This window comes from Triticum urartu, chromosome 2 (genome assembly GCF_003073215.2).
Source record: "Triticum urartu cultivar G1812 chromosome 2, Tu2.1, whole genome shotgun sequence".
In the NCBI taxonomy this organism is placed as follows: Eukaryota; Viridiplantae; Streptophyta; class Magnoliopsida; order Poales; family Poaceae; genus Triticum; species Triticum urartu.
The window spans coordinates 36584992-36657080 of NC_053023.1; the positions used below are offsets into that span (position 1 = coordinate 36584992).

The following is a 72089-nucleotide window of genomic DNA, read 5'->3' on the forward strand; positions in this document are numbered from 1 at the left end:
GGCTTCTTCCCGGCAGCTTGCTTACCGGGCGCGGCAACTCCCTTGCCGTCCTTCTTGAAGTTCTTCTTACCCTTGCCTTTCTTGAACTTAGTGGTTTTATTCACCATCAACACTTGATGTTCCTTTTTGACTTCTACCTCTGCTGATTTCAGCATTGCAAATACTTCAGGAATGGTCTTTTCCATCCCCTGCATATTGAAGTTCATCACAAAGCTCTTGTAGCTCGGTGGAAGCGACTGAAGGATTCTAAATGACCGTCATCCGGGAGATTAACTCCCAGCTGAGTCAAGCGGTTATGCAACCCAGACATTTTGAGTATGTGCTCACTGACAGAACTATTTTCCTCCATCTTACAACTGAAGAACTTGTCGGAGACTTCATATCTCTCGACCCGGGCATGAGCTTGAAAACCATTTTCAGCTCTTCGAACATCTCATCACGTCTCTCAAAACGCTTTTGGAGCCCCGGTTCTAAGCTGTAAAGCATGCCGCACTGAACGAGGGAGTAATCATCAGCACGTGTCTGCCAAGCGTTCATAACGTCTGTCGCAGGCGTCGTCACCTAGCGGTGCTGTAGACATAACTTCTTGGCACTATGAGGATGATCCTCAGGTTTCGACCCATCCGTATAGATTGCTGCATCGTCTTCAGCTGGTTTTCTCTAGGAAGCGTGAATGAGGACGGCCGGCAGTGATCACAAGACATAGTAAAAAAATTTAGACTAATCAGAAATAAAGTTCATCAATCAAATATTCAATGAACTCCCACCTTAGATAGACATCCCTCCTGTAATCTAAGTATAACATGATCCGAGTAACTAGGCCGTGTCCGATCATCACGTGAGACGGACTAGTCAACATCGGTGAACATCTTCATGTTGATCGTATCTTCTATACGACTCATGCTCGACCTTTCGGTCTTCTGTGTTCCGAGGCCATGTCTGTACATGCTAGGCTCGTCAAGTCAACCTAAGTGTTTGCATGTGTAAATCTGTCTTACACCCGTTGTATGTGAACGTTAGAATCTATCACACCCGATCATCACGTGGTGCTTCGAAACAACGAACTGTCGCAACGGTGCACAGTTAGGGGGAACACTTTCTTGAAATTATTATGAGGGATCATCTTATTTACTACCGTCGTTCTAAGTAAACAAGATGCAAAACATGATAAACATCACATGCAATCATAATAATAGTGACATGATATGGCCAATATCACATAGCTCCTTGATCTCCATCTTGGGGCTCCATGATCATCTTGTCACCGGCATGACACCATGATCTCCATCATCATGATCTCCATCATCGTGTCTCCATGAAGTTGCCCGCCAACTATTACTTCTACTACTATGGCTAACGCGTTTAGCAATAAAGTAAAGTAATTTACATGGCGTTTCTCAATGACACGCAGGTCATACAAAAAATAAAGACAACTCCTATGGCTCCTGCCGGTTGTCATACTCATCGACATGCAAGTCGTGATTCCTATTACAATAGCATGAACATCTCATACATCACATATATATCATTCATCATTCATCACAACTTTGGCCATATCACATCACAGAACACTTGCTGCAAAAACAAGTTAGACGTCCTCTAATTGTTGTTGCAAGTTTTACGTGGCTGAATAGGGTTCTAGCAAGAACGTTTTCTTACCTACGTGAAAGCCACAACGTGATTTGTCAACTTCTATTTACCCTTCATAAGGACCCTTTTCATCGAATCCGCTCCAACTAAAGTGGGAGAGACAGACACCCGCCAGCCACCTTATGCAACTAGTGCATGTCAGTCGGTGGAACCGGTCTCACGTAAGCGTACGTGTAAGGTTGGTCCGGGCCGCTTCATCCCACAATACCGTTGAAGCAAGATAAGACTAGTAGCGGCAAGAAAGTTGACAACATCAACGCCCACAACAAATTGTGTTCTACTCGTGCAAGAGAACTACGCATAGACCTAGCTCATGATGCCACTGTTGGGGAACGTTGCAGAAAACAAATTTCCTACGGTTTCACCAAGATCCATCTAGGAGTTCATCTAGCAACGAGTGATTGGATTGCATCTACATACCTTTGTAGATCACGCGCGGAAGCGTTCAAAGAACGGGGATGAGGAAGGCATACTCGACGTGATCCAAATCACCGGAGATCCTAGCGCCGAACGGACGGCACCTCCGCGTTCAACACACGTACGGTCAGCGTAACGTCTCCTTCTTCTTGATCCAGCAAGGGGAAGGAGAGGTTGAGGAAGATGGCTCCAGCAGCAGCACGACGGCGTGGTGATGGAGCTGCAGTACTCCGTCAGGGCTTCGCCAAGCACTATGGAGGAGGAGGAGGTGTTGGAGAGGGAGAGAGGAGGCACCAAAGGCGTGGTGAAGAGCCCTCCTTCCCCCACTATATATAGGGCCAAGGGGGGGCGCCGGCCCTAGGAGATCCAATCTCCTAGGGGGCGGCCAAGGGAGGAATCCCTCCTCCCCAAGGCACCTAGGAGGTGCCTTCCCCTTGGGACTCTTCCCTTCCTATCTCTTGGCGCATGGGCCTCTTGGGGCTGGTGCCCTTGGCCCATATAGGCCAAGGCGCACCCCCTACAGCCCATGGCCCCCGGGCAGGTGGCCCCACCCGGTGGACCCCCGGGACCCTCCGGTGGTCCCGGTACAATACCGGTGACCCCGAAACTTGTCCCGATGGCCGAAATAGCACTTCCTATATATAATTCTTTACCTCCGGACCATTCCGGAACTCCTCGTGACGTCCGGGATCTCATCCGGGACTCCGAACAACATTCGGGTTACTGCATATACATATCTCCTACAACCCTAAGCGTCACCGAACCTTAAGTGTGTAGACCCTACGGGTTCGGGAGACATGTAGACATGACCGAGATCGCTCTCCGGTCAATAACCAACAGCGGGATCTGGATACCCATGTTGGCTCCCACATGCTCCTCGATGATCTCATCGGATGAACCACGATGTCGAGGATTCAAGCAACCCCGTATACAATTCCCTTGTCAATCGGTATGTTACTTGCCCGAGATCCGATCGTCGGTATCCCAATACCTCGTTCAATCTCGTTACCGGCAAGTCACTTTACTCGTACCGTAATGCATGATCCCGTGACCAGACACTTGGTCACTTTGAGCTCATTATGATGATGCATTACCGAGTGGGCCCAGTGATACCTCTCCGTCATACGGAGTGACAAATCCCACTTGATCCGTGTCAACCCAACAGACACTTTCGGAGATACCGTAGTATACCTTTATAGTCACCCAGTTACGTTGTGACGTTTGGTACACCCAAAGCACTCCTACGGTATCCGGGAGTTGCACAATCTCATGGTCTAAGGAAATGATACTTGACATTGAAAACTACAATACGAACTATACGATCTAGCTTTAGGAGGGTCTTGTCCATCACATCATTCTCCTAATGATGTGATCCCGTTATCAATGACATCCCCAATGTCCATAGTCAGGAAACCATGACTATCTGTTGATCAACGAGCTAGTCAACTAGAGGCTCACTAGGGACACATTGTGGTCTATGTATTCACACATGTATTACGATTTCCGGATAATACAATTATAGCATGAATAATAGACAATTATCATGAACAAGGAAATATAATAATCATTTTATTATTGCCTCTAGGGCATATTTCCAACAACATCCAATGTCCATAGTCAGGAAACCATGACTATCTGTTGATCAACGAGCTAGTCAACTAGAGGCTTACTAGGGACATGTTGGTGTCTATTATTTACACATGTATTACGATTTCCGGATAACACATTTATAGCATGAATAAAGACAATTATCATGAACAAGGAAATATAATAATAATGCTTTTATTATTGCCTCTAGGGCATATTTCCAACATTGACTGCCACACCTTCATCGTGACATAGAGAAATAACCGCAAATTTCAGTCCGGCGTGAATTATCGAGCTAAAAACTCTGAAAATACGATAGACTGCAGTTGTGGACGAATGCTTCGGAAAGGATTGCCTTGCAAACACATTTTGTATGTGTTGGTTCATCTGAAAATATCTAAAATACCTAAGTGTTGCATCCTTAAGAGGATGTCGAAAGTTGCGAGAGGTGGGCTGCCTACACAGCGAAAGAGTGACATGTTTGGCTGGGGTTGGACAGGGGCAGAGCAGCGTGCTCGCTATAGTCAACTCAGTATAACAGGAGCTGAAGCTTTTCATGTTGCTTCAAATGATTCATTCGTGTTTGATGAGTTGATGCGGTGTCTGCGGAATATAATAGCAAAGAAAAAGGTCCCTGATAATGATGTTGTTGGTAGTAGAAGAAATGTGCATGAGGAGCCACGTCAACCGGAACAACATGTTGATGTCATAGGTGATCCCGTGAAAGTTTCCACGAAGGGCGCCCCTAAACAGAGCACGACAGGGCGGGCAAAGAAAGATCCAAATGTTACAAAAAATGGAAGACCAAAATCATTTTCTGAGAAAAAACCCGGTCCTCTTTGTGGCATTTGTAAGAAAGAGGGCCATAGATGGCAAACGTGAGAATGAAAAGTAAGTTTTACATTATTTTAATTATTTTTTGGTTTCTCTCCTTACAATTGTCTGACGAGTTGTTTACAATTTGTTATGTAGGAACCGGGCATAAAGATGAAGTATTCATAATTAATTGAAGGCACTCGTAATTTCTGTTTATTTGTTTAAAGATAAGAGACATGGCACTTTGAGTTTATTCTTTAAGCCACCTTGTTCGTTGGAAGGCACTGGCACTTTCAGTTTATTTGTTTAAGAATTGGAGACATGGCACTTTGAGTTAATCTTTATGCCACCTTGTTCGATGTTATGAGACACGCGATTTTTATTATTTTGTGTGAAACATGATATATTTATATGAGTGTGTTACTGCTGTCATGACTTTGTCAACTGATTAACATTTTTTAAATTTAATGTATGTGAAAAAAATATTTGAAAAAAAAGCCCAGCCGTGGCCGGGCGCGCGCACGGACAGTATACTACAACGCCTTCTGGGAGGCTTTTCGGCCGGAGCGGGGAGGCCACGGCGTACAACAAGGCATTCATTAGTGTTCTGTAGCGAGCTTGTGAGAAGGCGAAGATGGGAGTATATAAACTGGTCGGCGCGTTTCTCCGCGGGCGAGGTGGGACTAAACTTAGTCGGCACAACGCGCTAGCGTCCCCATCCGCACAAGAAGAGGATCGGCCCACGCGCCCGACGCGCGTCGTTTATGGGCCGACAGATCGCCATATTCCCCCTCGGGATCGTTGCATGTGCCCGCTGGGTGGGGCGAGACGAGACCTCTGCCACCGGGCGCGCGGCTGTCGGTCGGTCGGCTGCTGGGCCAGCAGACCCGCGCGTGGCGCACGGCGAATCGCGCCAGCCCGCACTAGCGGGACTGCGCGGGCCCGCCACTGCCTCGGCTGTCGGCCACCGCATGGGCTGGGCTGGAATATTCGTCGAATCTAGCGCCGCTGCTGCCAGCACAATCGACGTGGGAAATTGTGCAGGTTTTGTCCACATCGCGCCAACTCGGGACGGCGGGGATATTTTCTAATAAATAAATGACCGCCGCGAGTAGAAAAACAACAGTACATATAACATCGCAGCCGTAAACCGATACATTTTAGGACAGCAAAAATATTACTTGCCCACACGCATTTAAATGTTTAGTCTCACACAAAAGCGATAAATAAAACGTGAAAAATTGTCGAAATCTATCCCAATGCCATGTCGCATTACAATCGTTCAAAGTATCCAACAACAGTAGGGAAACCTTCTACGAGACTAAAACCCTACCGATGCTAATACCTATTCCTTCTTCATGATTTTAACAATTTTCATCTTGACCTTCTCTAATTTGTTCACCTCTGAAAAAATAATTTCCGCGACAATACGTGGCCTTGACTCATTAATCTCTTCCTGGTCAAATTCATGTGTCCAGCGATTTCCGTCCCAGTATTTTATGCACCACATCACAAAAAGTCCACAAGACACTCTGCAATAAACATGTGTGATCAGGTTAGGATATAGCATGCACTTCCTTGTACTCATTTAACTTACCCATTGTTTTGTCTCGGCATTTTATACTCATTAATTAGCCACGATGAGACTTCTGGAATTTTTTTTAATTCAAGAGTTGAGTTGGCCTCCATAATATCCTTCGAAATTTCAGCTCTCTGAAACAAATTAACAAACCAGAATTTAATGTATATACTATGGTTATTCAAGAGTTGAGTTGAGTTGGCCTCCATAAGAGTTGAGTTGGCCTCCATATATGACTCAATATTTTTGTGAATGCGAGTGTGAAAATTATAGCGTACCAGGGTGGCAATCATATTGCGAATTCTTTGGCTAATTGCGCCTTTAGAATTTGAGTCAAGAACTTGAAACTCCTCCTTGACGGTGTGCATCACTATGGTTATCCAATGATTATCATTAACGTGCATAGGAAAATACGCCTACATAGTAACCAAATGATGTTAGTGCAATTAAATAGTAATGTCTAATAAAAACAAATAAATATGAAAGCAATACATTGTCCCGTCTGAAATACTCATCCATTACTCTTGCAATGACTTTTGTTTTCTTTGTAACATGTTCTGAGTCATTTACTGACTTGGTCTTTCCCCTTGCCCTACTCAACATAAATTTGGGGAACCACGTTGTTGATATGTAACGATCGGAAAAATCACGGTGTTGTAGGTGTTTACAATATGCATTGATAATCTGCATACATAAACAAAAAATTTCCATCAACTTGTGAAGTACAAATGAGAGATATGTTAAAACCAAACTCATACTTACAGCGCCATGCAACCATTTAAACGTCAGGACATCATTAAGCATAGCTGGCGTGCATATGTCCCCATCTGGTGGCGGCATATCGACCACGGTTCGGTGTGCATGCTTCTTTGTCGATGCTAGAGTCTCAACAAAAACTCTCGCTGCCTCTATGTGATCTGGAGTCATATTAAGAGAACTTGCTAGAATTGAATGTGGTGACGATGCAAACAGATCTAAAACAATGCAGCTACAGTCATTAAAAATAAAAAAAAATTACATAATGCGTGAATGAATTATAAAGTAGTACTTGACTTACTTTTTTAACACGTTTCTTGAGGGTAATAAGAATGTAGTAGGGGGATTGGCAATATTTCGACTTTTTTCTTTTGCGCTTACCATCATTTTCTTGACTGCCTTCACCATTACCTATGTTGCTCTCTGCCGGGAAACTCTCAAACGTGTCTTCGGACTTTGTTGGTGACAAAGCATCCATAGACTCACCAGAAATATCAGCATTTTGCGGGGTTCGGGACATAGATGGAAAGTCTTTTGTACGTATAATTGATGCCGAAGATGGAGAGTTTCCATTATCGTCTATAATTAAAGGATTAGTAGCTTCACCTTTACCCGGTGTCGTCGCCGGAGCACCCGTGTCATCAACGGGCACGGAGGTATCATTGATACCCGTGAAAGATGTTCATACCTTTACGTCGGTAGGTGAATCAACATCTGGCCAATATTTTGATGACTTGTACTGGCCATTCTCCATCCCAACTCCTTCACCTACATTATCAAATTCGTCATTGTTGTCCCTCTTATTGGGTTTGTACAGCACACCTTCCGTGTTCAACCTTTCCATTACCATCTACAAACACAAATGAAACACGATAAGTAGTTGAGCAATTAAACCATGTTCAATACAACTTCTAAATTACCTGTGCACATCTTTCGGGTATATTGAGAACCTCCTTGTGAAGCAGCTTTATGTATGTCATCACACGGTCCATACTACAAGTCGTGTTCGATGAAACCGCGGACGTGCTTGGCTTTCTACTCCTGCCACCACCTTTCCGTTTAGGTTTCTTCGTTTCTTCCTCTGGGACAGTCCCTTCACGTGCTACCTTAGCACGTCTGTACTCTTCGCTAACGCAGTTTTCAATCTGTACAACAAACAAAAAAATAAATTAAATAATAAATATAATTAATTACTATGTGCAACCAATAAGGACTTTACTTATTGACTTACATTGCCGGTGCCAGGCCGTGCATGTTGTCATAGTCGTCTCGCTTTTTCCCTTCCGTTTCTGGCCAGTTAAGCATTAGTGGGTATTCACGAGACAAAGGATCAAATGTATCCACACCAATTGGCTCAACTTTTTCTCAGTATATATACTGCATGATAGTAAACACAACTAGTCAGACACATAGATCACATAAAAATCATATGTACATACAACTATTACGAAATGACTTGTACCTGAAGAAGAGCCAAGTTCCCGATAGGCCACTTGAATTTTTCAAGATCTTCGACCATTTTTTAATAGCATCCATGCACACCCCCAACGTGAAATCGTTCCAATTGTATGACTTGATAGCGTTCACGTCCTCCACCATTTTGTAATAACGATAAGGAACAAACTTGGTGGATTGTGGTGCTAAGACTGTACCCATAAGAACCAGTACGACCCTTCTCACAAAATCATCATCATATGACTGAGTATCAACAATATTTTTTATCAACTCATCGATGAGGATTAGGCCTGTTCTTTTGTCTAGAAACCGATTCGGAACAATTTTTTTGGCATCTAGTTGTACTGTTGCTATCATGCTACTGACATCATCACCCTCGTTACATATCCCGAATATGTCATAAACATCTTCATTAAGCACACTGATGCCGTCAGTATTTGACCGAATAATAAATCGCTTTCTACTACTATCATACGTTGTAATCATAAATTCCAAAAAAAAATCCTCATTTTCACCGAAGGAATTCTCAACATACTGTCCAAATTTGTGCCACGTAGCATCATGCGCTGTCTGGGTGTGAATTTTCCCATCAATTCGCACCACTTCTCAACCGAGCAGTACACATCTCCCAATTCTTGCATTCTAAATAAGATGACAGTTATTTAACTAGTTACGAGATTCAAAAAACATTACATATGGTTTAATACCATACCTTCCGGCGTCTCGACGTGCACCGGAAGCCCCCGTTGCCTAACCCCACCCTGTGTGGGTTAGTCGTGGCAGCCGCGCGCCCTGTGCCCACACCAGCGCGCTGGCCGACGGCCCGTCCTAGGGTTTAGGGTGCCGACGACTTTGCCGAGATGGCACGGCCGGGCCTGAGATCCAAGTCGCGCGCAGATGCCGGATTGTATGGCCGCCGTCAGGCCGGCAGGGAAGGGAGTTGGGACGGCCACGGCGGTGCGACCGTCGGACCGGGGAGGGGTGAGGACGTGCGTGGAGGCGGCGGGGTTTGGCGGTCCTGGGGCAAGGTAATGGCGGCGTGGTTTCCATGCCATGCACGCACGTACGGCGTCATAGACGTGGTCACGCCATAGTGGGCCACTTGGCCCGTCCCGTAAAACTACCGCCGGCTGGCCCACGATGCATTTATTAAAAACATGCATTGTACTTCAACATTTCAGTTTAATACCACATCGCTAAGCCGGCGCGCCGTTGACTCCTTTATATAATTTTCTTTTGGTCAATGCACAAACATCTCGGTTTGTGGGACTCTATTTGGAGGATATGCAGGATCGATGTGAGGCACCTGCTCTGAGCTTGTGAAGGTTCACATGGATCATGCATATTCTTCAAAAAGAGAGCCATTATCTCCGATGTTTTTTTAACGTCAGAAAATATTAATGCATTTTTTTAATGCGTTCTCTTTTCGGACTCAGCCGGTGGACCCCAAACTTTTTGCACACGCACTCATCGACAGGTCCATCATGCGTGCAAGTTTTCATAATTTTCCGCCACCGTATGAATTTCCTATGGTTTTCTCCGTGAAACGCACCGAAAACACTGACCGGGCGTGACACAACGTGTGTTTGGTGTCCGACGTCGTTCAAATCTTGCGTGGGGCCCTAAGATGGGCATGCCCACTGCCTCCCAAAATTGGGTGACGTTTCGTGCATGCCACCTCATACCACCAATGCAACCGGCACTGATCGGATATGAACGATGTCAGTCTCGTACTGCGTTCTCTTTTCGGACTCAGCCGGTGGACCCCAAACTTTTTGCACACGCACTCATCGACAGGTCCATCATGTGTGCAAGTTTTTATAATTTTCCGGCACCGTATGAATTTCCTATGGTTTTCTCTGTGAAACGCACCGAAAACACTGACCGGGCGTGACGCAACGTGCGTTTGGTGTCCGACGTCGTTCAAATCTTGCGTGGGGCCCTAAGATGGGCATGCCCACTGCCTCCCAAAATTTGGTGACGTTTCGTGCATGCCACCTCGTACCACCAATGCAACCGGCACTGATCGGATATGAACGATGTCAGCCCCGTACTTCGTTCACTTTTCAGACTCAGCCGGTGGACTCCAAACTTTTTGCACACGCACTCATCGACAGGTCCATCATGTGTGCAAGTTTTTATAATTTTCCGGCACCGTATGAATTTCCTATGGTTTTCTCTGTGAAACGCACCGAAAACACTGACCGGGCGTGACGCAACGTGCGTTTGGTGTCCGACGTCGTTCAAATCTTGCGTGGGGCCCTAAGATGGGCATGCCCACTGCCTCCCAAAATTTGGTGACGTTTCGTGCATGCCACCTCGTACCACCAATGCAACCGGCACTGATCGGATATGAACGATGTCAGCCCCGTACTTCGTTCACTTTTCAGACTCAGCCGGTGGACTCCAAACTTTTTGCACACGCACTCATCGACAGGTCCATCATGTGTGCAAGTTTTTATAATTTTCCGGCACCGTATGAATTTCCTATGGTTTTCTCTGTGAAACGCACCGAAAACACTGACCGGGCGTGACGCAACGTGCGTTTGGTGTCCGACGTCGTTCAAATCTTGCGTGGGGCCCTAAGATGGGCATGCCCACTGCCTCCCAAAATTTGGTGACGTTTCGTGCATGCCAGCTCGTACCACCAATGCAACCGGCACTGATCGGATATGAACGATGTCAGCCCCGTACTGCGTTCTCTTTTCGGACTCAGCCGATGGACCCCAAACTTTTTGCAGACGCACTCATCGACAGGTCCATCATGCGTGCAAGTTTTCATAATTTTCTGGCACCGTATGAATTTCCTATGGTTTTCTCCGTGAAACGCACTGAAAACACTGACCGGGCGTGACGCAACGTGCGTTTGGTGTCCGACATCGTTCAAATCTTGCGTGGGGCCTAAGATGGGCATGCCCACTGCCTCCCAAAATTGGGTGACGTTTCGTGCATGCCACCTCGTACTACCCATGCAACCGGCATTGATCGGATATGAATTTTTTATGATTTTTTCCGTGAATTCAATTCTATATTAAGTAGTGTTTTTAATATAATTACATAATAAATTATATATTAAGTATTGCTTTTAACATAACTACTAAATAAATTCTATATCAAGTACTGTTTTTAAAAAAGGGTATTTTCCAAATTATTATTATTTCTAAATTATAACAAAAACCTCTTTACTATTATGAAAACTACTTTAGCCATTAATGCAAAACACATAAAAAAATAATGAACATTACATAAATTATTGAACATTTATACAATACGTAGGACTTTTCATTATTATTTATACAATACAACATTTATTAAAAAAATTACTATTATTTTTTAAACAATAAACACATAACAATAAAACAATGACACCGCGCGTTGGACGGCCCAGTGACTGTGCGCGACGGCGCGCGTGGGCCGGCCCATTGAGTGTGCGCGCGGTGCGGGGGCAGGGTCGGCGGGGTGACGACTAAAGTTTAGTCCCACCTCGCCCGTCGAACAAAGCCGCGACCGACTTATATACCAACCTCCCACCACCGTTTCGAACTCCTCTCATTCCCGCCCCGTCCCGCCACTGCCCCGTTGGCCTGTGCTGTAGGCCATAGCTGGGCCGAAAGGCCGGCCCTTTCGCCACCCGGCTTGATCGGGCCGGACCGATTAAGCGCAGTTGCGGCATGCAAGCACAGGTGGGCTTTTTTTGCATCACAATTTTATTGCCTTCTATGAGTCACGGCGCGGGGGGAGGTGGAAGGGGCACTTTTTTAGTCCCACCTCGCGCGCCGAGGGACGCCACGACCGGCTTATATACCCGCGTTCATGCACATTGCTATATGAGACAGTTAGTAATAAATTGGTTTGACCTTGCACTGCTAGCGGCGGCACTGCCGCACTGCCCGGTCTGTGTAAGCTCATTACACTGTCCGGGCAGTGCGGCCGTGTACTGCTAGCAGTGTAAACTCAAATCATATCATTATTATCTATCTTATTTTTTATTATTTGCCACACTATGCAAATTTCATGAGTACTATCTACAATATTTTTTTGACATCCTTCAAATGAACCCAAATTACATTAGTAATATCTACCATCATATGTATAATGTCAATACGAAATAAATTCTATATTAAGTACTCTTTGTAATATAATTACTTAATAAATTCTGTATTAAGTAGTGTTTTTAATTCTATGTGAAGTACTATTTTTTATTAACGGTTGTTTCCAAATTATTAATTATAGCAATAAACTTATTAATTTATTTTCGACATCCTTAAAATGAACTCAAATTGTTTTATAGTGTTCCACAATCATCACTAGGATGCATGCCAAGTTTTCTATATTTTTTATCGCTTTATGAATTTTCTATAATTTTTTTGTGAAAACAGCACATAGCACACCCCGGACGTGACACAACATGTTTTTGGTGTTCAAATACGTTCAATTCTTGGATTGAATGTCAGGGTGACCATACCAACTCGCAAAAGTTGAGGTCATTCAAAATATGTCGAAAAATTGACCTCCTTCTCCGGAGACCGTTCGGGCAGGACTGAAGGACCTGTCCGAAAGGAGTTTTTTTCCGACATCCTTGAAATGAACTCAAATTTTTTTATAGTGTTCCTCCATCATCACTAGGATGCGTGCCAAGTTTTGTATCTTTTTTATCGCTTTATGAATTTTCTATAATTTTTTCTGTGAAAACAGCACATAGCACACCCCGGACGTGACACGACATGTTTTTGGTGTTCAAATATGTTCAATTCTTGCATTGAATGTCAGGGTGACCATACCAACTCACTTGCAAAAGTTGAGGTCATTCCGAATATGTCGAAAAATTGACCTCCTTCTCCGGAGACCGTTCGGGCAAGACTGAAGGACCGGTCCGAAAGGAGTTTTTTTCCGACATCCTTGAGATGAACTCAAATTTTTTCCATAGTATTCCACCATCATCACTAGGATGCATGCCAAGCTTTGTGGCTTTTTTTACTTTATGAATTTTCTATAATTTTTCGGTGAAAACACCACATACCACACCCCCGGACGTGACGCAACATGTTTTTGATTGATGTCCAAATACGTTCAATTCTTGTATTGACTGTGGGGGTGGGCATACCAACTGACTTGCAAAAAGTGATGTCATTCTAAATATGTCGACAAATTGGCCTCCTTCTCCGGAGACCGTTCGGCCAGGACCGAAAGCCCCGCACGAAAGGAGTTTTTTTCCGACAGCCTTGAAATGTACCCACAATTTTTTATAGTGTTCCACCATCATCATTAGGATGCATGAAAAGTTTTCTGGATTTTTTATCGCTTTAAGATTTTTTTTCATAATTTTTTCGTGAAAACACCACATACCACACCCCGGACGTGATGTAATATGTTTTTGGTGTGCATGCATGACAAGTTCTCCGGAGACCGTTCGGGTATGAGGGAAGGCCCCATGCATGCGTTTGCCGACTGATTTTTCTACAATTTCTGTGTCGATTATCATCTCGTAACGTTGAAACGTATCTTTCCATTTATTTTTTGAGGTTGCACGACTAACATCAAATTAAACATACGGATTTTTTTTCAGATAAGCGATTCCGAGTTCATTCATAATTCAAAATATTTTACATAACCCTAAACATAACCGAGCACTGCTCTTACATAACTTAGACCGAAATTTAAATAAAAACCCTAACACTAGACTACTCGTCGTTGCTGGCGCCAGTGAGGTCGACGACCGGGGCCATACCGCCGGCCTCTCCTTCCCGCTGTCGCCGCCATCGTCGCCACCGTCGTCGTCATCGTCGCTGCTGAAATCCCACCAGTTGTCTTCCCGCGCCTGCTGCTCCTGCACCGCCGCTATGGCCGCCAGCCGCTCTCGTTCCTCACGAGTGGCCGCCGCCGCCTCCTCTGCCGACCGGGCCAGCACCGCAAGTAGCCCCGGCGTGTCGTCGGGGTCTCTGTCTTGCGCGAGGGCGGCCTGCGCCGGCGGGATCTCGACCAGCGCCGGCAAGGGGCGCCTGCTGTGCCGGGGCAGTGGGGGCGGCTGGAGGTGGGCCGTGGCGGCGGCGACCACGGGAAGTGTCGTCCTCTCCGGTAATGTCCCCGACGGTGCGGTCGGACGCCGCGTCCCTGAACGCGCCGAGGACGATGTTGAAGTTCTTCCCACGCCAGAACCTACGCCGGGCCCTCCGGTTGTACCGGCCGCCAGGGAACGCGCGGAGCTGCTCCCTCGTCGGCGGCGGTCCCATGGTTGGGATGCCGTCCGCCCCGATCCGCCATGGCCTCGGCAACTTGGCTGTCGGCGGCACCATCAGGTCGTACCGGGCCAGATCCTCCGTGTCGCCGATGGTCAGGCTCAGCGGCCAGACGCCGCTCGGCCACGCGCCCTCGTCGGAGTTGCTGGAAGACATTGCCGGCGAGGAGGGGGAGATGGGCGGGCGAGGAGAGGAAGAGAGATGGGCGGGGCGAGGGAGATGGCACGGCGTGGTGAGGGGCTGGCGCGGCCTTTTATAGACGGCGGGGGAGGGAGGTGGGCGGGCGAGCCATCGGCGACGCGCGCCCCGAGGGAGAGGCGGGCGGCTGGCGGCACGGGCGGTGGCGTGTGAAAGCGAGGCAGCGGCGGCGTGTGCAGGCGCGGCGCGGCAGCCGAGGCATCCCTGGCGTCTAGGCGCGGCAGCGGTGGCGTGGGAAGGCCGAGGACGGCAGGCGCGGCGGGCGATGCGTCGGTGGCGTGTGAAGGCGGGCGGCGGTCGCCGCAGCGGCGGCAGCCGACTGGTCGCGTCAACTGCCGGCCCGAGGCGGAAGGCTGGCGGGAAGCGCCCGGTCGCCGCACGCGCGGCAATGGAGGGCGCGGACTACGAGGGTAGCAGGCGGGCGGCAGAAGATCAGCCGCGAGCAGTCGGCGCCTGCATGCACCCCGCCATTACTGCAAAGCAGTTAATTGCACGGCGATACGGCCGTCCGCGCCACATCCACACGTACGCCTCACCGGTCAACGCCGATTTTTTTAATAAAACACGTCCTGCATCTGACATACTGGGCACGTGGATGCTAACTGCTCGGCTCGGCTCGCGTGCTCACGACTGCCAAGCGGCTCGGCTCGTCCCGCAGCCGCGTACACATAGGCGCGTGGAGTATCGGCGTGGACGCACGGGGGGTCATTTTTTTTAAATAAGACGATCGTGCCCCTGGCAGCGAAGGGGTATGAAGGAATCTCAGCCCTTAATGTGTTTAAGAAGGATGTATTGAAGTAGAAGTGTTTTTTCAGATACTACACATATGGACCAGAAAACAGAGTGGAATGATGGCATGTCGCGTTGACTACCCTAGATCTCAGTTATTGCAAGGGGTATTGGGACCGTTCTTATACATGGCTGTGGCCTAATAATGCGGATCATTTCTTTTTGCACTGTTTTATTTGTGCCACCACCTTACACTATTTTGGTCAAAAGATCTGCTGGTGCATCCATCAGTTATCAGTTACATGGCTTGGTTCTTGGGCCTCGATTTACACCGTGTCGTTTTGAAATGTTCACTATGTGTAAAAAAATAATATCCAGGGAGTGTTAAAATTGTGTTCTTGCGGTATTAGAAAAATGCTGTCCATTTTGAAAAAATGTTGTGACATTTTAGAAAATGTTCATGATATTATTAAGAAATGTTCATGCAATGTTAAAAAATATTCATACCGCACAAAAACAAATGTTCATGTGTTTTGAAAATATGTTCCTAATTTTAGAATAATGTTTCATACAATTCATAAAGAGGTTCAAGACAGTTAGCAAAATACCACATGTTTCAAGAATATGTCTGTGACATTTTCTGAAATTATATAATTTTATGCATAACTTGAAAAGGTACAGTCAAAAAAAATGTTCTAACACTTAACACATGTTCTCGTCATTATAAAAATATATTCATGGCATTTATAAAAATGTTCAACGTGTGTTACAAAATGTTCATTGCGTATTAAAAAATATTAAATGCATATTTGAAAAAAGGAAAGGGGGAAATGGAGAAATAAATAAATAATCAAATAATGATAAAGTGTAGCACAGAAAACAAAAACATAAAAAACACTACGACACCTTCCAAAAACCGGGCGAAAGGCTAATAAAATCAATTCCAACCGTAGAAACTGCCCACACCACATGTGTTGTTGCGTCGGCCAATCAGGACAGTCGCATCAGGCGATGTTATACCATCTCCCTTACTCCACCCTTGCCTCAAAAATAAAATCTCCCTTACTCCCCCCAATTTCAAGCACGAAGATTATATCTCGCTTATAGCGACTATAGCGTCAGTGTCGCCTGAAACATTGCCCCCATGTGTAGCTACAAGTTCGGCCCATTTTTCATGTTTTTTTTAGTTCACTGGGTTTCGATAGAGACGTTTCTGGTTTTAGTCGGTCATTCTAATGGTTTTAGCTCGATTTTATGTAGGCCGTTTCCTTATTTTGGTTTTTTGTTTTCTTTGTTTTGCACTTGTTTTTCCTTGTTTTTTTTGTTTTTTCACCGGTTTTCTTAATTCTGGCTCTATTGTCAATTTTTTCAACAGTTTTGTTGTTTCTTTATCAGTTCTCATTGGGTTTTTTCTTTCCTTTTCATTAGCATTTTTCTTCTCTTTAGTTTTATTTTTGTTTTTTGTCGGTTTTTATTTTATTTCTTTTTTAAAACATGTAAAATAATGTCAGTACAAAATCTAAATTTTAAGTGTACACGTGAAACTTTTTTTGATACACCTTGAAATTTCAAATACATGATATACACTTTTCTTTTAATATATGTTTTTTCTGAACTTTTTAAATACATGCTCAACATTTTTGAAATACAGATTGAAAATTTTATTAATGGCAATAAACATTTTTTGAAACAATGAAAACATTTTTCAACATAGTATAAACGTTTTTAAAATCTCCTGGACATTTTTTGGAACACGTGAATATTTTGATTAAATGTCATGCCAAACTTTTTTATGGAATAAATATTTTTTAACCGCGGCAAACATATTTTGTACAGACCTTGACATTTTTTTTCAAATACATGATTAAAATTTTTTTGAACACTGATTAATATATTTTTTCAAACATATTTTTTGATGTTAACTCATTTTAATACACAGTCTACATTTTACATAAACACCACAAATATTTTTTATATACATTTTGAAATACATGATTAACATTTTTTGAAAGCTTATGTTTTTCTGTGTCTTCCTTTTTACATACAGATTTTAAATTATTTGTATACATCGGGAATATTTGATGTATAGAAGTTAACATTTTTCAAATACATGATTAACATTTTTTATATACATGTTTTGAATTGTACTTTTTTGTACACACATTATACAATTTTCATATACATTAGAAATATTTTTCTATAGACGTTTAACATTTTTAAATGCATGATTAACATTTTTAAGTTTGTATGCAAAGTGAGTTTAATAATAGATATATTGAAAATATTTAGAAATATAGGCAAAAGTAAAGAAAGACGAAAGGAAAAGTATGGAAAATAGAGAGGAAAAATAGCACTGAAGACCTGTTGTCCGCGCTGGTCCGACCATTCTGACGGGTGCTTTGAGCGAGACGTGCTAGTGTCTTGTATCAAGCGAGACATAGTCGCGCCCACTTTCAGTCTTGGATTCCCTAATTAAGTCTTAAGGGTTGTTTGGATACCGCCCCTACCTACGCTGCCAAATCGGGCTGACGATTTTTTGGCGCACAATTTTGCCGTCGTGGACTCACACGCGATTTGGCTAAAAGATTGAACGCTCGGCCAGGCATTTGGCGTTGATCCAAAATATTGGCTTCTAACCAAATTTGAGCCAATCAATCACTCAACGTCCAGAAAATTGGTAAGGTTGCTCCCTATCACGATCCAAACAGACTCTTAATCGGTCTGACCTAGTAGTGAAATCAGAGGCCAGCCCAATAGCTTATACCGTCTTAAAGCAAGCAGGTGCTCGTGAGCGGCAGTCATAGAAGACACTAAGTATGAGCTTAAGATGTGGTTTTTCAAATATGTAATTTCGGTTTGTTGGCGTAGTGCCAATTCTGCCGCTCACGAGCTAGCCAAATTTGGGTAGGTCTTGTGAACCAAATACGATGAGTGGGAGTCTGATGTATCAGCCGGCTTTGTGTTCTGGGTGACGTACCCGAACACCGTTAAGTTACAAAGCATTTGCTTTGCCCCAAAAAAGAAGTCTTGAACAAGAAAAGTCTTTACAGCTTGGAAATGGCAGGCCCTTGGCAGCTGGCTGAAGCGCGTGATGAGAAGAAGGATATGCCAATTCTTTTCGTATTCCGCTCACTCGCTAAAAATAGGACGCAACGCACGTACCGGCATATTTTCCACTTGAATCAAAGAAAAAGCAAAGGTGCCGACAGACAGAAATGGGCCCGGTCCGTCCAAGGCCTCCAAATAAATTCCTATCCAGAGCAGAAAATCGCAAAGGAAAGCACTGGATGCCTTGCTCTTGCTTGCCAACCCTATGTCCGGCTTCATTTCCATTTCTTTTTCTTTGCCTAAAAAAGATCGTCGTTTCCTGCTGCACTTTTTTTTAAAGTGTTTCCTGCTGCACTTAGCATTGTTGAAAGCAACTTCAATGAGACGACTCATTTTGTCCGCATGCGTATGTTTAGATCGGCATGGACAAAATTGAAGGCCCAATACGCCGACACAAATTCAAATCGTGTCCGCCTGACGTCCGGGCTGATCCATTTCCAGCTCGAAATTGTGCCTGAAATGCGTCGACGCGGACGCGAAGCGGACACGCCGCGCGTCTCCTCGGTGTTCGCCGCTGTCCCACTTGGCGGCCACTAACTACCGCTCATCGTCTAATTAATGACGACCACCGACAGCGGGCCCACTAGTCAGCCAGTGAAAGCGTCTTTTTTTTACCCACGCATGCGGCAGGGGCCGGCCTCATCCACTTTCGTCCACTTCCGTCCACATCTGCCCCCTCCCCCTCCAACCACCACCCCCTTGTGCTTCCTCGCCGGCGACACCATCAAACCCTAGTAAGCAATGGGCCTCTTCGGCAGTAGCGACGGCAAGGGCAAGTGCACCCCCGACGCCTCATCCTCCTCCTCCTCCTCCCCTCCGCCCCCGGCGCGTGTCCGCCCAGGTCGCTGGCGTCTGCACATCCCAGTGCACCAAGCGCAATGGCATTGGGAGTACAGGCAGTCGTTGTTCTACCTCGACATTACGCTGCCGCACCACTGGCACCTGGATCCGCAGCGGATCCCGGTGTCGGCGGTACATCGGACACAACGGGCGCACGACGAGGAGGTGCACAGGAGCCAGGCGCGGCTCGCGCTGGTGCGGCGGCGGATGCCCGAGTATGCCGCCGACTCTCCCAATTGGGAGGCTTGGTTTGCCCTCGAACACGAGGAGCAACGGCGGCTAGGCATCGACGCCAACCCGCCGTCGTTTCCACTGCCGCCCTCGCAGGTAGAGCCGGAGGAAATGGAAGCGGAGGCGGAGTACCAGACCGCCCTCGAGGAGGCCCTGGAGCACGCACTGGAGGCTAGCTGGCTCGAGGAGGACGCGCATTGGGATGGGCTGGAGCAAGCCCTTGTCTTGTCGGCGGCGGGGGACTCCGTCCACACCCCGCTCTTGATCCCGCCTCCATCGCCGCCGTCGCCCGTCCTCGAGCCCAAGCCGGATCCAGAGCCGACGCGGAAGCGCTCCCCGCCTCCACCCAGTTGGTCGGAGGAGGCCTACACGTGGACCGGCGAGTATCGCGAGTGGGTGAGCGCGCCTCCGATCCACTATGTCGTGACACCGGAGAAGGAAGCGGCCCACCGTGAGCGCTGGAAAAGCGCACTGGCTCGCCCAGGAGCAGGCCGACGGCGAACGACGGATGAGGACGAGGAGGAGGAGCGCACCCGGCGGGCCGCAATGCCGCCGCCCCCGCAGACACCGGAGGAGGCTGCCCTGACAGCGTACCAAGCGGCATTCGGGTGGGCTGGCCTTGCTCCCGTCTTCATCGACCTCACCGGCGACGATGGTGATGGCGACGCCGACATCAAGGACAAGGGCAAGGCCGATAACGTCTAGGACATCGTGCGGACGCAGACTTTTTTTTTTATGTTTTAATTGATGTTTAATTAGGTTTAAGTGAACTTTGATGAGCGGTTGACCGGCCACTTAATATTTAATTATGTTTATTTCTATGAGCTGTTTTTTCCTATGCCGACAGATTTGCGTCCGTCTTTCGTTGGACGGTCAAGACGCCCTTAGTCGATTTAAACGGACGAAAAGCTGGCAGAGCGCGTGTGTGCCCCTTTTGCAAGTTGCAGAAATGCGGTGGCAGAACTATCCCTCCTTCTGCCTCTATCCTACCACCTCCGAATTCCAATGTGATCATGAGCTCACACTAGCCACTAGGCCAGGACACGTGTACCGTTGCCAAACCACCAGAAAAAGAAGAATATATATATTTTTATACACAAATAACGACAATTTCGGTCCGGCGAGCGTTATCCATGGAAGATTGTCTATGCTGCATGTCGGGGCGAGGGTGGGCCACACACGCATTGCACACGTACTACGCCGAACACCCGCGCTTCTGGTAAAATATGCCACACGTGGACGGTACAATATAGGATTTGACTCAGCAACGCTCCACTCGAGCACAGCATGTCCTGTCATATTTATGCGCGCGCGTCCTTGTCTCCCAACCGAATCCCGGATTCAAGCTAATCAATCTGTGATTGAGTTGTTTAGATGGACAGTGATATTCTTAACCCATCAGGGTTCAAATCCTGGTGCTCGCATTACTCTTGAATTTATTTCAGGATTTCCGGTGATACGCATTCAGTGGAAGGAGACGTTCCCGTCGATGACGAGGCGCCTACGATGACTTCGTAAATCTCAAGATGATATGCCGGCTCAGTCTTTCGAAGATGCTTATAGAGGTAGGGTGTGCGTGTATGCGTTCATAAGGGTGAGTGTATGCGTGTGTATATGAGCGCTTGTGTCTGTACTGATGCTAAAAAAAAAGAATCCCAGATTCAAACAAACGCCTGGTACAAAAGCAATCCAAGATTATTGTTGTTTTTCGACGGTGTTTATCATGCATGAGGCAAGTCATGGAAACGGTCTCCACCGATTTTTTTTTATTCCCCTGAATGTACGCGCGTGTTCTTTTTTTTACAAATACAGATGATCGTATACACACATATCACACTCAACATTCAGGTGGGGGTAGTTTCCTCCCCCGAAAATTCAAAAAAAACAAACTCTACCTATGTATACACGCACACACGCCCTATTTCTATGACCACCTATGAAATACTAAGCCAACACAGCACGTTGAGATCGCCAAAGTCATCACAGACGTAGTCGTAGTCAATATCAACTTCTGCTCACACGAAACGCACATCGCCTAAAGAAGTGAAATAAATAAAGAAAAATGGGACCGTCAACGCTAAGTATAGGTCGGTTTCATCACAAAGAATCTAACCATCCGAACACGCTCACTTTGCGGATGTACGCATGTGTATTTTAGTGTGTGTATTTGTATTGTTAGTATACATTTTTCTAAAAAAATAAAAAAGAAAGATACTCCACAATTAATATGAACCAAAGGGAGCATATGGTTAACACTTTATTTTGAAAAAAATGAAGGTTTATTTTCCCGCAAAAAAGAAGAAAAATTGAAGGTTTTGTTTAGACAAAACTGGGAAATTAGTCTCATACAGATTATTACTATTTTTTGAGCAAAATTGATCTACTAATACTAGATGGAGTGCAGTTGAGTTAATTGATGGGCCATATGTGTTAATGAGCGCCATTTGTGTGCCGACAGTTATGATTAGAACCCCACTCTCCCCATTCGTCTCCCTCCCTCCGTCCCTTTCGCCTTCCCCTCAACCTCCCTCCCCTGTTTCTCTCTCCCATACCAGTCTCCCCTACGGATACATCGCCGACCCAAGCAGCAAGCAAGCCGCCATCAACAAACCGTCAGACCCAACCCAATCCAACCCTCGCCGGCGAGACGCCATGGGCACCTACAAGTGCTGCCTCATCTTCAAGCGCCGGTTCCGCTGGACGGACGCGCCGCCGCCCGACGACGTGCGGGCGCTCTTCGCCGAGCACTCCGGCGGGGCCGCCACCATGGGCGCCGACGGCCTGCGCCGGTACCTCGAGTCCTCCGCGGGCGGCGACCCCGACGCCGCCGACGCCGACGCCGAGGGCGAGGCGGACCGCCTGCTGGACCAGATCCGCCTGCAGGGCCACCAGCAGCGCGCCGGCCCGCGCCTCCCGCGCCTCGGCCGCGGCCAGCTGCTCGGCCTCGACGACTTCCACCGCTTCCTCTTCTCCGCCGACCTCAACCCGCCCGTCCGCCGCCCGCGGGTCCACCACGACATGTCCCAGCCCCTCTCCCACTACTACGTCTACACGGGCCACAACTCGTACCTCACCGGCAACCAGCTCAGCAGCGACTGCAGCGACGTCCCCATCATCAAGGCCCTGCAGCGCGGCGTCCGGGTCATCGAGCTCGACATGTGGCCCAACTCCGCCAAGGACGACATCAGCATCCTCCATGGCAGGTTGCTTGCTACCAATACTTTGCCTCTACCTAGTACATAACGTAAGACATGCTATTAGGATGCTGTATTCCCCACATCGACCCAGCCCCCACTAGCTTGGAGTCTTTCCTCTTCGATGCAATCGATGAGGACAGTTCCAAGCATATCCACCTTGTCTATGCACCTCGAATCCTCGATTTTGTAGGTGTATATTTTTGGACAAACAGAAAGCTCCCCTGCTCCATTGCTCGAATGAAACATGGGTACAGAGTGCAGCGTCAGTTTTTAGTTTTACACGAAAATAAAACAAGTTCAGTTTGCAGAAAACGAACATTTCATAGGTGTATATTCTTAGGTGACTCGCTCACGCTGCCGATAGAATTAGGGGGGCTGAATCTTACACTGTGTGCTGCTGTCTTGCCAATTCTGAACAGGACTTTGACCACCCCAGTTTCGCTGCTGAAATGCTTGAAATCCATCAAAGAGTACGCCTTCGTCGCGTCTCCCTACCCGGTTATCATCACACTGGAAGACCACCTTACACCCGAGCTGCAGGAAAAAGTTGCAAAGGTAGCTGTACTTGCTTCTGAAATTGTTGTTATCTCCATCCAGGAGATTTGCACTTCTCTAGCTAACAGGTGCTTCTGAAAATCTCCATAGATGGTCCTTGAAGTGTTTGGCACCATACTGTACTACCCTGAAGAAGAACATCCCAAAGAACTCCCTTCGCCTAAGTCCCTCATGGGCCGTGTGCTCCTATCAACAAAGCCCCCAAAGGAGTACCTTGAAGCCAAGGATGGTGGTGCCGCGAAAGACGGCGATGCGGAGCAGAATCCTGGCAAAGGAACTGACGATGATGCGGCTTGGGGAACAGAAGTCCCAGATTTCAAGACTGAAATCCAATCTGCTAAAGTACGTGTTTGGAGTGCTCAATTTTCTGCTCCCTTTTGTCCTGGCATTCAGCAAGGTTTTACCTACACAATTGTCTTTGCTCTGTCAGCAGGAAGATGATGCCTCAGAGAATCGTAGAGATGACGATGACGACGACGACGATGAGGACGAACAGAAAATGCAACAGCATCTAGCACCACAGTATAAACACCTTATTACTATTAGAGCAGGAAAGCCAAAGGGGGGTACTACGTCTGATGCCTTGAAGTGTGACCCAAACAAAGTTAGGCGGCTCAGTTTGAGCGAGCAACAGCTTGCCAAAGCTGTAGTTAATCATGGCACTGAGATAGTGAGGTATATATCTAAATGAAGTTGCTCATATTATTAACAGTAATTTATATTCATCTTTAATAGGCAGAGATCCTCTTTTATTTAATCATACTGAAGTGTTCAATAATATTGCTAACAAGGTTTACACAGAGGAATCTACTGAGGATATACCCAAAGGGCACTCGGGTTACTTCTTCCAACTACAATCCATTTATTGGTTGGGTGCATGGTGCTCAGATGGTAGCCTTCAATATGCAGGTGCATTTCTGTTTCCGAGTAATCTATCCAGGGCAATGGTCTTGCTTGATGGTCTGAATATCCAATTATGCTCTGAATATCAAATGGCAGAAATATATAGATGATTATAGTTATACGAGGTCAATGCGGAATAACCCTTAGCTTCTTATATGAACTCAAGTGGGATGCAATCTGTGCCATATGTGTGTGTGTGTGTGTGTGTGTGTGTGTGTGTGCAATATTTAACACGGGGATGCTTTAGATTTGGCAGATCACAATCTGTCATCAATTCGGGCATACACTTGCCTAAATTCGAGCAAGAAGTTAATGTTTATTGGTCATATGCTGTCCCTTTCGTACTGGCGTGTTCTAATTCATGATATTCCTTGCAGGGATATGGAAGAGCCCTTTGGTTAATGCATGGATTTTATAAAGCCAATGGTGGCTGTGGCTACGTGAAGAAACCGGATTTCTTGATGCAGTCTGAGCCGGAAGTTTTTGATCCAAAAAAGCCTCAACCTGTTAAGAAGACCTTGAAGGTATGGCTTTATTTAGACATGTGTTCAGTTTTGTTTGTGCCGCTCGAAATTAGAGTCAAATCAACTGCTGCTTTTCATTCAGGTAAAAGTGTACATGGGTGATGGTTGGCGGATGGACTTCAAGCAGACACACTTTGACCAGTATTCTCCTCCAGATTTTTACGCACGGGTATGAATGAAAACTAATTTGGCACATCAATGGCGTACACTATTAACCGCAAGGCAAAAGCTCGATGAAATCATTAACAAGAACCCAAAGGCAGTAGCCAGTAAGCATATCTCTGAAACATCAAACTGAATGCTGACAGATAGCTTTCAACTATGAACTGCAACTACAAAGCTGAATGAGTTTAGTAACAAGAACCTAAAACAGTATCCATTTCTCTGAAACATCATCGAAACTGAACCCTGTATGTATGTATCCATTGCGTGACAGGTCGGGATCGCCGGCGTTCCAGCAGACTCGGTGATGAAGAAGACCAAGGCGGTGGAGGACAACTGGGTGCCGGTGTGGGGTGAGGAGTTCTCCTTTGGCCTGACGGTGCCGGAGCTGGCCCTGCTGCGGGTGGAGGCGCACGAGTATGACATGTCGGAGAAGGACGACTTTGCGGGGCAGACGGTGCTGCCGGTGTCGGAGCTGCAGCCTGGGATCCGCGCGGTGGCGCTGTTCGACCGCAAGGGGAACAAGTTCCCCAACGTCAAGCTCCTCATGCGCTTTGAGTTCGTCTGATTTGGTATGGTTTGGTTTGGGTGATGATGGTGTGTCGGCGGCCGGCCATGGTTGGTACTCTGTGCATTCTTTGTTCATCCTGTACATACGTGATGCGTCGCGGTGCCGGTCTGTGTCTGTGTGAATATGGAGTGTACCGTTGTACATGCAGTTTGTGTAGACACGAAAATTCATCAACCCTGCTGTATTTGTTGTGAGAATGGTAATAAGGTGAGTATTTGCCATAAAAATATTCTGCAAACTGTGAATAGTTTTGTGCTGACAACTTTCTGAAAAACAGCAGAGGAACTGCTGTGATTTGAGGAGAACTTGTAAGAGTTCAAAATTTGGGTATTGTAGGGCTTTACCCAGTCCCGAAGGAGAAGGAGCCCTTTCAGAAATTCTCAGTGGCCCACCACAGAGGGAGTGCCAAAGAGGGGGTTTGGAAATAGTTTTCAACCAGCAATTGACGCGCCTTGGTATTACCTCACTAACTGTGTCATTGCCCCAAGCGCAAAGATGCCGTCCAACGTTGGAGCCCCGACCCATCTTATAGCTGAGCTCTGCACCGAGCCCCTCGTAGCTAGCCGAGGTGGGACTAATAATAACGTTCTCTGTCGCCCGGTTTCCCGTTTCTCTCACGTCGGTTCAGCATCGACCAGGCCTTTTCTTTCCCACGCTGCCGGCTCGTCGTTGAAGGCCCATCTATCTGGCCCAGCGTATACAGCAGATTCTCTATCTCAGCCCAAGACTCACACGATTCTCTATCTATCTGAAGAAGATTGTGGATTGGCTGATTTGGGTTATCGTGGATTGGATTGGACTTGGGAGAAGAAAGTGTCAGGAGGCTATTTTTTCAGGGTCAGGCTGGACAGAGCTTTGGGTACGGCTGAATGGTCGGCCCTTTTTCCGTTTGCCTCGGTGGAACACCTGACAGCGGCCAAATCTGACCACTGCCCTATCCTATTACAAACGGATCTTGTGGATTCGAGTGTGAGAGCAAAGCAGAAGCAGTTTCGGTATGAATGCATGTGGGAGCGTGATCCAAGTTTTGGGGATGTGGTAACTGAAGCTTGGAACACTTCTGGAAAGGCCAATACTGTTGCAGCTCTGTCTGAGAAACTTGCTTATGTGGCCGGCACGCTGCGCAAGTGGGGCCGAACCACCTTTGGTGCTGTTAGAACCGAGCTGCGGTCGCTTCGATCGAAACTTGCAGAACTCCGAGCCCTTCCCGACCGTGGGGGTTCATCACCTGAAGAGGAACATGTAGAAGCCCGCATGTCCGAACTTGGCCTACGTGAGGAGATCATGTGGCGTCAACGGGCTTGCATTCAGTGGCTGGCGGAGGGAGATAACAATACCAATTTTTTTTTCATCGGAAGGCCAGTGCTCGCAAAGCTAGAAATCGCATCTGCGAGCTGGAACGTGCAGATGGCACGTTTTGCGTGGATGATCAAGAGATGGCAAGCCTGGCAACAAATTTTTATAGCAACCTGTATGCCTTCGAAAACACGATCGGTATTGATGAGGTACTATCTCACATACCACCCAGAGTGGATGCTGCCATGAATGATATGCTTAACGCCCGTTATACAAACGCCAAGGTGAAAGCGGCTTTGTTCCAAATGTTTCCAACCAAGGCCCCCGGGCCCGATGGCTTTCCTGCACACTTCTTTCAGCGGCACTGGGAGTTGTGCGACGATGAGGTGACGGATATGGTGCTACGTGTTCTAAAGGGAGAGGATTCCCCGGAGGAGATAAACAAAACGTTCATTGTGTTAATCCCCAAGATTGCAAGTCCAAAAAATTTAGGACAGTTTAGACCGATAAGCCTATGCAATGTGATCTTTAAGATCGCGTCGAAGGTGCTAGCTAATCGGCTAAAGCTCATTCTCCCCGATATCATATCTGAGAAACAATCAACATTCGTACCGGGACGTCTTATCACGGATAACTTCATTTCTACTTATGAGTGTCTCCACTACATGAAACGAAGGAAGGTAAAGGGCAACAGATTCTGTGCTTTGAAACTAGATATGATGAAAGCTTACGATAGAATTGAGTGGAAATATCTTGAACAGATTATGCTAAAGCTAGGCATAAGTGCACGGTTCACAGAGATTGTCATGAGGTGCGTCACATCAGTGTCTTTCTCTGTTATCTTCAATGGTGAAAGGCAAGAGGAGTTCAGTCCTTCCCGTGGTCTCAGGCAAGGCGACCCAATCTCCCCATATCTCTTTTTGTTGGCTGCCGAGGGTCTGTCATGTCTATTGAAGTCGACGGATCCAAATGAGAATGTTCGAGGCATTAAGGTGGCGGATGGCGCTCCGGAGGTAAATCACTTATTATTTGCAGATGATAGCCTCTTATTTTTCAATGCCACTCCTGAGATGGCAATGAGGGTGAATTCTTTGCTGCAACGTTACTGTGAGGCCTCTAGCCAGCGAATCAACAAGGAAAAGTCATCAATCTTCTTCAGCAAGGGCTGTTCAGATTCTTTGAAGCAACAGGTGAAACAAATCTTAGACGTGCAGAACGAAAAACTGTCAGACAAATACCTTGGCCTTCCAGCAGATGTTGGTAGAGCAAAGGAAGGGTCTTTTAAGTATCTAAAAGATCGCATATGGAAGCATGTGCAAGGCTGGATGGAGAAGGCGCTATCGGTCGGTGGTAAGGAAGTGTTAATCAAATCAGTTGCGCAGGCCATCCCTACTTATTCCATGGCTTGTTTCAAGCTACCTCGAGGCCTTTGTCAGCACATCAATGGTTTGTTGCGGAAATTCTGGTGGGGATCTAAAAAAGGCGAGAGGAAGACTGCTTGGATTTCATGGGAAGTCATGTCACAGCCTAAGAGTATGGGTGGTATGGGCTTCCGCGATATTGAGCTCTTCAACTTGGCGCTGCTTGCCCGGCAAGCATGGCGGCTGCTGACTCAGCCGGATTCCCTCAGCGCCAGGATCCTTCAAGCGGTATACTACCCATCTTCTTCAATTCTCGAAGCAGAGTTAGGGAAGAACCCATCACAAGTATGGCGATCCATCATCGAGGGGCGGGATGCACTTAAGTTGGGCCTTCTGAAGCGCATCGGTTCGGGAGAGCGGACTAACATTTGGCATGATAATTGGATCCCCCGTGACTATAAGCTTCAGTCGGTTTGCCCGAAAACCCAGAACCCCCCCCCCCCACCCCCCAACTTGTTTCCGGACTTATCAACCTGGTCACCTGCACATGGAATGGTGTGATGCTACGTGAACATCTGTACCCGATGGACGTTGAGGCAGTCCTCAATATTCCACTTAGCAGCAAGGTCCATGAGGATTTCTGGTCGTGGCATTACGAGAAAAGAGGGATCTTCACAGTGAGTTCAGCTTACAAACTACTTGCAGCGACAAAGAAGCAACGCACGGACTGGTTGGAGCACAACAATGGTCACTCAAATGTCGTAGCCGAAAGTCGTTCATGGTCCAAACTATGGGGCGCGGCGGTGCCCTCAAAAGTCTATGTTTTTGCTTGGAGGTTAGCCAAATCATCCATACCTACAGGGGCTGTCCGACAACACAGAAAAATGAGTGATTCCGCTGAATGTAGCATCTGTCACGCGGCGGTGGATACTTGGAGGCACGCCCTTTTTGACTGCCATGTGGCTCGCTGTGTTTGGGCTCTTTCTGATGAGGATATCACTGGAACCACCATCTCCAACCGTACGGACGACGCTAAACTGTGGATGTTCTGGTTAGTTGACACTCTTCCCACGGCGGATTTGGCACGTGTGCTTGTAACAATGTGGGCGATATGGTGGGCGAGACGTCGAGCTATCCATGACGAGCAGTTCCAGAGCCCCCTCAGTACCCATATCTTCATTACCAAATTTTTGGCGGAGCTTGATCAGATTCCAGAAAGGGGGGCACGTACCAGGGACCTGCATGCACAATCCAAGGACCTGCATGTAAGGCCCAGGGGCATGCATGCAATGCCCAGGGACCCGCATGTAGCGACTTCAGATGCGGTAAGGCCAGCACGCTGTGCATGGCTGCCGCCGGTGTCCCACTCAGCCAAGATCAACGCAGACGGCAGGTTTTCCAAGATCGGCGACAAGGGTGCCTCTGCTGCGGTGTGTCGCGATAAAAACGGGAACTATCTAGGGGCCTCAGCCATCATTTTTGAGGGCCTCTTGGACCCGGTGATTCTCGAAGCACAGGCTTGTAGCGAGGCACTAGCACTCGCTACGGATCTACAAGTTCAATCCATATGTGTGGCCACAGACTGCCAAGAAGTTGTATCAAGGATCAAGGACGACTCCCCATGCAAGTTTTACCCAATTCTTCAAGATATCAAGCACCGCAGATTAGCTTTTAGTGCGGTGGAGTTTATCCATGAGAGTCGGAAGTATAACGGAGAGGCTCACGCTTTAGCTAAAGCTGCTGCATCTCTCCCTCCCGGGTGCCATGTGTGGCTTGTAACTTTGCCCGATATTATCTGTATTCCCATGACTTTACATGTTTAATAAAGAATACATATTTTGCTCAAAAAAAAATCTGAAGAAGATTGTCTAAAAAAAAAACTATCTGAAGAAGAAGGCGCGATTCAAAATTTGGAACCATTTTCTTTTCTTTTGCCATCCAAAATTTGAAAAGGGACGAAGGTATACGATGCTTTGGATGGTGGCTTCAGTTTTTGAAAATTTTATTTGAATCTCCACTTACGTCAGGGCAAAACGAACAGAGCATTTCTGTGACCGGATAGGAGTTCTAAAGTTCTCCACGCAGACACGCCACTGAAGCTATCCTGATGTATCACTGAAGCTGCACGGGAGGAAATGTTAACTGGCAGCGGAGGATTCCACTCCTGGGTCGCTTCCGTCGTGGGATCTGCGGCGGAGCTGCTGGTCTCTGCGGTTTGGTTCTGGCTGCTCTGCGCCTCAGGTGCCGGGCAGCGATATCAGTTAAGCTCTCAAGGCCCAGCGTATAGTTGCAGTTCAGTTTGATGAACTGAAGTATTTCTGTAAACGGCATTCCACTATCTCTTTCTTGAAAAACAAATGATAGATTCCACTGTACTGTAGTGTTTAGTGCGTACATTGGGTAATCGAGGCCTGTCCGTCGGTCTCTAGAGATACTTAAATCCTGATCAATAAAGATGCAGTTTTAGATATAACCCTGCTTTTCCTGGGGATATTCAGTTTGAATCTTTTTTATGTTTGTTGATAGCTCTGAAGTTGAAAGCTGTTCCTAGCATTCAAGTTGTTTTCCATATTTTCTACGAGTTAGTCTGAATATGGGAGTTGCTACTCTGCTTCCAACACTGGACAGGGTATTCTACAAAATTTTAACACTCCCCATATATTATTTTTTATACACAGTGAACATTTCAAAATGACACGGTGTAAATCGAGGCCCAAGAACCAAGCCAGTTAACTGGTGGATGCACCTGCAGATCTTTTGACTGAAATAGTGTAAGGTGGGAGTGCAAATAGAACACTACAAAAAGAAACGACCCGCATTATTAGGCCACGGCCATGCATAAGAACGGTCCCAATACCCTTCGCAATAACTGATATATAGGGTCGTCGATGCAACGGGCCATCATTCCACTCTGTTTTCTAGTCCGCATATATTTGAAAAATAAATATCTCCTAACAACAGTTACAGGGTTTACCCGTATTATTTGCGATATTTTTTGGCATTCACATAATTTGTTCTTAGCGGTGGATTGCAATAATGGTTCGAGCACTGCTTTGCAATAACAGAGTACTACTTGGAAACTTGCAGCATCTAGCCTGACTGAGAATACTGCATTGCTGTCCGAGTTTCAGACGTTTAATATAGTCACGCAAGCCTGAAACAGCAGGTTTAATTATCCAATTGCACCAATACTACCTTGCTTGTTCCGGGTAGCCAGTTCTCATAGGTTTTTAATGTGGATCTCTGCTGTGATATATAATGCTATATTCGGCCGAAGTTCCCATTGGTTTGAAGAAAAATATTCAAGGTCTACACCAAAAATGTTTATTGCCATAAAACAATTTACGTGGTATTTTAAAGAAAATATTCACGTTTTTCCAAAAAAATGTCGATGAAAATTCCAAAATGTTTATACTATGTTAAAAAATCTTCGTGTAGTTTAATAAAACTGTTTATTGCCATTAATAAAATGTTCAATCTGTATTTTAAAAAGTTTGACCATGTATTAAAAAATTCTTCAAACCATACATTAAGAGAAACACTTCTACTTCGGTACACCCCCCTAAACAGAGTATTTAAACAAAAACTACCACATTTGCCGGAAACGTGACGAAAAACTACCACTCTACGTTTTTGTGCGAAAAACTACCAAATTTTTCCTAAACCGTGGCAAAAAACTACCAACTCGCGAAAACGCTCGCTTCGCCCGCGCTAACCCCGTTTCTGACCGGTTGGGCCCGCGAACAGTTGCCACGCGGGCTAACGGGCGGCCGGCGCGCGTTGACGGCCGTTAACGGCGCGTCTGCTGTCGGAACGGCGACTGTCGGTCGGCTGATAAGTGAGAGCGAGCGAGCTCAGCCACTCGCTCATTCTCTTCCTCCTCGCTCGCTCTCACTCATCCTCATCCTCTCCCCTCTCCCTGGTGTTGTGAGCTAGGTTAGCCTATCGTTGTCGCCGCCGCGGCCATTGCTGCCGGTAGAAGTTGAGGATGCCATCCTGGAATGACGAGGAGAGCTCGGACGAGGACATCAACATGGTTTCAATGGATTCTCAGCTCTTTGTAAGTGCATAATGGTGGAACAGAGTTAGGGTTAGGGTTAGTTCATCCAAGTTGGAGATTCCAAGTTGCTTTTGGTTTGATTCGAAGTTTCTTTTGCAGGAAACCCCTGACACAGTGGTGGAACCATTTTTCTGTGGTTCTTACACTGAATCTGAGCCGACGTGCATGATGCATCATCAGAGGCCGAAGAAGATGGTGGCTTTTGAAGGTGCTTTGACTGGGAGGCGATGCCTGGGTTGTCCTGTGCAGCAGGTATTAAATCTTGAACGCTAACTTGTTTTGCTGGTGGAGATGTGTGATGTGTTTTGCTGCTGGAGATGTGTGGTGCAGCATGTGGTGCAGAGATGTGTGCTGTAGTTTAGAACTGAAACTTGAAAGTGCCATACATATGGAAGCTATATGTGAAAGTAGATCTTTAGTTAACTGAATTCAATACATGACTGAACCTGAGAACACCTACATGCAGAGATCTTTAGTGTACTGTGAACTGAATGTATTAGTTAGGTGTTTACTGAATATAGCTGTTAACTGAAAAAGAACAGAGTTAAATGAATTTATATTTACTACTTAATATAGCTGTTAACTGAATTTATCTCTGATGCCAAGTCAGGTGTTGTGTGCTTACTATGAAAGAATTATGTTTGCATAATTCAGATAGCATATTGATGTAGGTGTGAACTTTGGTTATCTGTACTTAGTTTGTTACTAAGTGATTTGTGCTTAATTGTAAATAATTGCTTCTGTAGGATGTAGGTGTGAACTGTGGGGTTGTGGAGTGGGTGGATGGTCCTTGGCTAGAGATTCTACAAAGGTGCCTAACAAGGATTTGGGACATGTACCATGAGCAGAACTTGGGGAGGGTGAAGGACAAACAAGCCCATGAGAAAGAGGTGGCCAAGCTACAGAAGGAAATTGATTTCCTGTCAAACAACTACAGCCAGTTGGTGGAAGATGTATCCAAGCTTTTTGACTATCAAGATGGCAAGATGTCTCATGACATGGACTATACCAGTCAGGCAATCAATGATCTAAATGCAAAGAAGAAACAACTTGAGGATCAAGCAAAGATTGAGATAAGTATGGAAAAGATGAAGCTTGCCAAGGAGCAAAGGTGCATTCTTCAAAGCCAAGTAGATATCATTCAGAACATGAGGAAGGCCATGAAGGAAGTGGAGGGGGACAGGGACCTACTTAAGAAAGAGAAGAAGAAGCTGGAGTATCTGATTGCTGATCTGGTCAATGCTGGGCATGCCAGCAAAGATAAGCTGGAGAGGATCAAGGCAATTATGAATGAGTGAAGTGCTTGGTGTGTGGGTTAAGTAATTAGTAGGCCTATATATATAGCTGGCCTTGGAATGTCATGCATGTTAGGTGTATATTTTGGGAAAGTTTCATGTGCTTTCAGAATGGTATGAGGGAGGAAGGTACTGTTATGGTTTAAAAACTAGTTGGTTTTATCTATGATGTAATGACTATTATGTTAAGACCTACTATGCTAAGTGAGTACTCATGCTAAGTTAAGTAAGTAAGAATGTTTTATCTATGATGAGGTTGCTTTACTCTGCATATATCATATATAGCAAGTAGCTTAGATAGTGTGACAAATAACTTAACATGTGTAGCAAGTAGCAAGTAACATATATAGATAGTCTGACATAGATAGATAGTACCGCCATTCATAGTCTGACATAGAAATCAACTAGTAGTAGATAGTGTTTGACATAGAAAGCAACTATTAGTAGATATTGCCTGGCAAAACTAAACCTAGGTACTTACTGAACTTACGAAAGTTCAGGACTGACGAAACTGGATTTTTTTGCACTGAAGTAACTGAAGGCAGCACTTCACTCCTCCTTCTTCAGCATCTTCAGGCGCTGGGAGCGGCGCACTGCAGTCACGGCCGCCCTCTTATTCTTGCCCGGTGCCGGCTCCACCACATCTTCCTCGCCGCCATCTTGTTCTTGCTTCACCACGACGCCGTCTGGGAGATCGACCTCCGGCAGCGCATCCACGTGGATTGGGAGGTTCAAATCCCCCTCCACGGCATCGAGGACGGGAGCCAGCAGCTGCACTTCAGGCTCGTCGTCGGAGAGGACGACGACCTCATCCACCTCGTCGTCAGATTCGTCAGACTCCTCCTCCTCATCATATTCACTGGACTCGTCGTTAGAGAACTCGTCGTCTGAAGACTCACCGTCAGAGTCGTCAGAGGGCCCAAGGACCCATGGATTGCGCCTCTCCCAGTAGGCGTTGTTGATTGGGGCTGGGAGTGCGAGGACGGCGTCAGTGACGTGGTCCGCGGCGGCCGGCGGCGTGGTGGATGAGCGGTACATCCACTATCGGGCGCGTTGCCTGGGGTCGGGGGAGCGCTGCACCTCGCACATCGCCCACAGCAGAAGGGACGGCGGCGGGATGGTACGGCTGGCAGGGAAGGCGCGCTGCTTTTCAGCAGCTGTCATCACCTTCACGAGGCCGCGGGCGTGGTTCCTCATCATCGCTAGACTGGGGAACCAGCGCGCGATCTCCCTGTACTGCGCGCGCATCTCCTGGTTGTTGCCGGCGAGAGCTTCGATGGCCAGCTGCCAGTCCATGGCGACGGCGGTGGCGGTGGTTGTCGGCGGCGATTTCGACAGGAGAGAGGGGGAAGCGGAGTGGGCGGTGCGAGCGGCGAGTGGGCGAGTGAGCAGAGAGCGTGGTGGGTGGACACGTAATGAAGTCGTAGAATCCGAAACGGCTGGGTTTACTCAACGCACGCTCACCACGATGGCGGCTGCAACGCACGCTGAACAGACGACGTGGTGGGAAACATATAATAAGTTTGGCCGATGCTAGTCAAACAAATCACTAGCACTAGCCCATTAGTATTGTAAGCATGGTTACAACCAACTGGTCCTGGGTTCGAGCCCCAGGCCAGACATTTTTTTGTGCATATTTTTTTTAAACTGTAGAAACGGCAAAGTAAAACAAAAAAACAAATTAAAACAATTAAAACATGCACCTAAACTGCACAAATGGCAAAGTAAAACAAATAAAACAAAACACTAGCACTTAACCCATTGGTATTGGGCACAAATAAGTAGCAACCATACATTCAACATTGCACACAAGTTCACATGTCTGAATTTAAGCAGTCTAGTAGCAGAGCACAAATTTAGTACCATACAATCAAACTAAGTAGCATAACACAAACTTAGTAACAGAGTTTCAATGGTTTCCACTAGCACTAAAATATAGTACAAACTTGCTAGGGGGTTTCCTCTTTCTCTTACCTGCTAATATCCCTGGTTCTGCAGTGGATGCTCTTGGTGCATTGAATGTTCTTGTTGATGCTGATCCTCTTGGAGCTCTTGTTGATGCTGATCCTGTTGGAGGTGCTGGTGAAGACCTGGCTGCTCCTGCAGAAACAGTTGATGCTGAAGCTCTCTTATCTGCTGCTGTTTTTCTGTTCCTCACTGCTTTAGGAGGTGGAGCAGATGAGGCTGGCATCTGTGAAGTTTGGTGTTGATGTGGTGGTTCTGGAGGTGGGTGACTAGCACTAGAGGAACCCCTAAAAATTTCTCTATTCTCCTGCATGACAGAATTAAGATAGTTAGTACATAGAGCAGACCTAAAATAATTAAACAACTATTAACTAAACAAAGAATGCAGCATTTTTGAATGACCTGGTGTAAGTTCTTTCTCATCTAAAGACTTGGGTTTAGAGCTTTCCCACAGTAAGTAAATCTATGGCCCTGTAGACCACAATTGCTGCATGTAATTATTCCCATCCTGCTTGTGTCTTGTTGGGGAACGTAGTAATTTCAAAAAATTTCCTACGCACACGCAAGATCATGGTGATGCATAGCAACGAGAGGGGAGAGTGTGATCTACGTACCCTTGTAGACCGACAGCGGAAGCGTTGTGACAACGCGGTTGATGTAGTCGTACGTCTTCACGATCCGACCGATCCAAGCACCATTACTCTGGCACCTCCGAGTTCTTGGCACACGTTCAGCTCGATGACGATCCCTGGGCTCCGATCCAGCAAAGCGTCGGGGAGGAGTTCCGTCAGCACGACGGCGTGGTGACGATTTTGATGTTCTACCGTCGCAGGGCTTCGCCTAAGCACCGCTACAATATGACCGAGGTGGAATATGGTGGAGGGGGGCACCGCACACGGCTAAGGAACGATCACGAAGATCAACTTGTGTGTCTAGAGGTGCCCCCTGCCCCCATATATAAAGGAGCAAGGGGGAGGGGGCGGCCGGCCTAGAAGGGGGCGCGCCAAGGGGAGTCCTACTAGGACTCCTTCCTTCCTTGTTGGAGTAGGAGAAGGAGAAAGAGAGGGAGAGGAAAAAGGAAAAGGGGGCTGCGCCCCTTGTCCAATTCGGACCAGATGGGGTGCGCAGGCCTCCTTCCTTTTGGCCTCTCTCCTCTATTCCCGTATGGCCCAATAAGGCCCATATACTCCCCGACGAATTCCCGTAATTCTCCGGTACTCCGAAAAATACCCGAATCACTCGGAACCTTTCCGATGTCCGAATATAGTCGTCCAATATATCGATCTTTACATCTCGACCATTTCGAGACTCCTCGTCATGTCCCCGATCTCATCCGGGACTCTGAACTCCTTCGATACATCAAAACTCATAAACTCATAATATAACTGTCATCGAAATCTTAAGCGTGCGGACCCTACGGTTCGAGAACAATGTAGACATGACCGAGACATGTCTCCGGTCAATAACCAATAGCGGAACCTGGATGCTCATATTGGCTCCTACATATTCTACGAAGATCTTTATCGGTCAGACCGCATAACAACATACGTTGTTCTCTTTGTCATCAGTATGTTACTTGCCCGAGATTCGATCGTCGGTATCTCAATACCTAGTTCAATCTCGTTACCGGCAAGTCTCTTTACTCGTTCCATAATACATCATCTCACAACTAACTCATTAGTTGCAATGCTTGCAAGGCTTTATGTGATGTGCATTACCGAGATGGCCCAGAGATACCTCTCCGACAATCGGAGTGACAAATCCTAATCTCGAAATACGCCAACCCAACATGTACCTTTGGAGACACCTGTAGAGCACCTTTATAATCAACCAGTTACGTTGTGACGTTTGGTAGCACACAAAGTGTTCCTCCGGCAAACGGGAGTTGCATAATCTCATAGTCATAGGAACATGTATAGGTCATAAAGAAAGCAATAGCAACATACTAAACGATCGGGTGCTAAGCTAATGGAATGGGTCATGTCAATCAGATCATTCACCTAATGATGTGATCCCGTTAATCAAATAACAACTCTTTGTCCATGGTTAGGAAACATAACCATCTTTGATTAACGAGCTAGTCAAGTAGAGGCATACTAGTGACACTCTGTTTGTCTATGTATTCACACATGTATTATGTTTCTGGTTAATACAATTCTAGCATGAATAATAAACATTTATCAGGATATAAGGAAATAAATAATAACTTTATTATTGCCTCTAGGGCATATTTCCTTCACGCCTTTTGGTGCAGGCACCTCAAACTGGCCCTTTCTCCTAGCTGTTTGTTTCTTCCCAGCTTTTTCTTTGAACACTGGTGGCTCAATATCCTGAGTATGGGTGTCAGGCCAGAATCCAGGACCAGGGACAGGGTACACTATGTCTTTGTATGCTTCAATATATAGTGGTTTTTTGAAAAATTCATGCACATAGTCCTCTGGGTGCATGTGAATCTTGCTCATTGCTGCTATTGCATGACTGCATGTCACACCTGTCATGTCCCACCTCCTGCAGTCACATGAGTTAGTAGCTAAGTTGACACAGTACTGATTTTCCTTACTAGACACTTGCCAAATGTCAGGACCAGCCTTATGTGCCTCACAAAATTTGGCATACTTCTTATTCTCCTCTAGTTTCTCTGAATAGTTGGGTGTGATCATCCACCTGCCGTTCTCTGTTTTTTCCCTAGTCTTCTGCCTTTTGATCATCTGCTTAGTCCTTATTCCTTCAAACATAGTTCTAATTGGTTTGGCCCTAACATCAAGGATCATTTTGTTGAAAACCTCACTAAGGTTGTTCACAACAAGATCAGTTTTGCAACTGTAATCCATTGAAGACCTACACCAAGTCTCCTTTGGAATTTTTGTAAGCCACTTCCAGGCATCCTCACACTCTGCTTTAAGCTCTGCCATTGCTAATTCATGGCCATGTTTGGTGAATGAGTAGCTAGCCTTATCTACTAGCTTTTTAGTTCTGCTCCTCTGAAACCAGCTGACTGAAAATTTGCATAGATGTGCCTGAGGCAGTATCTCTGAGGGGAATCAGGGAACACCTCATTTATAGCCTTAAGAAGACCCTGATTGTAAATTAATAACCATGGTCATGAACAAAAACAAATAAAGCCAGTAATAACTATATTTATCTGAACTACTGGCTAAGATAGGTTGCATACCTTTTGCCTGTCAGAAATAATGGTGTAGGTTCCAAATTTGCTTCCACTTCCAATGCAACATCTTAGCTAGGTTAAGAACCATGTCCAACTTTCTGAATCTTCCTTATCAACCACACCAAAGGCTATGGGGTAGATGTTGTTGTTGCCATCTCTTCCTGTGGCTGCAAGAATTTGCTGTCCAGTGGTTAGCTTGATGAAGCAACCATCAAGCCCTGCATCCATACCCAAATTAGCTACCAAAAAATTACAACAAGATATTTTGAACAAAATGCAGTTATATATTTACCTATAAAGGGCCTGCAACCATTAAGAAATCCTTGCTTTGATGCATGCAAGCAGTAGAACATGTACTTAAATCTAGGAGTTGGGGCAGGGTTTTCTGGGTCCTCAAATGTTGTAACTACACACCTGCTACTAGGGTTTGTGTCAAGAACTGCTTGTAGGTAGTCCCTCAGTCTATAGTACTGCTCCTTCTGGTCACCTTGTACAACCTTAATAGCCTTCCTCCTTGCCCTATAGGCCACACTCTTTGATACATCAACTGAAAACTTGACTTTGCTGTTTTTAATTAGTGAATCCACAGGTGCTCTAGGATCTTCTCTAAGAGAAGGCTCAACTGCTTTGGAAAGCCACTTAGTAGTAACCTTTGTGTTCTCTGCTGATGCTGGACAAGTGTGCTCCATGTTACACTTCTTAATGCAAAATGTTCTTTCATGAGCTATCCTGGAGGCACACATGTAAAATTCACATCCATGCTCTCTCTGTGAACACCAAACAATAATTCTTGTTGGAGTGTTCCTGTGGTAGTGAAAAGACCTCAAAGTCCTTATATGCAAATCTCTTAATGCTTCTCTGAACTGGTAAACAGAATCAAAACACAAGCTCTTGCACAAGAGTAAATGTGAATTGGGAATTGAAGGGTCAAAATATACCCTTTCCTTCATCTTTTTCTTACTACTCTTTGTCTTTGGCTTCTTCATGATGTATGGTAGTTCAACTTCATCTTCTTCTTCCTCATCACTTATGCCTGCATCACCAGCAAAACAAAACTCATCTGCTTCAGGAAACCAATCTTCAAAACATTTTTTCTCTACCTCATTGTGACATCTGCTAGTTGGCCCAGGGTTCTTCACATGTTTCACAATAGCGGTACTTTGCAATGCTGTTTCCTCTTGAGAGGCACACTCTATTTCCACTTGTTGAATAACTTCAGCACTCCCATCTGAATGAACTGAATCATCAGAACAAAATTCAGACACTTCAGTGTCTCCTTCAAAGTGGTTCAAATCTGCCTCTCTTTGAATCCTGCTCCTCTCAAGCTGAGCCTTTCTATCATCTATCTCATTCTGAAGCTCAGATTGCTCCACAACCTTTTGCACACAGCAACTCTCTTGAGTGTTCATGTAATTCTGAATAGCCTGTGTGCTTATTCCAGGTTCAACATCTCTCACAACCTTTATGTTCACAACATTAACATGATTAAAAAACTCCAACATTTCATGAACACTAGATTCATTACCTAAATACTTTACTCTTTCAGATCCAATTTCCTCCTCCTTCACATAGTACATGTAATCACTCTGCCCATACCCTTCACTAGCAATGAGTGATTGTAGAGTAACAAAAGATATATCTGACTCATATATACCCCTTTTCACAGGGTTTCTTCCTTCTAAATGAAACCATATCTCCCACTTCTTGTCAGCAAAACTGCAGAAATAGGTGCTCATGAATTGAATTGAAACTGACAGAGCTACAAGTGCAATACAATTTACTACACAACAATCTCTAACAAACACATCTTACTAATTTGCCAGATTGAAGCAGCTAACCAATTCATGAGCAGCTAACCAAATTGACAGATTGAAGCAGCTAACCTAGCAGATGATATTTCCATACCTGCAACCCATTGGCGATGACTGGGCGAGCTGTGCCTCCTGCTGCTGCGAGCCGGCCTGCGTCGAGAAGCTGGTGCTCCCCAACCAATTGTCGACTGAGCCCGCAGCGTCCAAACTTGTGCCACCGCCGCCAGCGTCGTCGTCGCCGCCGCCACCACCCATATCACCGACGCCCCCCTCCGGAACCATCGCCGCCATCGTCGTCGCCGCCGCCACCTAGTTCAGAGAGAGAGAGAGAGGACGGAGAGAGTGCAGCGACAGGGGAGAGGATCAGATCTTGACCCATTGGCCGACCGACAGCCGCCGTTCCGACAGCGGACGCACCGATAACGGCCGTCAACGCGCGCCGGCCGCCCGTTAGCCCGCGTGGCAACTGTTCGCGGGCCCAACCGGTCAGAAACGGGGTTAGCGCGGGCGAAGCGAGCGTTTTCGCGAGTTGGTAGTTTTTTGCCACGGTTTAGGAAAAATTTGGTAGTTTTTCGCACAAAAACGTAGAGTGGTAGTTTTTCGTCAGGTTTCCGGCAAATGTGGTAGTTTTTGGTTAAGTACTCCCCTAAACACATTGATGGCTCAAATTGCTCCATACCCCTTCATAATAAAGAGCAAGATGATCTTTTTCTTATGTTCGATACGAGGTTTTTTTTTTGAGAAACGGATACGAGGGTTTCATAGAGGCAAGAAGTAGTCATTTTGCGCAAGGGCGGCGGCTCATCTTTTTGAACTTTAATAAAAGAAAGAAAGAATGTAAATGGGCCAGGCCGTCCATTGAGCCTAATATGAACGTACGCTGTATATATCCGGCGAGTACAATACGTTAAATGTCCATATTGCCCTTTATACGTTTTGTGAGGGGGGGGGTGTACCGAAGCGGGTCTCAAAGAGAAAAGTGTACACCGTGTATTTGAAATGTTGAAGGTTTAACAAAAAAATGTTTCACGTGTACACCCAAAATTTGTATTGTGTACTGACCTTTTTGCATGTGTTTTAAAAAGAAAACCTAGAAAAACCAAAAATAAAACCAAAAAAAATAAAAAAAACCCAATGAAAACTGATAAAGAAAAAACAAAACTGTTGAAAAAGAAATGACAACAGAGCAAGAAATGAAGAAACCCGGTGAAAGAAAACAAAAAAGAGAAAAAACAAAGAAAACCAAAGAGAAATAAAAAGGGTAAAGGCCTACAAAAAACCAGGCCAAAACCTGTACAATGACTATTGGGGATATAACCCCGCGATATAACCCGCCGTCATAAAGACCGGGTCATGTTACTGGCGATTCTTGGAGCCAGGCTTCAGATGGGCCAGAGCGGTCAAGACGCAGGACTAGAAGCACGACTCACAAGATGGGCCGGCTTAGGGCCCGGGACAAGGCGACGGGCGGCCCAGAGGTATAAGCCGCCATGTGGTGTCTTGCCGCAGAAGGCAAGATAACTTAGAGTTGGACTCAGTCACGGGTCATGACACGACCCAGATTCTTGTAAGCCAGACGCATCGACCTATATATAAAGGCGAGTCCCCGGCATAGATATGTCAGATGACAATCAATCGATAGCTAGGTCAAGAGAATCCGCTCCCTTGTAATCGATACTCAATCAATAAGCAGAAAAGCAAGAGTAGGCTTTTACCTCCATCGTGAGGGGCCGAACCTGGGTAAACTTGTGTCTCTCGATTCCGCTTAACCCTGTCAAGCTAACCACCTAGTTGCGATGGCCTCACGTCTAAGTCCTCACACTAGGACATCTGCCGTGACAAAACCACGACAATGACCGAACGAAACCACAAGCGTCTCTATTGAATCCTAGTGAACAAAAAAACACGAAAAATGGGCCGAACCAGTAGCTACACATGAAGGGAATCCTTCAGGCGACACAGACACTATACTCGCTGTCAGCGAGATGTTTTTTTTTGTTCTTGATTTTTACACATGTGGTGCGGGCGGTTTCTATGGTGGGAATTGATTTTAGTAGCCTTTCGCCCGGTTTTTGGAAGCTGTCGTAGTGTTTTTTATGTTTTTTTTCTGTGTTTCTATTTATCATTATTTTATCTATTTTATTTCTTTCTCCATTTTCCCCTTTTACCTTATTTCAAATAGGCACTGAATATATTTTTAATACTACACAATGAACATTTTGTAACACACATTGAACATTTTTATTAATGCCATGAATATTGTTTATAATGAGAAAAACATTGTCAAGTGTTAAAACATTCTTTTATTTTTATGAACATTTTTTTACTATACTTTTTTAAATTACGCATAAAATTCTACATTTTCATAGAATATCATGGACATGTTCTTGAAACATATTGTATTGTGTTTACTATCATGAACCTCTTTATGAATTGTAAGAAACTCTTTTCTAAAGTTAAGAACATATTTTTTAAAACATTGCACCAACATTTCTTAATAATATCATGAACATTTTATAAAATTTTACAAATATTTTTTAAAATGGATAACATTTTTTAATAGCGCAAGAACACAATTTAACACTCCCCGGATATTATTTTTATACAGAGTGAACATTTTGAAGCGACACGGTGTAAATCGAGGCCCACGGCCCAAGCCGTGTAACTGATGTATGCACTTGCAGTTTTTTCGAGTGAAATAGTGTAAAGTGGTGGTGCAAATAAAACATTACAAAAAGAAATGATCCGCATTATTAGGCCATGGCCATGCATAATAAGAACGGTCGCAATAACTGAGATATAGGGTCAACGATGCTACATGCCATGATTCCACTTTGTTTTATGGTCCATATATATATTTGAAAAAATAAATATCCCAGAACATCACTTATAGAGTTTGTCGTATTATTTGCGCTATTTTTCAGCATTCACATAATTTGTTCTTAGCGGTGGTTTGCAATAATGGTTCAAGCACTGCTTTGCAATAGCGGAGCACCACCTAGAAACTTGCAGCATCAAGCCTGATTGAGACCAACACATTGCTGTCCGAGTTTCAGACGTTTAAGATAGCCACGCAACGCTGAAACTAAAGATTTTAATTATCCAATTCCCCCCATACTACCATCTTGCTTGTTCCGGGAAGCCAGTTCTCAGAGGTTTTTAATGTGGATCTCTGCTGCGAACTTTATGTTTAGTGCCATATTCGGTCGAAGTTGCAGGGTGTAAATTGAGGTGGAAGAAACCAAGTCAGGTAACCGATGCGTGCATTCATTTCAGCGTTTTCATTCAACTCCATATACACTGCAGATCTCTTGACTGAAAATGGAGTAAGGTGGTGGTGCATGTCAGATTCAGGAAATGCACGCCCGCCTTTCCGGCCGGTGGTAGGGAGGGCATAGAACTAGCCGCTGTTCTTGTTTCAGCAACTGCCAAGTAAGGCTCCTCTTGCAGAAAGTTGATTTAATCGCATTCAACCAAGTTCATGACCTGTGTTTCTGTTACGTCTGCACTTACACCTTTGTGTCGGTCAGCTAGGAAGTAACCGCACTTTCATGGATATAGAGCACTGGACCATCAGATCTCCAATGGTGTCACTTTCAGTTAACCACTCACTCAACCTCACTTCCCTCCCACTTGGCGCCTAGGCTATAAGAGAGATGAGACGAGAGTGGGTCGAGCGCCTTCTACCCCCCTTGGATATTTGTAAAGGCCAGTGAACTGAAGAAGATGGGTCTGAGCTCAAGCCTAGTGCCAATGGCATCTGCACTGCTCCTCTTGTGCTGCTTCACTGCCTGTAAGTTACTAACTGCACATTTCATTCCTCAATTTCCGTCTGAAATGCACGATCATCAATCTCAACTCGAGTAGTAGAACTTCAAGACAGTTTGCTTAATCTGCTGCCATGCCATGGCAGGGAATGCTGCCGCCGCTGCTGCGAGTGGTGGCGATGGCGGTGGTCTGAGGCTCAACTTCTACTCCGAGAGCTGCCCGAGGGCGGAGGAGATCGTCAAGGAGCAGGTGAGGAGGCTGTACGAGGAGCACGGCAACACGGCCGTGTCGTGGCTCCGGGCCCTCTTCCACGACTGCACCGTCAAGTCCTGCGACGCCTCGCTGCTCCTGGAGACCGACGCCGCCACGGGCCTCGTCTCCGAGCAGGCCTCCCCGAGGAGCTTCGGCATGCGCAACTTCAAGTACGTGGGCGCCATCAAGTCCGCCCTGGAGCGCGAATGCCCGGGGACAGTGTCGTGCGCCGACGTGCTCGCGCTGGCCGCCAGGGACGGCGCGGCCATGCTGGGCGGGCCGGCGGCGATCCCGATGCGGACGGGGCGGCGGGACGCCACGGAGAGCCGGTACGGCGAGGTGGAGCGGTACGTCCCGAACCACAACGACACGGTGTCGGCGGTGCTGTCCCGGTTCGCGGCCATGGGGCTGGACGCGGAGGCCGTTGTGGCGCTGCTGGGCGCGCACTCGGTGGGCCGCGTCCACTGCAACAACCTGGTGGCGCGGCTGTACCCGGCGGTGGACGGCGGCATGGAGCCGGCGTACGGCGCGTACCTGCGGGGCCGGTGCCCGACGGCGGACGCGAGGGAGGACACCCGCGACGTGGCGTACGCGCGCAACGACCGCGCCACGCCCATGGTGCTCGACAACATGTACCACAAGAACCTGCTGAAAGGCCGGGGCCTCCTGCTCGTGGACCAGCGGCTCGCCTCCGACCCGCGCACCGCACCGTTCGTGAAGAAGATGGCGGCCGATAACGGGTACTTTCGTGAGACGTTCGCGGCGGCGCTGGTGAGGATGTCGGAGAACGGGCCGCTCACCGGCGGGCAGGGGGAGGTCAGGAAGGACTGCAGGTTCGTCAACGCTAAGTAAGGGCTAGTGATCAGTGGCAAGACGTGATCGTGTGTGTGTGTGTATGTGCTCGTGGCGTGGGGCACGAAAATAATTCAGAGGAAGTGATGAAGGGGCCATGTATCATGTGTGGCTGTTTGCATGCTTGGCTTGCTGTATGAGCATGCATGATGCCTCCCTGTACCTGATGGATATGCGTTATCCGAATTCTATGTCACATTTAGATGTGAGATATTATCTTACATCTAATATGATGTCACATTTTGCTTGTGGCTCTTTCATTGACAACTTTGTACAGCTGATTCGTTTAATTTTTGTTTGATGGTTGTCCAGCCGAGTTTCTCCGTTGGTGCTAAACAAGCTGAGTGCGTCTCGACTGGCGGGTATACACAGCTAGGCACCGAAGCTTCTTGGTTTGTAGCACACAGGAAAAAAAAAATCTTAAGTATGTTGTTTCGTCTCAGAAAAAAAACAAGAAAAAGTTGCAAGACAAAAGCCACACTTAAGAAGGAATCGAACTACCATGCTCCAACTACTTAACGCGTGTCTTCTAGCCACTAGAATAAATGGATGTTTGCGATAATTAATCAGCGTGAATATTTAGGAACTCACTACATCGTCAGATTTGAAACCTTTTTGAACATTTATTAAAAATTTGTGAACAAATTTATAGATGCAGAATATTTAAATAAAAATGTGAACAATATTTGTAGTTGCAAACATTTTTGAAAACACAAGCAATTTTTGAAAACATGAACAATTTAAAAAACTCAAAAAGTTTTTAAAATGCATTTTTTTAATTTTTTTTGAATATTTTCTGAAACACTAACACTTCCCAAAAACAAGGACACATTTTTTTTGAATAGTTATGTCACATCTAAGTATGACATCATCCCACGTATTGTCTCTTGTTTGTTTGTCCAAAAAAGCACAATAGCAGACGAGTGTGCCTGGGCCAGTCCCTCCGCACATGGACAATTGTGAGTCGATAGTTGACATGTAATTGGGCGCCTACAAAATATACGCCCCCTAGTTGCGAGTCGAAGGTTGACTTGCAATTGGGCCCCTAAAAAAACTACATGCCTCGAGTTGCAAGTCGGGGGTGGACTTGCAACTAGGGTGAAAACAAAACAACACCCTGAGTTGCGAGTCGATGGTGGACTTGCAACTGGGCCGACAGAAACCCCTAGTTGTAGGTCCAGGGTCTAATCGTAACTACCATGAAGTAAGAACAAAAAACAGGACCCCTCCCCCCTCCCCCTGAGTTGCGAGTTGAGGGCAGACTCGCAACTAGGGCAACTACGAACCTACATACCCGAGTTGTGAGCATATATATGGTTGACTTGCAACTCGAGCAATTACAAACTACATCCATCGAGTTGCAAGTCTGGGTGGACTTTTAACTTGAGTGAATACAAACTACATCCCCCAAAGTTAAGAGTTGAGGATGGAATTGCAACTAGGGCAACTACGAAACTACATCCCCGAGTTGCGAGCACATGGTTAACTTGCAACTAGGCCAAATACTAAAACTATATCCCTCGAGTTGCAACTAGGGGTGGACTTTTAACTTGAGTGAATACAAACTACATCCCCCAAAGTTAAGAGTTGAGGATGGACTTGCAACTAGGGCAACTACGAAACTACATCCCCGAGTTGCGAGCACATGGTTAACATGCAACTGGGCCGAATACTAAAACTATATCCCTCGAGTTGCAAGTCGGGGGTGGACTTGCAACTAGGCTGACAAAAAACCCTAGTTGTAGGTCGAGGGTCAAATTGCAACTACCATGAAACAAGAAAAAAAAACACCCCCGAGTTGCGAGTCGTGGGTAGACTTGCACCTAGGGCAACTACAAAAACTACACCCCGGAGCTATGAGCACATGGTTGACTTGCAACTGGGGTGATTACACACTACATTCCCTCGGGTTGCGAGTCGATTCTGGACTTGCAACTGGGCCGACAGAAACCCCTAGTTGCAGGCAAGGGTCTCAATTGCAACTATGATGAAACAAGAACCAAAAACCTACACCCCCCGAGTTGCAAGTCGGGGTGGACTTGCAACTAGGGCAACTACAAAACTACATCCCCAAGTTGCGAGTCGAGGGTGGACTTGCAACTGGGGCGATTACAAAAACTGCATGCCTCGAGTGGCAAGTCGGGGGTGGACTTGCAACTGGGGCGATTACAAACTACATTCCCTCAAGTTGTGAGTCGATTGTGGACTTGCAACTCGGCCAATAGAAAATCCTAGTTGCAGGTCGAGGGTCTAATTGCAACTACCATGAAACAAGAACAAAAAAAACACCCCTTGAGTTGCGAGTCGAGGGTGGACTTGCAACTAGGGTAACTACAAAACTACACCCCCGAGTTGCGAGTATATGATTGGCTTGCAACTGGGGCGATTACAAATTTACATGCCTCTAGTTGCAAGTTGGGAGTGGACTTGCAACTGGGGTGAAAACAAAATAACACACCCGAGTTCCGAGTCGAGAGTGGACTAGCAACTGAGAGAAAAGAGGTGGGGACCGAGTTGCGAGTCGAGGCTAGACTTGCAGCTGAGGCAAAAAGATGTCTAGGCCTAGTTACAAGTCAAGGGTGAGATCACAATTGGGACAAAAAGGTGGAGCCCGGCTGCGCATCGAGGGCCGAGTTGCAAAATCGGATAAAAATAGTTTGACCCTAGTTGCAAGTCAAGAATGAACTTGCAACTAGGACAAAAAGAAGTGGCCCTTCAATTGTATGTGGGGGTGGAGTTAGAACTCGAAAAATGAAATGGTTGGCCTCCCTGTTGCGTGTCGATAGTGGACATTTAAAATGGGGAAAAAATGAGGCCGGGGCCTGTTTCGTACCATGGGTGGACTTGCAAAAATGGGACAAGAAAAAACGGCCCCCAATGTGACAAAAATGGATCAGTCTAGTTGCGTATCGAAGGTGGACTGGCAAATGATAGACAAATTGGTCGGGTCTATCGAAGGTAGATTTACAGTTGGTAAAAAGAATGCATTTTAGGGTTGGAGTTCCAACTAGAAGAACAAATTGGTGGCACCCATTTTGTGTTCAGGATGGACTTAAAACTAGGACAAAAAAATTGATCGGACCTAATTGCATATCGACCGTAGGGCAAAGCATGTCTTTTTTACAAAGCAAGTATCGTCGGCATCGAACTTGAAAGAAAATAGAAATACGCAATGACAAACGACATAGCATGTTTTTCCCACTTCTACAACACATAAGAGATAAAATAAAGCCACAAGAGTGCAAGAAAAAAAGTCCAACAAAAAAACACACATGCACCGTGAACAGGTCAACAGGTGGAGACAACAGAACATGCAACGCATGAATACATTAGCCGACGATGCGAGATCGAGAATTTGCGTTAAAATTATCCAACAGACGGCAACTTAGATGAGACATTGCTAAATCTTATCTTCATGAAGTTTAGAAGGAATGGGGGGACAGTGTCAAAATAATCCGGAAAGACGACAACGTCACCGACTAAAAACAACACAAGAAACAGATTGCTAGTGTGCAGTGATAATGGGCCGACAAAAGCGAAGCTAAACAGGCCTAGGCCAACAAAGAGGATATGCAACAAACAAACAACAACAAGTGAGATGAAAAAGAGGGCTTGCATGAAAAATTTGAAAACTAAATCAAACGATGACAAATTTAGATGAGACATTATTTAAGAAACAGTTGGGAATTTAAAAATATGCTTATATAATTTTAAAAATCATGGATTATAAATGATAAAAATATAAAAAGACATATAAAAACCAAAAGAAAAATAGGGGAAAAAACAAAAGAACGAAAAAACAAGAGTCAGATTCCAAAAGACCGAACAAAAAATACGAGTTGGCAACCTAGCTTTCTATAACTCACAGAACTACATTCAAAAATAAAAATCACCGACCTACCAGTACCTTGTCTTGCCTTTCTCCACTCTAATATCACATTGCTTCAAAAAATTATACAGACAACAAATACGCGGACAATCCACAGTCCAAAAAATGGTAGAAAAGAGTCCACAATCGAGACAAACAACGGCTGCGAGCCTGAGCCCACGAATTAAAAAGGATCAACAACGGCCCACCACCACTTGCATGGCCGGGACAAGCCACACAGGCCGGCTGCGGCAGACAATGCAAAGCGAACGGGTGCGCCACGCGAGACGATCATGTTTGCGCAAAAATTAAAGATAAATAGTATCAACGGTTCTAGACTTAGATGTGAGATAAGTATTTCACATCTAGATATGAAATAACAAACCCGTAGTTTTCAACGCCTGGAACACTGAAATCTCGAAATGGAATTCTGCCCACCTACATATATAGAACAAGTAGCACGATGGTATGGCAGGCATTGATGAACTGAAATCATCTGTTCTAGCGTTGCGTGCTATATAGGGCCTGTTTGGTTCTAGTTTGAAACAGTAGTCGCATTGCATACCCTTCTCAACCTAGTCTGGTTGAGGAAAAACAGGCCCTAATTAATACACCATATGCAATTTGTTTGGTTGCCTGCATCTCTAGTCTCTGCATTAGGTAATACGCAAGTGCATTTTGTTTGATTGGTTGCATTGGCCCTAGCGGCACATGAACACGGCGTTTGGTTGCATACGGCGTACATGTTGTGCTTATCTTGTACCCTAGTTGGTGAGCTTACCCACAATGATCACACCTAGCACACCAACGCCACAACACAACAATGGTGACGAACTAGGCGAAGATGATGAAGTTCTTCAGCTTCAGGCCAAACTGACGATCCACCTTAGCAGCTTCCACTTTGACAGCTCTAACCTTGGCACTGTCGGCACGGCTGCCTCCGTGCTTTCGCACCCAGGCGGAGTAAGCTTGTTCTGCTGCCTGCCTAGTCTTGAACCCTCTATAGTTGCTGTTGCTATACGATGCCACTTGTGCATTGGCTTCTTCCCATGAACTATAAACCCCTGGAACCTCACCGATGAAAATGGCATACCACTTGCCCTAGCAATGCACAAGAGCAAGAGTTGAAGCAGCAAATCAATAGAGCACAAGTAGCAAGCAAAGTAGCACACAAACAACAATGGAGCAGAAGAGAAGTAAAGCATGCATGATCATACGGCATAGCAAGTTCAACCTAGCACTACCTTGGTGTTAACCTACCACCACATCCAAAAAAGGGTGTCGTCCTACCACCGCAAGTTCACCATCAGCGTGAGGGGTTAGTATATACCACCTCACCAAAATATACAGACCATCAAATAGCTTTTGAGCCCTAACTACACAAATGTACGTCGTCATCATCATCATCGTCGTCGTCGTCTCCACCACCATCGCCGTCGGGGATCATGCACGCTCACAGGCAGCACTACTCTAGTAGTAGTGCTTACCCAGCCAGCTCCTGAGCCACAGCACCCTGTGAGCGTCGGCCATGCCAACGAACCCAACAACCTTGTGCCTTGTTGTCAAGCAGGTGGCTGAGAGCCGCCATGAGAGGCTCGTCGCTGAATCCACCCTGGGTCATGACAGCGCCATACAGGTCAGGGTGGACGTCGAGGGGCTTGCACTCCCTAATGGCTGTTGCCACCTCCTTCACCGCCTCACTCATGCTGCAAAAGACATTGATCTCCTCCTCCATCAGGCCTCCTCTCTTCCTCTTCCTATCATGGACGGGGTCAAATGGCTTGTCGAAGGGCTTCACATCGGGCTTGTCAGGGCCATCAAGGACCTCGATGTCCGGTGTCCCAGGGAAGTCTGGCATGGGAGAACCAAGAGGCTCACCTGAGCCCATGGCATGCTTCCCAGTTGCCAGCCCGAAGGAGAAAATGTGCTGCATCTGGTTGTAGTTCTGGATGGGTGTGTTGAGGAACTCAACGTCCCTTGGGTGGTCCTAAGAATGAAACACAAGTGTTGTTAGTTGCGATCAGGAGTAGGCAATGGTGGACATTATGAAAAGAAAGAGGGCTGTGAGCTAACCGCGACATGGCCGGCATAGTGCTCTGCCTCCAGAACTATGGAGCAAGTGTTCTCATCCCATGAGGCGCCGCTAAGGTCTCTCAGCTTGGACATTTGGATCCATCGACTTCTCCACTTCCTCAGGTGGTTGTACACCTGGGTGGCAGACACCTCTTGCCCACTGAACTCGAACACCTGCTACGCAACGGTGTTCAAGTGCACCTCCTTGAAGCCCTTGTTAGTCCTAACTCCACTAGAGATGAGCTCACACATCTTGTTCAACACGAACGTGGACATGAACGGCTGCCACTTCATGTTGTTCGACCTACCATCCTTCTTTGCCTTTGCTGCTGCTAGCTTGATTGCAGCGGCAGCAGTTGGCTCAACGAGCACTACTGGCACATAGAGGGAATCAGACTTGAACACCTCTGAATCAGGTGCCATCTCGGACATAGACTGCGATTCCTCGACAAACGATGGAGCAAACTGGCTGTCAGACACGACAAGGGCCTGACTAAGATCTTGCGTCTGCGTGGTCATGTCCTACAACTGTAGCACTCATTGACAGTGAGCATAGCACACAACATACCGAACAATCCATGAAAGTAGGAGCATACATGTACATGGTTCATCACTATCATAGCAAGCACATGCTTCATCACTACCATACTAAGCATACCAGACAATCTATGAGCAGAAACATACATCTATAAAAAACAACATGCTACAAGTGGCCCAATAGCTACAAATCACAGATCTAAGCATGATTCAACATAAGCACAAGGTTCAACTTCAAACTCTACTACTAATCTAGCCTACCACATGCTTGAACATCTAGCCCTACCACAAATTGCAACTGCAGCATAGCAACCAACCATATCAGCTCACAGATCAGACCACTAATCAACCATGCATCTAGATCAAACCCTAGCTGCAACTCAGATCTAGCTAGAAGGAACAAAGAGAAAGGGGGATTGAACTCACAGAGGCCATGGCTGGAGCTTAAGGACGGGGGGGGGGGGGACGGTGGTGGAAGATGAACGCCGGCCGGTGAAGGAGCTCCGACGCCGTGGACCGCCGGCCGATGAAGATGCGTCGCTTACCTGCTCGTCGGTGCCGATGTGCGTCGGCGGGAAAGCGCAAACGGAGGAAGAATGGTGGCGGGGGTTGGGGCGGTGAGGGAGGGGCTAAATAGGGGTGGAGCGGCGGGAGGTGAGCCGAAATCCTCCCGCTGATTTTTCGGCGACGCAGGCGAGCTCGCGCCATCTCCCCTGCTCCCACGAGGGGAGAAGCGCCGCCCTCCCCTGCCTCGTCCAAGCCAGGCTCGCGAGCTAATGCATTTGTGCGTTTCCCCTGGTCCTGGCCTGGACGTGCTTTAAGTTTCGTGTGATGCGGGCCGCACCGTGAATGCAGGAAACCAAACGGGCCAAATTCTTCTCGCCCGGGCCAGGCTGGGCCTAATGCGGGCAACCAAACACGCCCATACTATTCTTGTAGAACAGTTCAATAATCCAACTGCAAACCCATATCCACATGGGTACACCGTGTCATTTGTAAGATTATCGGGGCATTACTAGCATATCGACAAAGAAAACCAACAAGAACGACAAATGGATTCATATGGTCAAATTCGATCAGAAGCAAGTGGACGCATACCCAAGTTTCAGAAAATCTTTAGTTTGGTTTCAAAACACTGCTCGCCTGTAGAGGAAACGAGGAGCTCGGTTTGAGCCACTCCCTGAAATTGTGATGCCGCAGCGGCGAAAACCCTAGGACTTGTCCGGACAGCAACGTCGTTGGCGTCGCAATCCTTCTTGGAGGTGTTGTTTGATATGCGGAGGTCCGGTGCCATAGCGAGCGGTGGGACGTAGATGAAGGGCGCAGCGGTGGCAGGCCATTCATGCTTGTCGAGCTGCCGTTGTTGGCATTTTGGTCTTTTTCTTTTTTCCTTTGGGCTTGTTGTGCCGTTCGCCCAGGCAGTTACCTTGTGAACGATGTTCATGCTTTATAAGATAAAGCGGGGGGAAACCCTATTTCGTTAATTGTGATGCCGCTCCCTCCGCTCCAGGAGCCGCAGTTGTGGAGTGGAGGGGATCCGAACAGGTCCGTTCCTAAATATATGTCTTTTTAGAGATTTCAATATAGACTCAATGTGGTCCGCGGTGTTTACATGTTATCTGAAAAAAAGGCCTTATTCAGTGTGTGCCTTAGTACAGCCTTAAGCCAGTTGTATGTAATATATATTTATGTTTTGCTAGTTGTTTGCTTGTCCAAGTATTCGTGTATCGATCAGCTATGTAGGATGTCTAACTATTTGTGTATTGACTATACTTTACAAGTTCTCTTCTGTCAAGTGTTTTTGTTTTCATTTTACGTTGTGTGTGAAGTATCTCTATTTGAATTTCGAACCTATACCTCGTGCAACATGTTGCTGTCATTTCCTTTTTTTCCGGTGCTTTCATGTAACGGCTTATTAACGTCTGGGGGTAAAAGAAAAGATGAACATGTACTCCTTCTGATCGTTGAGCTGGACAATGCCGTGTGGAGAAGAAGCTGCACGTTGGGTACAAATTACTACAGTTTCAGACTGGTGAACATAGCAAACTGATAAAGTTTGTGGCTCAAAACTGCGCAAGCTTCTCTTCCTTTCCTTTTTATTCACTGCACATTTCCATGTCACGTAGAACAAACGCAAGAGACATCTGAATTTGTACCGTGAATTTATCTGCTTAACTAGTTTGAACAGTGAACAAGGAAGCAAATGGTTTCAGGTTGTAGAAGTAAGGGAATATTAGCGAGTTTTCTGTAGCAGTTTGTACGCCAATGATGGATTATTCCGAACTACTATGAAGTTAGACTAAATGCCTTTCAGATGTTGTGTGTACATTTATTTTGGAGTAATTTACAAAAAACTACCACATTTCACGTATCCGTCCCACAGAACTACCACATTTTGAAAACTGACCAAAAAGTCCAATTTAGCGTTAATTTCGTGACAAAAAACTACCAGATCGACTTGATGACCGATTGAAGCGTTTTAAACGCATTTCTAACAGACCCGGCCCACCGGTCAGGACGGCGGCTGCGCTAACGGCTAACGGCGCTCGCCTGACGCCCGTTAGCCGCGCGGGTCGGTCGGGCCCGGTCGGACCAGGACTAACCTGGCCGACCAGCTAGCTAGTCGTCCTCCCCACCTCACTCTCCCCCGAGCTCACTCACTCACTCTGCGCCTCTGCTTCTCTTCTTCTTCTCGCACTCCGGCGACGCCGCGACCATGCCGTCGTGGCCCAACAACAACAAGAGCTCTGACGATGATGAGTACATGAACAAGTTCAGTAGCATGCCGATGGAGTATTTTATGAGTCAGCTCAGTCTCTTCTCTCATCTGCTAGGGTTAGGGTTAGGGTTTGAAGAACGATTGGGATTTCTCCATTTAAGTTCATATATGTGAGCTCTAGTTGATATATATGTATTTCCTGCTGCAGCAAACTCCAGATAGTGTGATAGATCCAAGCTTTTCTGGGCTTGTTACTGAATCTGACCGTAGGACCATCCTGCACAAGCAGAGGGCAGGCAAATTCGTGGCATTTGAAGGCACTGACACCGGCAGAAGATTCATAGGATGTGCAACTGAGGTAATGAACCAAGTTGTCATGGCTGTGATTGATTCATTTTGTGCTTTTCTGAATAATGCTGCTACTTTTCTCATCTTTGCTTAATTATAAGAACATTGCTATGTCTAAATTATGTACTTGTAGCAAAGAGCAATGAAAACATAGCACCGATTTATAATTTGTAGTATAGAGTTAGCTAGTGTAGTGTAGCTACATATATGACTATTTTTTATGATTTGTTATTGTGAATATGTTTGTTAATGAAGAATAAAGCTCACTGTAAATTTAACTGAATTTTCAGGATGGTGTGAACTGTGGTCTTTTAGAGTGGGTAGATGCCCCTTGGCCTGTAATTTTGCAAAGGTGCTTAACCAAGCTATGAGATATGTATCATGAAGAGAACCTTGGTAGAGTCCAAGACAAAGAGGCTCATGAGATAGAGGTTGAGAAACTGAAGAAGGAGCTGGATTCTCTTGGCAATCAGTACAGTCAGCTTGTGGATGTTGTATCCAAGCTTTTTGATTACCAGGATGGGCAGAAATCCCATGACATGGATCACACAAGCCAGTCAATCAATGAACTTAAGGAGAAGAAGCATCAGCTTGAGCAACAGGCAAAGATTGAGGTTGAAATGGAGAAGCTTAAGCTCAAGAAAGAACAGAGGTGCATCCTGCAGAGTCAAGCTGATATCATTGAAAACACCAGGAAAGCCATGAAGGAGATACAAGTGGAGAGAGACCTCCTTAAAGAAGAGAAGAAGAAGCTTGAGCATATCATTGCTGAGCTCTTGAAGGCTGGTCATGGGTGCAAAGAAAAGCTAGACAAGATCAAAGAAGTTGTCATGGAGGAGTGAAGTGGTACCTATGGTTGGTAAGTGAATATGAGGCCTATATATATAACTGGCCTAGTACTAGGATCTGATGCAGATATGCATCTTAGTATTAATATGAACTCCCTATTAACTACCTATGGTTTCAGATCATTTTGGTTGTGTTGTTGGGTGCTGTAATGCCCCTGATCTGTAATGCTCTAAGATAATCCTATTTGTAATGCCCCCTGAACCATATTATCCAGATGTTGTTATATCTACATCTGCAATTTGTTGCTGCTAGGTAGTTGTTGCTAATACTTACACTTGAATCTAGTAACACCAAACAACACTGAAAATGAAAATGAAACTGAAACTTGCATTACATAGGAGGTAGCATAGATAACACATATTGTCTGGGGATGCAACATAGATAGCATTACATAGATAGATAGCACCAAATAGTCTGAGGATAACTGAAACTAGCCAACACTGAATAAGACTGACGAAACTGAATGTGAAACTAAATAGTTTCACATTCAGTTTTAGTTAGGCGCTTGCCCTGCTAAACGGCCTGAGCGTCGTACCTCTTGCTTCACTTCGGTGGGATGATTTGGCAGCATCTGCACCTCCTGTTCTTCTTCATCGATGAAGATGATGGGAGGAGGGCGGCGGCGAGCCTGCAGTGCTGGTGGTGCGATGATCTGGATGTCGTCATCCTCGTCTTGGTGCTTGTTTGCGTTTGCTTCAGCCGTAGATTGTGCTGGAGCTGTTGGAAATATGCCCTTGAGGCAATAATAAAATGGTTATTATTATATTTCTTTGTTCATGATAATTGTCTATTGTTCATGCTATAATTGTGTTATCCGGAAATCGTAATACATGTGTGAATACATAGACCACAACACGTCCCTAGTGAGCCTCTAGTTGACTAGCTCGTTGATCAAAAGATAGTCATGGTTTCCTGACTATGGACATTGGATGTCATTGATAACGAGATCACATCATTAGGAGAATGATGTGATGGACAAGACCCAATCCTAAGCTTAGCTCAAAGATCGTGTAGTTCGTTTACTGTAGCTTTTCTGAATGTCAAGTATCATTTCCTTAGACCATGAGATTGTGCAACTCCTGGATACCGTAGGAGTGCCTTGGGTGTGCTAAACGTCACAACGTAACTGGGTGACTATAAAGGTACATTACAGGTATCTCCGAAAGTGTCTGTTGGGTTGGCACGAATCGAGACTAGGATTTGTCACTCCGTATGACGGAGAGGTATCTCTGGGCCCACTCGGTAATGCATCATCATAATGAGTTCAATGTGATCAAGTGGTTGATCATGGGATCATGCATTATGGTAAGAGTAAAGTGATTTGCCGGTAACGAGACTGAACAAGGTATTGGGATACCGACGATCGAGTCTCGGGCAAGTAACGTACCGATTGACAAAGGGAATTGTATACGGATTGATTGAATCCTCGACATTGTGGTTCATCCGATGAGATCATCGTGGAGCATGTGGGAGCCAACATGGGTATCCAGATCCCGCTGTTGGTTATTGACCGGAGAGCAATCTCGGTCATGTCTACATGTCTCCCGAACCTGTAGGGTCTACACACTTAAGGTTCGGTGACGCTAGGGTTGTAGGGATATGTATATGCAGTAACCCGAATGTATTAGGCATCAAGATCTATAGAGATAGATCGAGACGCCTCATTGGTCTTTCACAGAGTACATACCTTGACAAGATATTGAAGAAGTTCAAAATGGATCAGTCAAAGAAGGGGTTCTTGCCTGTATTGCAAGGTACGAGATTGAGCACGGCTCAATGCCCGACCACGACAGAAGATAGAGAAAAGATGAGTGTCGTCCCCTATGCCTCGGCCATAGGGTCTATCATGTATGCTATGCTGTGTACCAGACCGATGTAAACCTTGCCGTAAGTTTGGTAGGAAGGTACCAAAGTAATCCTGGCATGGAACACTGGACAGCGGTCAAGAATATCCTGAAGTACCTGAAAAGGACCAAGGAAATGTTTCTCGTTTATGGAGGTGACGAAGAGCTCGTCGTAAAGGGTTACATCAATGCTAGCTTCGACACAGATCTGGATGTCTCTAAGTCACAAACCAGATACGTGTATATTTTGAATGGTGGGGCAGTAAGCTGGTGCAGTTGCAAGCAAAGCGTTGTGGCGGGATCACATGTGAAGCGGAGTACATGGCAGCCTCGGAGGCAACACAAGAAGCAATCTGGGTGAAGGAGTTCATTACCGACCTAGGAGTCATACCCAATGCGTCGGGCCCGATGGCTCTCTTCTATGACAACACTGGAGCTATTTTCCTTGCCAAGGAGCCCAGGTTTCACAGGAAGACCAGGCATATCAAGAGTCGCTTCAACTCCATTCGTGAAAGTGTTCAAAATGGAGACATAGAGATTTGTAAAGTACATACGGACCTGAATGTAGCAGATCTGTTGACTAAACCTCTCCCTAGAGCAAAACATGATCAACACCAGAACTGCATGGGTGTTCGATTCATCACAATGTAACTAGAATATTGACTCTAGTGCAAGTGGGAGACTGTTGGAAATATGCCCTAGAGGCAATAATAAAATGGTTATTATTATATTTCTTTGTTCATGATAATTGTCTATTATTCATGCTATAATTGTGTTATCCGGAAATCGTAATACATGTGTGAATACATAGACCACAACACGTCCCTAGTGAGCCTCTAGTTGACTAGCTCGTTGATCAAAAGATAGTCATGGTTTCCTGACTATGGACATTGGATGTCATTGATAACGGGATCACATCATTAGGAGAATGATGTGATGGACAAGACCCAATCCTAAGCTTAGCTCAAAGATCGTGTAGTTCGATTGCTGTAGCTTTTCTGAATGTCAAGTATCATTTCCTTAGACCATGAGATTGTGCAACTCCCGGATACCGTAGGAGTGCCTTGGGTGTGCCAAACGTCACAACATAACTGGGTGACTATAAAGGTACATTACAGGTATCTCCGAAAGTGTCTGTTGGGTTGGCACGAATCGAGACTGGGATTTGTCACTCTGTATGACGGAGAGGTATCTCTGGGCCCACTCGGTAATGCATCATCATAATGAGCTCAATGTGACCAAGTGGTTGATCACGGGATCATGCATTACGGCACGAGTAAAGTGACTTGCCGATAACGAGATTGAGCTAGGTATTGGGATACCGACGATCGAGTCTCGGGCAAGTAACGTACCGATTGACAAAGGGAATTGTATACGGATTGATTGAATCCTCGACATGGTGGTTCATCCGATGAGATCATCGTGGAGCATGTGGGATCCAACATGGGTATCCAGATCCCGCTGTTGGTTATTGACTGGAGAGGCGTCTCGTTCATGTCTGCATGTCTCCCGAACCCGTAGGGTCTACACACTTAAGGTTCGGTGACGCTAGGGTTGTAGAGATATTAGCATACGGTAACCCGAAAGTTGTTCGGAGTCCCGGATGAGATCCCTGACATCACGAGGAGTTCAGGAATGGTCCGGAGGTGAAGATTTATATATAGGAAGTCAAGTTTCGGCCATCGGGAAAGTTTCGGGGGTAATCGGTATTGTACCGGGACCACCGGAAGGGTCCCGGGGGGTCCACCAGGTGGGGCCACCTATCCTGAAGGGCCCAATGGGATGAAGTGGGAGGGAAACCAGCCCCTAGTGGGCTGGTGCGCCCCCCTTGGTCCTCCCCCTGCGCCTAGGGTTGGAAACCCTAGGGGTGGGGGCGCCACCCTTGCCTTGGGGGGCAAGGCACCCCTTGGCCGCCGCCCCCCTAGGAGATTGGATCTCCTAGGGCCGGCGCCCCCCCTAGGGCCCCTATATATAGTGGGGGGGGGGCAGGGAGGGCAGCCGCACCCAAGCCTCTGGCCTCTCCCTCTCCCTCCTGTGACACTCCTCCGTCTCCCTACGCTTGGCGAAGCCCTGCCGAGATCACCGTTGCTTCCACCACCACGCCGTCGTGCTGCTGGATCTTCATCAACCTCTCCTTCCCCCTTGCTGGATCAAGTTGGAGGAGACGTCTTCCCAACCGTACGTGTGTTGAACGCGGAGGTGCTATCCGTTCGGCACTTGGCCATCGGTGATTTGGATCACGTCGAGTACGACTCCATCAACCCCGTTCTCTTGAACGCTTCCGCGCGTGATCTACAAGGGTATGTAGATGCACTCCTCTCTCCCTCGTTGCTAGATGACTCCATAGATTGATCTTGGTGATGCGTAGAAAATTTTAAAATTCTGCTACGTTCCCGAACAGTGGCATCATGAGCTAGGTCTATGCGTAGTTACTATGCCTGAGTAGAACACAAAGCAGTTGTGGGCATCGATATTGTCAATTATCTTGCCGTTACTAGTCTTATCTTGATTCGGCGGCATTGTGGGATGAAGCGGCCCGGACCAACCTTACACGTACGCTTACGTGAGACCGGTTCCACTGACTGACATGCACTAGTTGCATAAGGTGGCTGGCGGGTGTTTGTCTCTCCCACTTTAGTCGGATCGGATTCGATGAACAGGGTCCTTATGAAGGGTAAATAGAAATTGGCAATTCACGTTGTGGTTTTGGCGTAGGTAAGAAACGTTCTTGCTAGAAACCTATAGCAGCCACATAAAAACTTGCAATAACAATTAGAGGACGTCTAACTTGTTTTTGCAGCAAGTGTTTTGTGATGTGATATGGCCAAAGGATGTGATGAATGATATATGTGATGTATGAGATGATCATGTTCTTGTAATAGGAATCACGACTTGCATGTCGATGAGTATGACAACCGGCGGGAGCCATAGGAGTTGTCTTTATTTATTTATGACCTGCGTGTCAACATAAACGTCATGTAATTACTTTACTTTATTGCTAAAGCGTTAGCCATAGTAGTAGAAGTAATAGATGACAAGACAACTTCAAGAAGACACGATGATGGAGATCATGATGATGGAGATCATGGTGTCATGCTGGTGACAACGATGATCATGGAGCCCCGAAGATGGAGATCAAAAGGAGCAAATGATATTGGCCATATCATGTCACTATTTGATTGCATCTGATGTTTATCATGTTTTACATCTTATTTGCTTAGAACCACGGTAGCTTAAATAAGATGATCCCTCGTAATAATTTCAAGATAGTGTTCCCCCTAACTGTGCACCGTTGCGAAGGTTTGTTGTTTCGAAGCACCACGTGATGATCAAGTGTGATAGATTCTAACATTCGAATACAACGGGTGTAAGCCAGATTTATACACGCAATACACTTAGGTTGACTTGACGAGCCTAGCATGTATAGACATGGCCTCGGAACACAGAAGACCGAAAGGTCGAGCATGAGTCGTATAGAAGATACGATCAACATGAAGATGTTCACCGATGTTGGCTAGTCCGTCTCACGTGATGATCGGACACGGCCTAGTTAACTCGGATCATGTTTCACTTAGATGACTAGAGGGATGTCTATCTGAGTGGGAGTTCATTGAATAATTTGATTAGATGAACTTAATTATCATGAACTTAGTCTAAAATCTTTACAATATGTCTTTTAGATCAAATGGCCCACGTTGTCCTCAACTTCAACGCGTTCCTAGAGAAAACCAAGCTGAAAGACAATGGCAGCAACTATACGGACTGGGTCCGGAACCTGAGGATCATCCTCATAGCTGCCAAGAAAGATTATGTCCTAGAAGCACCGCTAGGTGACGCACCTGTCCCAGAGAACCAAGACGTTATGAACGCTTGGCAGTCACGTGCTGATGATTACTCCCTCGTTCAGTGCGGCATGCTTTACAGCTTAGAACTGGGGCTCCAAAAGCGTTTTGAGAGACATAGAGCATATGAGATGTTCAAAGAGCTGAAAATGGTTTTTCAAGCTCATGCCCGGGTCGAGAGATATGAAGTCTCCGACAAGTTCTTCAGCTGTAAGATGGAGGAAAATAGTTCTGTCAGTGAGCACATACTCAAAATTTCTGGGTTGCATAACCGCTTGACTCAGCTGGGAGTTAATCTCCCGGATGACGCGGTCATTGACAGAATCCTTCAGTCACTTCCACCAAGCTACAAGAGCTTTGTGATGAACTTCAATATGCAGGGGATGGAAAAGACCATTCCTGAGGTGTATTCAATGCTGAAATCAGCAGAGGTGGAAATAAAAAAGGAACATCAAGTGTTGATGGTGAATAAAACCACTAAGTTCAAGAAAGGCAAGGGTAAGAAGAACTTCAAGAAGGACGGCAAGGGAGTTGCCGCGACCGGTAAGCAAGCTGCCGGGAAGAAGCCAAAGAATGGACCCAAGCCCGAGACTGAGTGTTTTTATTGGAAGGGAAGTGGTCACTGGAAGCGTAACTGCCCCAAATACTTAGCGGACAAGAAGGCCGGCAACATTAAAGGTATATGTGATATACATGTAATTGATGTGTACCTTACCAGTACTCGTAGTAGCTCCTGGGTATTTGATACCGGTGCGGTTGCTCACATTTGTAACTCAAAGCAGGAGCTGCGGAATAAGCGGAGACTGGCGAAGGACGAGGTGATGATGCGCGTCGGGAATGGTTCCAAGGTCGATGTGATCGCCGTCGGCACGCTGCCTCTACATTTACCTACGAGATTAGTTTTAAACCTCAATAATTGTTATTTAGTGCCAGCTTTGAGCATGAACATTGTATCAGGATCTCGTTTAATTCGAGATGGCTACTCATTTAAATTCGAGAATAATGGTTGTTCTATTTATATGAGAGACATGTTTTATGGTCATGCTCCGATGGTGAATGGTTTATTCTTAATGAATCTCGAGCGTAATGCTACACATATTCATAGTGTGAATACCAAAAGATGTAAGGTTGATAATGATAGTCCCACATACTTGTGGCACTGCCGCCTTGGTCACATAGGTGTCAAACGCATGAAGAAGCTCCATGCAGATGGACTTTTAGAGTCTCTTGATTACGAATCATTTGACACGTGCGAACCATGCCTCATGGGTAAAATGACCAAGACTCCGTTCTCAGGAACAATGGAGCGAGCAACCAACTTATTGGAAATCATACATACTGATGTGTGTGGTCCAATGAGTGTTGAGGCTCGCGGTGGCTATCGTTATGTTCTCACCCTCACTGATGACTTGAGTAGATATGGGTATGTCTACTTAATGAAACACAAGTCTGAGACCTTTGAAAAGTTCAAGGAATTTCAGAGTGAGGTTGAGAATCAACGTGACAAGAAAATCAAGTTCTTGCGATCAGATCGTGGGGGAGAATACTTGAGTCACGAAATTGGCACACACTTAAGAAAATGTGGAATAGTTTCACAACTCACGCCGCCTGGAACACCTCAGCGTAATGGTGTGTCTGAACGTCGTAATCGCACTCTATTGGATATGGTGCGATCTATGATGTCTCTTACCGATTTACCGCTGTCATTTTGGGGCTATGCTTTAGAGACTGCCGCATTCACTTTAAATAGGGCTTCGTCGAAATCCGTTGAGACGACACCGTATGAATTATGGTTTGGGAAGAAACCTAAGCTGTCGTTTCTAAAAGTTTGGGGATGCGATGCTTATGTCAAGAAACTTCAACCTGAAAAGCTCGAACCCAAGTCGGAAAAATGCGTCTTCATAGGATACCCTAAAGAAACTGTTGGGTATACCTTCTACCTCAGATCCGAAGGCAAGATCTTTGTTGCCAAGAATGGGTCCTTTCTAGAGAAGGAGTTTCTCTCGAAAGAAGTAAGTGGGAGGAAAGTAGAACTTGATGAAGTATTACCTCTTGAACCGGTAAGTGGCCCAGCTCAAGAAAATGTTCCTGAGGTGCCTGCACCGACTAGAGAGGAAGTTAATGATGATGATCATGATACTTCTGATCAAGTTCCTACTGAACTTCATAGGTCCACGAGGACACGTTCCGCACCAGAGTGGTACGGCAACCCTGTCTTGGAAATCATGTTGTTAGACAACGGTGAACCTTCGAACTATGAAGAAGCGATGGCGGGCCCGGATTCCGACAAATGGCTGGAAGCCATGAAATCCGAGATAGGATCCATGTATGAAAACGAAGTATGTACTTTGGCTGACTTGCCCGTTGATTGGCGAGCCATAGAAAATAAATGGATCTTTAAGAAGAAGACAGACACGGATGGTAATGTGACCATCTATAAAGCTCGGCTTGTCGCTAAGGGTTATCGACAAGTTCAAGGGGTTGACTACGATGAGACTTTCTCGCCCGTAGCGAAGCTGAAGTCCGTCCGAATCATGTTAGCAATTGCCGCATTCTATGATTATGAGATATGGCAAATGGACGTCAAAACGACATTCCTTAATGGTTTCCTTAAGGAAGAATTGTATATGATGCAGCTGGAAGGTTTTGTCGATCCTAAGAATGCTGACAAGGTGTGCAAGCTCCAACGCTCGATTTATGGACTGGTGCAAGCATCTCAGTTGGAACATTCATTTTGATGAGATGATCAAAGCGTTTGGGTTTACGCAGACTTATGGAGAAGCCTGCATTTACAAGAAAGTGAGTGGGAGCTCTGTAGCATTTCTCATATTGTATGTGGATGACATACTGTTGATGGGAAATGATATAGAATTCTTTGAAAGCATAAAGGCCTACTTGAACAAGTGTTTTTCAATGAAGGACCTTGGAGAAGCTGCTTATATATTAGGCATCAAGATCTATAGAGATAGATCGAGACGCCTCATTGGTCTTTCACAGAGTATGTACCTTGACAAGATATTGAAGAAGTTCAAAATGGATCAGTCTAAGAAGGGGTTCTTGCCTGTATTGCAAGGTACGAGATTGAGCACGGCTCAATGCCCGACCACGGCAGAAGATAGAGAAAATATGAGTGTCGTCCCCTATGCCTCGGCCATAGGGTCTATTATGTATACTATGCTGTGTACCAGACCTGATGTAAACCTTGCCGTAAGTTTGGTAGGAAGGTACCAAAGTAATCCCGGCATGGAACACTGGACAGCGGTCAAGAATATCCTGAAGTACCTGAAAAGTACTAAGGACATGTTTCTCGTGTATGGAGGTGACGAAGAGCTCGTCGTAAAGGGTTACGTCCATGCTAGCTTCGACACAGATCTGGATGACTCTAAGTCACAAACCGGATACGTGTATATTTTGAATGGTGGGGCAGTAAGCTGGTGCAGTTGCAAGCAAAGCGTTGTAGCGGGATCTACATGTGAAGCGGAGTACATGGCAGCCTCGGAGGCAGCACAAGAAGCAGTCTGGGTGAAGGAGTTCATTACCGACCTAGGAGTCATACCCAATGCGTCGGGCCTGATGACTCTCTTCTGTGACAACACTGGAGCTATTGCCCTTACCAAGGAGCCCAGGTTTCACAGGAAGACCAGGCATATCAAGCGTCGCTTCAACTCCATTCGTGAAAGTGTTCAAAATGGAGACATAGAGATTTGTAAAGTACATACGGACCTGAATGTGGCAGATCCATTGATTAAACCTCTCCCTAGAGAAAAACATGATCAACACCAGAACTGCATGGGTGTTTGATTCATCACAATGTAACTAGAATATTGACTCTAGTACAAGTGGGAGACTGTTGGAAATATGCCCTAGAGGCAATAATAAAATGGTTATTATTATATTTCTTTGTTCATGATAATAGTCTATTGTTCATGCTATAATTGTGTTATCCGGAAGTTGTAATACATGTGTGAATACATAGACCACAACACGTCCCTAGTGAGCCTCTAGTTGACTAGCTCATTGATCAAAAGATAGTCATGGTTTCCTGACTATGGACATTGGATGTCATTGATAACGGGATCACATCATTAGGAGAATGATGTGATGGACAAGACCCAATCCTAAGCATAGCTCAAAGATCGTGTAGTTCGTTTGCTGTAGCTTTTCCGAATGTCAAGTATCATTTCCTTAGACCATGAGATTGTGCAACTCCCGGATACCGTAGGAGTGCCTTGGGTGTGCCAAACGTCACAACGTAACTGGGTGACTATAAAGGTACATTACAGGTATCTCCGAAAGTGTCTATTGGGTTGGCACGAATCGAGACTGGGATTTGTCACTCCGTATGACGGAGAGGTATCTCTGGGCCCACTCGGTAATGCATCATCATAATGAGCTCAATGTGACCAAGTGGTTGATCACGGGATCATGCATTACGGCACGAGTAAAGTGACTTGCCGGTAATGAGATTGAACTAGGTATTGGGATACCGACGATCGAGTCTCGGGCAAGTAACGTATCGATTGACAAAGGGAATTGTATACAGATTGATTGAATCCTCGACATCGTGGTTCATCCAATGAGATCATCGTGGAGCATGTGGGAGCCAACATGGGTATCCAGATCCCGCTGTTGGTTATTGATCGGAGAGGCGTCTCGGTCATGTCTGCATGTCTCCCGAACCCGTAGGGTCTACACACTTAAGGTTCGGTGATGCTAGGGTTGTAGAGATATTAGCATACGGTAACCCGAAAGTTGTTTGGAGTCCCGGATGAGATCCCAGATGTCACGAGGAGTTCTGGAATGGTTCGGAGGTGAGTATTTATATATAGGAAGTCAAGTTTCGGCCATCGGGAAAGTTTCGGGGGTAATCGGTATTGTACCGGGACCACCGAAAGGGTCCTGGGGGGTCCACCGGGTGGGGCCACCTATCCCGGAGGGCCCCATGGGCTGAAGTGGGAGGGGAACCAGCCCCTAGTGGGCTGGTCCGCCCCCCCCTTGGGCCTCCCCCTGCGCCTAGGGTTGGAAACCCTAGGGGTGGGGGGCGCCACCCTTGCCTTGGGGGGCAAGGCACCCCTTGGCCGCCGCCCCCCCTAGGAGATTGGATCTCCTAGGGCCGGAGTCCCCCTAGGACCCCTATATATAGTGGGGGGAGGGAGGGCAGCCGCACCCAAGCCTCTGGCCTCTCCCTCGCCTTCCCGTGACACTCCTCCGTCTCCCTGCGCTTGGCGAAGCCCTTCTGAGATCACCGTTGCTTCCACCACCACGCCGTCGTGCTGCTGGATCTTCATCAACCTCTCCTCCCCCCTTGCTGGATCAAGTTGGAGGAGACGTCTTCCCAACCGTACGTGTGTTGAACGCGGAGGTGCTGTCCGTTCGGCACTTGGCCATCGGTGATTTGGATCACGTCGAGTACGACTCCATCAACCCCGTTCTCTTAAACGCTTGCGCGCGCGATCTACAAGGGTATGTAGATGCACTCCTCTCTCCCTCGTTGCTAGATGACTCCATAGATTGATCTTAGTGATGCGTAGAAAATTTTAAAATTCTGCTACGTTCCCCAACAGAAGTGACGTAGTGGTGGTCTGCCCACCGCTGCCTCTGCCCAGCATCGGCGGAGCCCGCCTCTTTCATTGCCCATAGCAGTATATCTATGGGCAGGATCCCCTTACCTCGGTTTCCATATTGCTGGTCCATGCGTTGCTTCTGCTCACTCATCGCCTTCTTTCTCACTTCGTCTGCTCCATCCACCAGCTCTTGAACGCTGGTGTACCTTGTGGCGACCTTCATGTAGTCCACGAAGAGGTCATCTTCGCCGCGCGCTGAACCATAAAGCATGGAAACACATCCCTTGCCAGTTGGGAATGGGTTGAGCCATGGGTCCGAAGAAGAGGAAGAAGCAGCCATGGTTGGAGCAGGAAGTGGTGAGTGCAGTGGTGTTGAGCGAGGTGAAGTTGTGGTGATGTGAGTAGAGTAGCTGAAGAAAGAGGGGGGTAGTTAAAGAGAGGTGGAGTGAGGCAGTGGAGAAGTAAAACTTGTGCAACATTATTTGACAGGGTGGTAGTTGTGCAGTAGTTATTGTGTGCTGAAACTTGTGCTGGTTAAGTGATGTTAGGTGAAAGTTGTGCAGTAGTTATTTCGTGGTGACTGAGGCACTGATTCTCAAGAAAAATCAGAGAAATTGACATACATTCAGAGCACAATTTAGAAAATTCAGAAAATCTACAGGAGCGCATACATTCAGAGCACAAATTTGGAAAATTCATAGAAATTTCAGAGAAATCCACGCATACAAGTGCGCATACATTTAGAGAAATTTCAGACACATCATCACATACATAGTAGAACTAGAGACTTGGAGAATTCTGATAACATTGAAGAACTTAACCTTGAACTGTTTCAAGACGCAGAATCAAGGATTCTGCTCCACCTAGCCCTTGTGACTTAGTAGCGATGGAAGGTTGCCCTATCTCTAGCCCACCAAATGATCAATTCATCGGTGATGATTGTTCCATCTGAGAACACCTCCTTGAACTGCATCACGTCGAGGGAGTTGCGGGCTGCCATAATCATTGCAGCCAGCCTCTGGTGTTGCTCGTGTGCCTGAGCCCTACAACCCCTCCTTTCTGCTCTTGCGGCCCTTCTTGCTGCTCTAGAACTCTCTTCCTGGTCGTCGACAACCTCTCCTGTGCTTGGATCCATATTTGTGGCTAGGGTAGGGTTGTAGTGATGCTGGTGGCTAGGGTTTTAGTGGTACGGGAAAGGACAAGTTAGGGTCTTTTTATAAACACTTACGCAGGTTTGTGGACTGTGGTCCAATATGAGAGCCCAGTCTGAGGCCCATTTCCACAGTTATGTGAACAAAACGCTTTCAAACAAATGCACAAGTGCACAACAGTTTCAGAAAGTGCACAAAAAATTCAGAAAGTGCTAAACAAATTCAGAAAGTGCACATAAAACCTCCCAATTTTGAGCTGACAGGTTTCAGTAGTTACCACTGGAGTAGAAGTAGCCTGCCAATTTTGAGCTTGGGGTCCTCTTCCTCTTGGTCCCAACTTGAATATTTGAAGTGGTTGCAGCTCTTGGTGTAGTGAATCCATGAGTCCTCCCTCCACCTTCAGTCCTACCTCTTTTAGCTCTTGTTGTAGGGCCTGGTGCAGAAGTAGAAGGACCTGGTTGAGATGTAGCATGCCTACATGAAGCTTGTGCTCCTCTTCTACCTCTTGCAATAGGGACTGATGTGGTTCTTGCAGCAGGTATATCAGAGTAAACTGCCCTATTTTCCTGCATGTCAAACATAACTTTTATTTTTAAAAGTGTACTCATTCAGAAATGTCTGAGATTTTTTTCAAGCTTGATAATTACCTGGTGTTTGTTTTTCCTCATCTGAAGACTAGGCTTCAGAGTCTTATTGCATGTTGTATACCTATGTCCTTCCAAACCACAGTTTCCACATGTGACAGTGCCCATCCTACTTGTGTCTCTTGGAGCTGGAACCTCAAACTCTCCCTTCCTCCTTGTTGTCTGCTTTTTGCCTGCCTTTTCTTTAAACACAGGAGGATGAATGTCTTGAGTGTTTGTATCAGGCCAGCAATCTGGACCAGGGATAGGGTAAATAATTGCTTTGTATGTCTCCATGTACAATGGTGTCACGGCTACCCCACCAGCCGCGACGGCCCCACTGGCCAGTGGGGCGACCGAGCCATGACCGGACAGAGCTGACGGAGTCCAGAAAAGTGGAAAAGGAGCGATCGGTGGACCCGCGTAGTCAGGACGCGTTGCGTGTGTGTGGCCTGCGTGCCGTGGGTATTTCTAGGTGTGGCTGAGAGAGAGTTGGCATCGAGAATTATTATGTCAAGTTGATTAAGAGAAGCTGATCTTCTCCTCCTGCCTCCTTCGTCCTCCTTCCCCACCTAACCTCTTCTCGGATCTAGATCGGGACCCTTACAACTTGGTATCAGAGGTCAATCATCCTAGATCCGCTCTACTAGAAGCCTCGCTACCACACCAAAGCAGCGTAGCAGGCGGCAACCATGGAAGAGGAGATCGCAGCCCTCGCGAAGGCGGTCCACGACGGGCGTGCCGCCAACGACGCCCGCCTCGACGCGATCCAGCAATCGCTTGAGCTCTGGCAGCCGGCGATGACCAACCTGCAGCAGCAACTCGACGAGCTGCGTACCCAGGTCGGCCGGATCGCCCTCTACCCCGTGCTGATGGCGTCTTCGACATCTCCCGAGGACGCGGTGGTGCAGCCAACGTCGTCTTCTCAGATCGACGAACCTGGGCACCACGGGCCAAGTGGCCACGGCGGGAACATCGACTCCGGGGGCTTGGCACACGGGGTAGTCACTACCCTGGCGCCGCCTCCGGTCATGGGTGAGCCTCTCCGACCCCCTTTTCCTTCGAAATCAGGCGAATCGGGTGGGGATCTGGCATATCCTGTTGATCTTCCACCTCCGTCGCCTCACGGTTCGTTCGGGGGGCACAACAATTGGGCCCTTCCGCGGCTCGATTTTCCGCCCTTCGATGGCGAAAATCCCCAATTCTGGAAAAACAAATGTGAGAAATACTTTAGTGTCTATGGGGTTCAGAGAGAAATGTGGGTGCGGGTATCAACCCTTCATTTCGAGGGCAATGCCGCGCGTTGGCTGCAGGTGCAGGAAGCGCACGGCACCTCCTTCACCTGGGAGATGCTCTGTTCTGCTATGTGTGCCAAATTTGGCCACGAGCAGTACCAAGTGCAGCTTCGACAGTTTAATACTCTCCGTCAAACATGATCAGTTACAGAATACATGGAACAATTTGAGGAACTCATGCATCAGTTGTTAGCTCATAACCCTGCCTTTGATCCGTTGTTCTTCACTACGCAATTCCTTGATGGTCTCAAAAGCGATATTAAAATTGGTGTTGCCTTACATCGCCCGCAAGACTTGGACTCCGCCTTTTCTCTTTCTGTGTTACAGGAGGAGCTGATGGGGCTGATGACTCTGAAGGACCCAGGCCAGGCGAGACACCCTGCTCGGCCTCTGCCAGCGGTGGGTGGATTACATCCCCGCTCGGTGCCGCCCGCGCCTCCGGCAGCAGCAGAAGATCGCCGGGCCTTGGACGCGGCTCGAGCAGCCGATCGACGCACCGAACCAGCACGGGGCGAGGACCGCGTTGCTGCACTGCACAATTATCGTCGAGCGCGCGGTCTCTGCTTCAAGTGCGGAGAAAGATGGGGCCAAGGCCACCAGTGCACGGCCACCGTCCAACTTCATGTGGTCGAGGAATTGTTGGAACTGTTGCAGGCCAAAGCGCAAGACAGGCAAGGGGCGGAATCAGATTCTGATGAGGAGCAACTCATGTCCATCTCCAAGGTTGCGACCACAGGGGCAACGACTCCGCGAACCGTTCGACTGCTGGGTTTGATTGACAGCCATGAGGTGCTGATTCTGGTGGACTCAGGTAGCTCGCACAGTTTCATCAGTGAGGAAACAGCCCAGAAACTGAAAGCGCAAGTACAACCAATGCAGCCAGTGTCAGTAAAGATTGCGGACGGGGGTACTTTGACTTGTTCTGGGTACATACCTGCTTGCAAATGGACAACACAAGAGCAGCGGTTTGAGACAGATGTCCGAGTTCTCCACTTGGTTCGTATGACATGGTGGTAGGGATGGACTGGCTGGAAGCATGAGGACCAATGCTGGTCGATTGGACAGCGAAAACGCTGCAGTTCCAGCACCAGGGGGCTTCTATCACTCTGGTGGGTTTGCAGCCCAAGCTTCAGCAAGTCGAGCAAGTGACAATGGATCAGTTACTCAGGATGGAGCAGAGTGATTCTATTGCTCATGTGATATCGCTGTGTGCAATAGGTCGCTCTGATAAAGCCATGGAAGTGCCCCCAGCCATTCAACACGTAGTCGACAGCTTCCACGCGGTGTTTGCAGAGCCGTCCAAGTTGCCTGATCGTCAACCCTGGGATCATACTATCCCTCTGCTCGAAGGGGTTAAACCAATCAATATCAGACCGTACCGCTACACTCCTGAACAGAAAGATGAAATAGAAGCTCAGGTTAAGGAGATGTTAGAAAAAGGGCTCATCACACCCACCACAAGTGCCTTTTCGTCGCCCGTGCTGCTGGTCAAGAAGAAGGACCAAACGTGGCGTTTCTACGTCGATTACCGTCATCTCAATGCCATAACTCTCAAAAAGACGTACCCAATGCCGGTGATCGACGAGCTGCTCGATGAGTTAGCTGGATCTAAATGGTTCTCGAAGTTGGACTTGCGAGCTGGATACCACCAAATCCGCTTGGTCCCGGAGGATGAACACAAGACAGCATTCCGAACGCACCTGGGGCACTTTCAGTTCAAGGTGATGCCGTACGGCCTCGCGTACGCTCCCGCAACATTCCAGGGAGTGGTCGACACAGTGCTCAAGCCAGTACTTCGCCACGGGGTTTTGGCATTCATGGATGACATCTTAATCCACTCTGAAGAGCTGGAAGAGCATCGACAGCTGCTGAAACGCGTCTTGCAGTTGCTAGCCGAGAAGGATCTCAAGGCCAAGATGTCCAAATGCACGTTTGCCCAACAGGAAATCAGTTACCTGGGACATGTCATCAGCGACAAAGGGGTGGCCACAGACAAGAGCAAGATCCAAGCTGTTCAAGAATGGCCGCATCCACAG

General features: G+C 46.6%; 2 protein-coding genes and 1 pseudogene across 3 annotated transcripts; 2 read left to right on the plus strand and 1 right to left on the minus strand.

The window, feature by feature from the left end:
• Window positions 1-22092: 22092 nt before the first annotated feature.
• LOC125535476 (phosphoinositide phospholipase C 2-like) lies at window positions 22093-25741 on the plus strand. Of its 2 annotated transcripts, none has more exons than XM_048698531.1 (8): window positions 22093-22805; window positions 23219-23354; window positions 23445-23696; window positions 23785-24029; window positions 24146-24263; window positions 24635-24781; window positions 24864-24950; window positions 25218-25741. In XM_048698531.1, exons 1-8 carry the CDS (start codon window positions 22255-22257, stop codon window positions 25509-25511), a joined length of 1830 nt encoding a protein of 609 aa, XP_048554488.1. In that variant the 5' UTR covers window positions 22093-22254; the 3' UTR covers window positions 25512-25741. The 2 variants fall into 2 exon arrangements, with proteins under 2 accessions (XP_048554488.1, XP_048554487.1); XM_048698530.1 differs by having other exon boundaries at window positions 22255-22805; window positions 23788-24029.
• Window positions 25742-25850: 109 nt separating this feature from the next.
• LOC125541988 lies at window positions 25851-26011 on the minus strand (annotated as a pseudogene).
• Window positions 26012-44143: 18132 nt separating this feature from the next.
• Window positions 44144-45604, plus strand: LOC125540898 (peroxidase 21-like). The gene is made up of 2 exons (XM_048704428.1): window positions 44144-44261; window positions 44382-45604. Exons 1-2 carry the CDS (start codon window positions 44195-44197, stop codon window positions 45338-45340), a joined length of 1026 nt encoding a protein of 341 aa, XP_048560385.1. The 5' UTR covers window positions 44144-44194; the 3' UTR covers window positions 45341-45604.
• The last annotated feature ends 26485 nt before the right edge of the window (window positions 45605-72089 follow it).

Coding starts and splice junctions, on each gene's coding strand:
- LOC125540898 (XM_048704428.1), top strand. CDS start 44,195: ATGGGTCTGAGCTCAAGCCTAGTGCCAATGGCATCTGCACTGCTCCTC. Junction 44,262..44,381: donor CTTGTGCTGCTTCACTGCCT/GTAAGTTACTAA, acceptor ATGCCATGGCAG/GGAATGCTGCCGCCGCTGCT.
- LOC125535476 (XM_048698531.1), top strand. CDS start 22,255: ATGGGCACCTACAAGTGCTGCCTCATCTTCAAGCGCCGGTTCCGCTGG. Junction 24,030..24,145: donor CATGGCACTGAGATAGTGAG/GTATATATCTAA, acceptor ATTGCTAACAAG/GTTTACACAGAGGAATCTAC. Junction 24,264..24,634: donor TGGTAGCCTTCAATATGCAG/GTGCATTTCTGT, acceptor TATTCCTTGCAG/GGATATGGAAGAGCCCTTTG.